The 72089-nt window shown below is 40.1% G+C and overlaps 3 protein-coding genes and 1 non-coding gene across 4 annotated transcripts; 3 read left to right on the top strand and 1 right to left on the bottom strand.

Annotated features, from left to right (window-relative positions):
• The first annotated feature begins 1606 nt into the window (after positions 1–1606).
• On the top strand, positions 1607–19298 carry LOC114275692 (DEAD-box ATP-dependent RNA helicase 3, chloroplastic). The gene is made up of 10 exons (XM_028217690.2): positions 1607–2187; positions 4836–4972; positions 5052–5463; positions 6803–6901; positions 7080–7304; positions 14684–15061; positions 17091–17234; positions 17331–17426; positions 17600–17913; positions 18839–19298. Exons 1-10 carry the CDS (start codon positions 1786–1788, stop codon positions 18915–18917), a joined length of 2286 nt encoding a protein of 761 aa, XP_028073491.2. The 5' UTR covers positions 1607–1785; the 3' UTR covers positions 18918–19298.
• Positions 19299–20630: 1332 nt separating this feature from the next.
• LOC114275700 (uncharacterized) lies at positions 20631–22239 on the bottom strand. Its single transcript, XM_028217698.2, has one exon. The coding sequence runs from the start codon at positions 21972–21974 to the stop codon at positions 21024–21026; it is 951 nt and encodes a 316-aa protein (XP_028073499.2). The 5' UTR covers positions 21975–22239; the 3' UTR covers positions 20631–21023.
• A 15489-nt stretch (positions 22240–37728) lies between these two features.
• On the top strand, positions 37729–40443 carry LOC145791318 (uncharacterized). The gene is made up of 6 exons (XM_082871668.1): positions 37729–38531; positions 38881–39173; positions 39286–39431; positions 39506–39792; positions 40026–40098; positions 40318–40443. Exons 1-6 carry the CDS (start codon positions 37729–37731, stop codon positions 40441–40443), a joined length of 1728 nt encoding a protein of 575 aa, XP_082727794.1.
• A 2586-nt stretch (positions 40444–43029) lies between these two features.
• Positions 43030–45076, top strand: LOC114275419 (uncharacterized). The gene is made up of 4 exons (XR_014329333.1): positions 43030–43154; positions 43510–43621; positions 43711–43764; positions 44779–45076. It is a non-coding gene; the product is annotated as an uncharacterized LOC114275419 (transcript).
• The last annotated feature ends 27013 nt before the right edge of the window (positions 45077–72089 follow it).

Here is a 72089-nt window from a genome sequence, read left to right on the forward strand (position 1 = left end):
ATTCATGGATATGTTTGTTTAAATTTTTAAGAATATTTGACCATGTTCTTGTAAACAATTATTTTCTGTAAGTGCCACCACGGGAGTCCCATGCCTTGGGGGACTTAAATAACCATAGGCGCCTGTTTGATTACTTTGTGGTCCCCTGTTATCATGGATTCATTGACCCCTGTAGTGATTATCACTTAGTGACCCATGTTCTGTTCTGTACCGTGGTTATAGTGATTTATTTCAGTTTCAGACACTTAATTAATTTGTGTATTCAACTCAAATTATGTTAATGTTTTAGTTTAAATAATTATCCATGGCCATTTTGTACCCTAATACTCACAGTATAATATTTCTCACTTTGCTATGTGCTTATAGCTGTTACCCCTTTCAGGTGACGGAGTTTAGCGAGATCAAGATGGAAAATGAATCACTGTGTTGTTTTTTTTTAAATCTTTTTTTTTTTATTTCTATCTGTTTTGTTTTGAACTCTTGTAATACAATAAAGTTCAAATGATTATGCTTTGTTCCCTTTTAAATAAGCAGTTGGTATCAAATTATTTTATTTTAATTTATTTAATTTATCCGCTTACGCTGCGACTACAAAATTATTTGAATTATTTTATTCTTATCTTGTTACGACGCCGAGCCTTTGGGTACCAGGTTTGGGTTGTGACAATGGTCGCACTCCGCCACCATGATCGCACTCCGCCGCTTGCTCTCAAGCTCGTTGCACCAGAGCTTTGACAACTCTGCTGCTCGTCGCTCCACACCACCGCAACCAAAGTCTCCGACTCTCCGTCGCGTTGACAGCTCCACCGCCATAGTCACTCTCTCAAGCTCGCCACCCGTCATTGATCAAGACCTCTCTTCTCTCCTTGTGTGTCTGTGTGTGTGTGTGATGATGATGATGATGATGGCGACTCAGATCTGCAGATGTGTGTGTACTTTGTGTGTGTGTGTGATGATGATGATGATGATGATGATGATGATAATGTGACGACTCAGATCTCAGATGTGTGTGTGTGTGATGACGACGACTCATTCAGTTCTGTAACTCCGTCACTGTCGGGGATTTTACGGGGTCGGGAAAACCTGATCCCCGTTGGGGGACGGGGGTGGGAGGAGTGAGGGGTTCCCCGTCGGGGATCGGGGACAGGGAGTTCCATACTTTCGGGAATCGGGGACGGGGAGGGCGATCTCCAGCCCCGCCCCGCCTCGCCCCGTTGCCATCCTAGTCTGCCTCATGGGTTTAAAAGTCAGTGAGAGAAGTGGGTTTAATCAATGATTGGGGAAAAGAAAAAAAAAGAAAACTGAAGAGAGAATGAATAAGAGAAGAGGGAAGATGAAAGGGTAAAGGAAGTAAAACTTAGAAATTTGAAAACCCAGCCATGGCAGAGATTGGGGATCCTCTTTTCTCTCTCTTTCTCTATTTTTGATTTTTTTTTTTAAATTACTCACCAAAACGATATTATTTTTGTGAGTTTAAATCTCGACTCTTAATTTAATAAGTGGAACACGTGTCGATTATTCATAAATCACCGTAGGAGATCACTATAGAGGCAGTATTCTAGAGGATCTTAACGCCTTCTAAACAAGGGCTAAATTTGTTTTTTATGATGATTTTATAATTATAATTTTGGAAAAAATTTCAGACATGTAATTCCCCAAGACAAGAAATATCCTACTATTGAGGTGGAGGGTTTATAGCGCCATATTCCAATAGAAAAACCTTTGTGGTCTCATCATCTCTCATCCTTCTACTCCACCACTATCTTCTTCTCCGCCACCGGACTCATGGCTTTTTCGTCTTCCATTCTCGGAGTCTCCTCCATTTACCAGACCAGAACCACCACCACCACCACCACTCCGCCCCTCTCTCTCCCCTTCTCCGCTACCCATTTCCGCCCTAAGCAACTCTCTGGTTGTGCTTGCGGTGGTGGTGGTGGTGGTGGTGGACTCTCTTTTGTTGTTTCGGCTGTTGCGACTCCCAATTCTTCAGTATTGAGCGAAGAGGCCTTTAAGGGTTTAGGTGGTTTCGATGAAGATTCTCTAGAGGATTATGAGTCTGAAACCAAGCCATCCACGTCCTCCGGAGCTGGTAGTGAAGACGAACTTGTTGTTTCGAAACTAGGTCTTCCTCGTAGACTCGTTGAGTCTCTCCACAATCGAGGGATTACAAGCCTTTTCCCCATTCAAGTACGTCTTCAATGATTTTGTATGTGTCTCTTTGATTTGTGTGTGTTATGTATTTGATATGAAACACAAACACCAAAACTCTTCACATTTGAATAAAATTGCCGACTTCCATTGTATTATCCAAATACCAATTATTTTCAAGACATTTCAATTTCACCAAATTCCCTTTTCAAAAGTTTTCTTAAAATCACAATTTATATCATTCATCCCTTATAAATTGGCTCAATTTTGAAGAAACATTAATCAATTTCGCAATTTTGAATCTATGAATTCTAGGGGTTACATAAGATATAGAACTATTCACATTCAACAAGTTATTTATTATGCTCGTTTGTTTTGACGAAAAATCATTTTTCGTTATTTGGTTGAACAAAACTAAAGTAAATCAATTAAAAATAACATTTTTTAAGAAAAATATTTTAAAATGACTTACTTTTAAAATTTTATGAATTAATTTTTATAAAGTTGAGTTTTACTCACTATTTTTTTAACATATTTAACTTTTAAATAAATGTCTCTATCTCATTAAAAAGTATATTTTATTGAATCAAAATTTCTTTTTTAAAAAATAAAATATTTTTGTTTCAATGGTCAACCAAACGCCGAAAAGAAAGAACATTTTTTCTTTGCAAAATCAATTTAAAAAATATACATATATATATATATATATATATATATATATATGTTTTTGTGTAATATTTTACATTGAAACAAATGGGCCTAAATAAAAGCTGCTAGAAGGTAGTTCAAGTTAGGGTAAATTACAAATAAGCTAAAAGTACATATTGCCCCTGTAGTTTGAAAAATTATAAATATTCTTTTGTTAGAATTTTTTATTTAACATAATTAACTAAAAAAATGAAATTCATAATTGATGTCCTGTATAATAATAAAATTATCTAATTATTAATTGAAACATATTTCTAGTATCATTAAAAGCTGTTAATTGACTTGATGATTATTAATAAAAGGGGTGATTTGTTATGAAATTAGAAATCTTAGGGATGGAATGTAATTTCCAAAACCATAGTGGGCGATTCATATTTTAATCAAATCACAGGAGGTGTATTTGTAATTTACCCTTCAAATTATGACATCATATTTCCAACATGCTCACTTCATTTATACAAAACTTTAAATTAATGCATGTAGTATTACTCTTCAAATGTAAATATTTTCAGAAATTGTCACATATAACCACAGAAATACATAGAGATGGATAGAATTCCCTACCAAGGTGATGAGAGAGAAGAAACCCGAAATTCGAAAGTGCCCCAAATGAAAATCCTTTTCGGATGGAAGCGACACCCTCGACCCAATCTTTAACTTTCCTCTTCCACAGGAAATGTGAATCTCCCTACAAGTGCCTCAAAATGAAGAAAAGACAGAGGTGTAGAGAGTGAGAGTGAAGTTGAAAAGTGAGTTTTGGACCTGACTGCCCCTATTATAGAGGAGACCAAAAAGTTGCTTTTTGATTGTCAAATAGTGAAAAAGTTTAGTTTGCCTCTGACATGACCGCTTGAGTGAAAAGATGGCTTGAGCAATCATGTCAGAGGCAAACTGAACTCCCAAGATGGGAGCATGAAAAGATGGCTTGAACAGTCCCACCACCGCTTGAGCGGTTCCCGTGACGAAACTTGACCAAACTGAATCAAACGCTCAACCTAGGTCAAAACTTAATACTCCCAAATCCAAATATAGTCCCAAGTTCAATTCTAAGTAGATAATCCAAACGTTGAAATAGTCAATCCACAAACGACAAAATATGATGACACGAAACTAAGGTGCAAGAGTGATGTCAATAATACAAATAAAGCGGGTTTAAAAAAATGGGTCATTTCATAAACCATTGAGAGCAATAAAAAGCAAGAACATTTGATAAATGTTACTAAGTAATGGTTCTTAACAAATCAAAGGAGTTAGTGAGATTTCTTCAAAAATAAATTATTATATAATTAAAGAAATGTATGTACTAGTTTTTTTTTTTTTTTGTCATACCACTTTATTCTCTCATTTTTTGGGTGGGTCATACAATTTTATCATTGGTAAAATCTTATTAGAGTTTTGAGGGGTCAATGCATCAAACTTAGTTAAACTTTTTATATATATAGGATTCCTTGAAAACATGATGGCGGTCATGACCCCATTGGGCTACAATGTGAATCCATCCATGTTCAGAAATTAACATCAAGCACCAGGAGGCTTTATTTTATTTTATTTTATTTTTTAAAAAATAATATTTGTACTAGCCTTCTTTGCATCTATTCATGGTCTTCAGTGAGTAGGACTGAGGAATGCCATATTTGCATTTTATTATTGCGTGCTTTACATTGTATCTGATGTATGATATGGAACTTTTTTGGTTTATTTATTTATTTACTTATAATTATTATAATTTTTGGTGGGTGGGGTGGGGTGGGGTGGGGTGAGGGAGGACATATTATATGTCCATTCTGATTTTGGGAGGGGCCATGATTTAATTCCAGTTTGATCCGCAGCAATGTCATGTTGTTTAACCTTTTTTTTTTTTTTGAGGTTCAATTTGGTAGACTTAGTGTTTGGCTCCAGTTTACAGAACTTTATTGTGGAATAAACATATTTTCACAAAAGGCATATTTTGGTTTTTGTTTTCCCTTTGATCATGTTAGAGAGCTGTGCTAGTACCTGCATTGGAAGGTCGAGATATAATTGCTCGTGCAAAGACTGGGACAGGGAAGACATTAGCCTTTGGAATTCCGATAATTAAACAGCTTAGTGAAGATGACCAAGAAAGAAGTATTCAGAGGTAACCGGCATATCATTCACATTTGAGGCTTCTTCTATTATGATATTTTTTCTGAATAGTGCATTTTGTTTGTTTGAAGGCGTGGACGACTTCCAAGAATGTTGGTTCTTGCGCCCACTAGGGAATTAGCAAGGCAAGTAGAGAAAGAGATTAAAGAGTGTGCATCGTACTTGAACACAGTTTGTGTCTATGGAGGAGTTTCTTATAATACGCAGCAAAATGCTCTTTCCCGAGGCGTTGATGTGGTGGTGGGAACTCCAGGTAGAATAATTGACCTAATCAACAGTGGCAGCCTGAAATTGGGGGAAGTTCAATATTTGGTCCTTGATGAAGCCGATCAAATGCTTGCGGTTGGTTTTGAGGAAGATGTGGAAGTGATTTTAGAAAAGCTTCCAGCAAAGCGGCAAAGCATGCTTTTCTCCGCAACTATGCCTGTTTGGGTAAAGAAATTGGCCAGGAAATATTTGGACAATCCTTTGACCATTGATTTGGTAAGTTATTTATTATTATTATTTTTCCTAGCCTTAGTGTTTTTGTCCAGCATTTTGAGCATGGCATGGATGCATATGTATCGATATATTTTTTAATAATGAAGTTCCATATGAAGTTGTATGAAGAATACAACTTCATATGATGTGCTTTAGAATTAGCTTCGTTTGCTGTCCTTTTAGACTATGTAATCTTAATCTATTATTTGTCGCTGAAATTTTTGATTCTCCAATTTCATATTAGAATGCCAACAACTGTAGTATATGTTCTCCACTGTTGATTTCAGTATGAAATTTGATTTTCCATTTTCACTTTGGCTATATTAACATCAAAGCATATATATTAATAGTATCACTTCGTACCCCCTGCACATGCTTCAAGATATGGGCTTCCCTCCTAACAATCTAAATGCCATTCTTAAGCTCCTGCTGGTTGAGCATGTTTCAATGTAGTACTTCACATCTCATATTTGTTTTGCTTCTACTGTCCTACATAGAATCTTAATTATGCCCTCGTATATAGTGCAAACGTGCAATTCATTTAGTAAGTCAATGTAAGAAGTTTAGATTGGAGTGTGATCTGGTTTGACTTCGTAAGGTGGAATAATTGTGTCTGATGTTGAGGATAAAAAGTCACATTGTTGGGGAAAAGAACTAGTATGACTAAAATGTGACCGCTTGTTAGTCTGTCCTATTGTAATTTTTATGAGATAAGAAGAAAGATGCTGCTGCTGCTGCTGCTGCTAAAGGGACTTATATCTGGAGTACGTACCTAACATATATAACCAATGGATGTAGAAATTTTGGGGAGGAAAATATTAAACCTCACATTCACTTGGTTTAAAAGTGGCATTAAACGTTTAAAACGTACTGGATACGAAGAACCCCAAAATGAATTGGCCATGTGGAAGTTTTGGAATGGATGTTGTATTACACGATCAGTACCTAGTTCAAAATGTACTGGAATCGCAACACTCACCATGATCTCTTATCAGGGTAGGACTCAATAACGCAATGTGCTTCCTTCCATTATTGCTTTCGATGCAAGAAAGAAGATGGTGGTCCAAGGGTTTAAGGTGGTGACATAGTGAGTCCCCCATCCCATGTTAAATAGCATAGTATCATAGTATGACATTGCTGTGTTCATTGCCCTGGCACCGTTTTTTTTTTTTTTTTGAACATGGGCACTTCTGTTTCTTGGTCACTGTTATATCAGTACATTTATTTTTAAAGGTTGGTAGATATTTGGCTTTATTGCCTTGAGAAACATTAATTTATTATTAATGTCAATGTCATTCTCCCCGCAAACTTATTCTGTTGTTCATTCTGCTTTTCTCTGTAGGTTGGTGACCAAGATGAAAAGCTGGCAGAGGGAATTAAGCTGTTTGCTATACCAACCACCTCAACTTCAAAGCGCACTATTCTTAGTGATCTTATAATGGTATGAATTAGCAGTTTACCTTGCTTCTGTTTATGTTTGAGAAAAATAGAAGCTGATTTGCTCTTTTTTACTTTTTTTAAAAAATGTTTGGTAAATAGAGGTTGAGTTTTTATTATTTGAATTGAAGGAACATGTGAGTGGAAGTTTCTGCAGCTTTTAACATTTTCATGATTTTCAGGTCTATGCAAAGGGTGGGAAGGCCATTGTTTTCACACAGACAAAACGTGATGCAGATGAAGTCTCGATGACATTAACAAGCAGCATTCCTTCAGAGGCACTGCATGGTGACATTTCGCAACACCAGAGGGAGAGAACATTAAATGGATTTAGGCAAGGAAAATTCACTGTGCTTGTTGCCACTGATGTTGCAGCTCGTGGTCTTGATATCCCCAATGTTGATTTAGTATGTGATCACATTGCTTGTGCGTTTACTTCATCAATATATGATGTTGTCAAATCATGTATGTATTTTGTGTTTACCCCAAGACAGTCAAGTTTCTTGAAACTTCGAAACATAAGATATACTTGGAAGTCTGATTTACAGACATATGAAAGACATCAAATTCTGTCATATGTGCAGAAGGCTCCACACTTATTACCTACCAAAAATGATGAAAGAAAGAGAAAGATCATGAGAATCAGGGTTTGGAATCTTTCGATTAAATAAGACAAGTAAAATATTATTTCTGCTGCATCTTGGCAACAGCACAACATTTGGAAGAAAAACAGTGTGGAGGAAAACCTTTGTTATATAAGTTCGAGTCATTGTGCTACTTAGAAAATATGAGGAAGAAGAACTCCGAAAATATGAGGAAGAAGGAATATATTTCTGTTATATTCAAAACTTCTTATTTTACAAGACCAAATGACACTCCTTATATAGGAGATATTACAAATATCATTATAACCCATTATATGCCACTTACATATTATATATTACCACTATCTACCACTATCATATTATATACATGCCACTATCTACCACCAACACCACTATCATATTCTATACATGCCACTATCTACCACCAACACCACTATCATATTATATACATGCTACTATCTTATTATATGCATTAACACAAATTTCCAGCACTCCCCCTCAAGCTGGTTTGAAGATATCTTCCATAGCTAGCTTGCTAGTCAGCTTATCAAATTGCTTCTTGTGTAGTCCCTTCGTTAGCACATCAGCTAATTGTTCACCTGTTGGAAGGTAGGTCATACAGATTATGCCAGCATTGATTTTCTCCTTGATGAAATGTTTATCCACTTCTATATGTTTTGTGCGATCATGTAGAACTGGATTATGAGCTATAGATATATCTGCTTTGTTGTCACAATAGACCTTCATAGGTGTCGGGTGAGAAAGCTTTAATTCTTCAAGAATTCTTTTAATCCACATTACTTCACAGATTCCATGGGCAACAGCTCTGAACTCTGCTTCTGCACTACTTCTAGCTACCACATTCTGTTTTTTACTCCGCCATGTAACTAGGTTCCCACCTACAAAGGAGCAGTATCCGGATGTTGATCTCTTGTCTGTAACACTTCCTGCCCAGTCTGCATCTGTGTATACTTCAACTTGAAGATGTCCATGTTTCTTGAACAGTAAGCCTCTCCCTAGAGTTCCTTTCAAATATCTTAAGATCTTATAAACGGCCTCAAAGTGCTCTGCCCCTGGTGAGTGCATGAACTGACTTACCATGCTGACTGCAAAGGCAATATCAGGCCGCGTATGAGACAAGTAAATCAATTTCCCGACAAGTCGCTGATATTGTTCCCTCTCTTTGACTTCTTCAGCATTAGCAGCTTGTAACTTCAAGTTAGGCTCGATCGGAGTCTCCACCATCTTACAACCAAGCATACCTGTTTCTCCAAGGAGATCAAGAACATATTTTCTCTGATTAACGAATATACCTTCCTTGGATCTTGCAAATTCCATTCCGAGGAAATACTTGAGGGCTCCCAGATCCTTAATGTGAAATTCTTTTGCGAGTTTCTCTTTGAGAGCTGCTAACTCGGCTTCATCATTACCAGTTAAAATGATGTCATCAATATAAACAATCAAAATTGCAATTTTACTGTTTTTTGAATGTTTATAAAATATTGTGTGATCTGCTTGACTCTGCGAGAAGCCACAACTGATAACTGCCTTCCCAAAGCGTTCAAACCACGCTCTTGGTGATTGTTTGAGTCCGTATAATGACTTGTTCAATCTGCATACTCTGTCGCTTCCAAGTCTCTGCTCAAATCCCGGCGGTAGGCTCATGAACACCTCTTCTTCAAGATCACCATTGAGAAATGCATTTTTAATGTCAAGTTGATGTAGAGGCCAATCTGAATTTACTGCAAGAGATAACAGTACTCTGATGGAATTTATTTTAGCAACAGGAGCAAACGTCTCCTGATAGTCGATCCCATAAGTTTGAGTGAAGCCTTTAGCCACCAGTCTCGCCTTGTATCTCTCAGCGCTTCCATCTGCGTTACATTTTATCGTAAACACCCATTTACACCCAACTGTTTTCTTGTCTTTGGGTAGATCAACTATCTCCCAAGTACCACTTCTCCTTAAAGCATTCATCTCCTCCATGACTGCTAATTTCCAATTCGGATCATCCAATGCTTCCTGTATATTCCTTGGAACAAACAAGTGTGAAATCCTAGATGTGAAAGCTCTATGGTTTTTAGACAGTCTTTGATAGGAGAGGTAATTTGCAATAGGATGTTTAATGCAATTTCGGACACCTTTCCTAATTGCTATAGGAACATCAAGGTCGGAAATAGAAGGAATAGGATTACCTAAAATTTCGATGCCAGAACTCGGGTGGACATTCGGGTCATTAGGATAGACATTCGGGCAAGGTTCTGAAAAGTGGTTGCGGTCGCTGTAACGGTGGCGGTGACGCGGTTGCGGTTGCGGGGTGTAAAGGCTGTAGTGTAACGGTTGCGGTAACCGGAACCGTGAATTTTTTTATTTTTCGCACAATTTGAAAAAAACTTACCGATACACATATTTTTTTTTTTATGATCATATTTATTGGGTTAAAAATAAATATTGATCAATTTTTGTAAATTTTTAAGTATGATTCAATATATTTTATATTTTAAAATCATTATAAACTGAGTTTTTTACATTTTATTTTAATAATTAATGACTTTATATTATACAAAAAATCAATCACTAACTATTATATATAAGATAAATAGTAACAAAAGTAAGAGAATAAATAAGAGCCCCAATATATATATATATATATATACATATTTTAACCAATCCAAATAGATAATGACCACTCTTATTATTATTATTATTATTATTATTATTATTATTATTATTTTCAAACAATATATCTAGATAGACACACACAAACAAAATGGTTTAGTGATAGCAGTTGAATAGAATAGCATAGGTCATACAGCTTAAACAAATCAATAACATGTTCTTCATTTTCCTTCCTCTCTCTCTATCTCTTGATTCTCCATTTTCTCTTTTTATCTTCCCTCTTCTCTCCCTCTTCTCCCATTTTCAGTTTTTTTTTGTGTATTTTTCGAAAGAAACAATTTGGAACCGTTACGTAACGGTGCGTAACAGGCCGTTACGATTGTTACAGCGCCGTTACAACCACTACGGCAGCCGCTACAGCCGACACACCTGTGAATCTCAATCACACTGCAAAAGCGGCCGTAACGGGTGGCGGTAACCGCCAAAACCGTTACGTAACGGCGTTACGTAACGGTTGCGGCCGCTTTTTAAAACCTTGCATTCGGGTCATTATTCCTCAGATGAAATCGCTTCCTAGTATAAACCTGAAGCTCAGGATTTAGATCATTTTGTAGTACTTCTCCCCCTAAACAAGAATCTTCTTGACTAGGCACCATAGAACTTGGTTCTCCTAAGTGATCATTATCAGACAGATGTGGTTTTTGTGTAGGATAAATGACATTGGGGAGCGGGATAGAAATATCCCAAAAACGGTCTTCTACTCCACTTGTCTCCCCCTGAAGAGAAGTGTTGGGGAAATGGGATTTTGTTTCCACAAATGACACATCCATACTCACATGAAATTTCTTGGTTTGAGGATCGAAACACTTATACCCCTTTTTGTTTGAGGAATAACCCAAAAAAACACATTTTATAGCACGGGGGTCAAGTTTTGAACGAAATTGACTAGGAACATGAACATAGGCAGTACATCCAAAAACTTTGGCGGGTAAATCAGAAAACAACCTCGTGTCAGGAAAAAAAGTTTTGAGACAATCGAAAGGTGTTTTGTATGTTAACACCTTTGTAGGCATCCTGTTTATCAAATAAGAGGCTGTTAAAATTGCTTCACCCCATAAATATTTAGGAACATGCATGTAAAACATTATAGCACCTGCTACTTCAAGTAGATGTTTATTTTTTCGTTCTGCAATGCCATTTTGTTGAGGGGTATCCCGACATGTAGATTGATGAAAAATCTCCTTTTTTTCCAAAAACTCACCCAATTGCTCATTGAAATATTCTGTTCCATTATCAGAATGTAAAATACCAATTTTGGTTTGAAATTGGTTTTCAATCATATTGTAAAAATTTGTGAATAAATTTTTCACGTCAGATTTTTTATTCATCAAATAAATCCAACATAAGCGGGTATGGTCATCAATAAATGTAACAAACTATCTTTTACCAGAAAGTGTAGTGATTTTAGAAGGGCCCCAAACATCACTATAAATCAAATAAAAAGGTTTGGAAGCCTGGTAAGGTTTTGGCAAATAGTAGAGCGATGAAATTTTGCAAAAATGCAACTTTCACAATGAAAAGAAGAACAATCAATCCCTTTAAATAATTCTGGAAATAAATGTTTCAGATAAAGAAAACTAGGATATCCTAGCCTATAGTGCCATAATATTATTTTTTCTCGAACAGAGATTGAACTAGTACTATTAAAGCTCTGAGCTTTTTTATTACTAACAGGTACTTCATCAAAGTAGTAAAGACCTTTAAGCATCCTAGCACGCCCAATCATCATCCCCGAGTTCTGGTCCTGAAATTCACAATGGGATTCAAAAAATGTAACACGACAATTAGAATCCTTAGATAGTTTACTGACAGACAAAAGGTTACAGGCTAAGTTGGGGACGTGAAGAACAGCATTGAGATTAATTTTCTCAGTTAGTTTAATAAATCCTTTTCCTGCAATAGGTGAAAAACTACCATCGGCTATTCTGATTTTGTCATGACCAGAACAAGGGAAATAGGTACTAAATAAATGGGAAAAACTAGTCATGTGATCGGAGGCACCGGAATCTATGATCCACGGAGAGAAGTTTAGGCAAGAGAAGGCTTTAGGATTTCTACCTGTTTGTGCCAACAAAACACTAGGAGTACCGGATGAGGAGTTGGATTTTATCAGCTTTAAGAGTTGATCAATCTGCTCTTTGTTGAAGGGACCTGAATCGGCTTCATTAGCGGTAGGAAAGCCACGATTCTTCTCTCCTTGTTTGCTGCTTTTCCAGTTGACAGGTTTGCCATGGATCTTCCAACACGTTTCGCGTGTATGGCGAGGCTTGTTGCAAAAATCACACCAGACCCGTGGCTTATCATCAAACCTGCGCTGGTAATTTGCAGCCTTGTTGGCCGCAGCATCGCTAATTAAAGCATAAATTTCAATTGATTCACCAGTACCTTTTTTCTTAAGCATGACGCTCCTTCGGCTCTCTTCCCTTCTGACTTCGGCAAATACTTCGCCAATGGATGGGAGAGGAGGTTTGCCAATAATTCTTCCTCGCACTTCATCGAACTCAATGTTGAGGCCGGCAAGAAACTTGTAAATACGGCTGCTTTCCACAATTTTCTTGTGGTGGTTGCAGTCGTCAACCGATTTCCATTCGTATGTGTTGAAGATGTCAAGATCCTGCCACAACCTTTTCAATGAATTGAAATATTTGGTGACGGAATCATCTCCTTGACGAATCTCTCCCAACTTCAAAGTTAATTCGAAAGCTTGAGATTGATTTCCTAGGTCAGAATACATCTGACTAACATTATCCCACAATTATTGTGCAGTAGGATAGCACATGTAATTAGAGCTTATATCCTCCTCCATGGAATTGACCAACCATGTCATAACCATGGAGTTTTCAGCGTCCCAACTGTCGAACAGCGGATCATTAACAGCAGGAGCCTTCTTGTCACCAGTGATGTAACCGATCTTTCCTTGCCTACGGATATACATCCGGACAGATTGTGACCAGCGAAGAAAATTATCACCATTTAGGCGGATGGTGGTGATTTGGACAGAGTGAGAGTTGGACATTTTCACCGGAATGGCAGCGGCAGGGGTTGAAGTGGTTTCGGACGTGACTTCCGACATGGCTATGACGGTTTTAGGGCTGCTGTGTTTTTTGTAGCTCTGATACCAACTTAGAAAATATGAGGAAGAAGAACTCCGAAAATATGAGGGAGAAGGAATATATTTCTGTTATATTCAAAACTTCTTATTTTACAAGACCAAATGACACTCCTTATATAGGAGATATTACAAATATCATTATAACCCATTATATGCCACTTACATATTATATATTACCACTATCTACCACTATCATATTATATATATGCCACTATCTACCACCAATACCACTATCATATTCTATACATGCCACTATCTACCACCAACACCACTATCATATTATATACATGCCACTATCTTATTATATGCATTAACACAAATTTCCAGCAGTGCTCGTATTATTTTTCTATGAGTTATAGTCAGTATGATATCCCTTCATATATATATACATATATATTCTAGTTCTTAGTTCAGTAGGCCATGTAAAGAAATATATGTGAAGTTGTCTTTCCTGGATGACGTAGAAAGAATTGGCTTTTTGAATGACTCCGCTGTTTAGCTCCAATTTGAATGCACAATTTGTTCACTTTAACACATAAATCAGTAATAGATTACAAGGTGTTTTCCTCTCATTGTATATTTTTTCTCATTGATAGATGGAATGATCCTGTTGTTTGAAATGAAGCACTCCTGAAATGCTTTTAAATGAGTTTGAAGAATTTAGTGAGAATGAGTCATATTTCTTGTTAGTGGTGACTAAACCAAGTTCATTTCATTGTAAGCTGAAGGTAGGATGTGGAGTATGAATGCTCCAACATTATAGATTTCTGATAATACTCTCTGGTTCGCATTCTTCTAATGCATTGGCTTGTGTACTGAACCCTTTTTCTTTTTCTTTTATTCCTTTTTCTATTCCCCTCTTTATTTGTTGGTAGGCAAACCACTTTGCTTGCCTATTGTATGCAACCTAATGGTTTACGGGATGCTTTGAAGGGTGAACAAATTTACATGTCTAGTCTGTTGAGTTGCTTTAGAGATCTGAACTTGTGGTTGCAGTTTTCTGAAATATTTGGTGCTAACAATATATACTATTTTTGATGCTTAATATGTATCAATTATGTGTGTTAATCTGTTTTGGTTTAACGCAGTGTAGGTTAACTGCTTTTATGTCTATAGCTATTTGTAATAATTCCTGAGACTTTGGCTTTGTTTGTGTATTATGCATGAAGAAGCTTATGTGTTGAGTATTCTTGCTTTTTGTTAATGTTTATACTTTTTTACATGCAACTACTTCAATTAGATAGGTTTACTTATTTGCTCTTAAACCTTATTGGTTTCCTTTAATTTCAATATTGTTACTTCACATTTGTGGATTTATTTATTTTGAGCATTTAGTACGGAATGCGATTTCAGCATATCATTTAAGTATGTGCCTCTTTTCCTCCTTCAGATTATCCACTATGAACTACCCAATGATCCAGAGACTTTTGTGCATCGCTCTGGTCGAACAGGAAGGGCAGGAAAAGAAGGCACAGCTATTCTGATGTTCACCAGTAGCCAGCGGAGGACAATCAGATCTCTTGAGCGTGATGTTGGGTGCAAGTTTGAATTTATTAGTCCACCATCCGTTGAAGAGGTTTTGGAGTCATCAGCAGAGCAAGTGGTTGCTACCCTTAGTGGAGTTCATCCCGAGTCTGTGGAGTTCTTCACCCCAACTGCACAAAAGTTGATTGAAGAACAAGGCACGGGTGCTCTTGCTGCTGCAATAGCACAACTAAGTGGTTTTTCTCAACCTCCATCATCCCGGTCTCTTATTACACATGAGAAGGTAAACCATAAGCCAATAGCTTTCAATTTCAGTAATCTAGGTCCATAGCATAGTTGTCAAATCGGGATTCAAATCGTGAATCGAAATGACCTCGTACTGAATCGTGAATCGAAAGGCCTCATACTGAATCGTGAATCGAATCGAATCATGAATCGTAAGATTCGGTCACTTTTTGTAAATTGCTTAAAAAAATGTCAACACACTTGAATGTTAAATATATCTTATAAATATTAAATATTTGGATTTAAATCAATAAAAGTGTTGTTTTGAATAATGATTACATAGTTTAATAGGTAAAAAATTAACAAAGGTTCCTATAGAAGATCACCATCTTACCTATTCCCTTTTTTAGATGTTTTTTATCAACCATTCTTAATAAAAATAGTATACAAAGGCAAACTCTCAATTTCTAAAGTAACAATAATTTAAGAACGACATTCATACTTGGACAATAAGCATACATACTTTACCAACTATGAAGTAACAATGACCAAATAATAAGGAATAATTATCTAGAATCTTTTATTTTAAAACCTAAAACATTTTAAAAGGTATAACTGACCTCACCCATATAATATTCAACTATATTTAATTTAATAATATAGCAATAGATAATTCATGATGTAAGTTGCTTTGATCTTAAATATCTTTAGAAGATATATTATGATTTTTTAAAGAAAAAAAATGAGAAGAAAGGTTAAAAATATGTTGGGTTCGATTGAATCTGATTGGATTCTATTAAAAACTCCATGATCACTAAAATAACAACAAATCATGCATATATATATTGGTTATTTTGGTACTAAATGCTATTAAAAGTGGTATTATGTCATTTTCACTAAAACGATGAAAAAAAGAGTCGAAAATATGTCGAACACGATAGTTTTAAGAATTACATGAATCGTAAAAAATGAATCGAATCGTGAATCGTGCAATTCACTCGAGATTCACTTCCAAAATAGATTCACCCATAGATACGTATCGATTTTGCAAAAATTGCGAATCGAATCGCGAATCGCAAGATTCTGATAATAAAGGTCCATAGAATTTTCTTGTGCTTGATGTGCCTATTCATTACGTTAAAGATGCTGAAATGTAATTTTATGTTGAGGGATTGCTGATTTTTTTCTTAGAAATCATATGGCCTAGTTAACTATTAGCAATTGACTTATTTAACTTGCTCAAGACAGTGGATCAATAACCGTGCTTGGGTAATTGCATGAATCTGTTGCTCTGGTGAAATTTAGTCCTTTGCATGTTTCTTTTCAATCAGTTCATACAGAGTCTTGATAATAACAGAAATTTTTGCATGCTAGGGATCTTGCCTTGAGACATTATTGCCCTAGATTTAACTTATGATATGCTTTTCAATAGTGCCAAATGGAGAAAACAGATTCATGTGGTCGGCCCCAAGCGATTGGGTTTATGGTTTGTTGAGTTCAGTTAAGGGATCTTGCCTCAAGGCTGTTTCTGAAGATCAAAACTTATAATAAATATGACTATATTTGTAATTTTTTCCTCTTTATTAATGATGAAGTTATTTGTGACCTAGCAAAAGGAAAAAATAAAATGATTACTTTTAACTTCTTTTCTAGGGGTGACCATTGGTTCAATGGTAAAACCTTGGCCTAATAACCGTGAGGTTATGGGTTCAAATCTTGGGGCAACCACTTTGTACACTATGCCAAAGATTAGGCGTATACCCAATCTTTCCCCTCACAAACACACATTAATGTATGCTATTTGGGCGGCGTTGTTGTTGATTTTTTTAAACTTCTTTTCCATGATTGCTTCAAAGCTTTTATTATGTTGCAACGACCGTCAGTTAGCAGAAGGTGGTATGCACATTTGTGACTTCATTTCTGATGCTTTGGCTCATGTTTGGTTGGTAGCGGTCTTTTTGCTTGCAATTTGTTTCTGCCCAATGTCCTATTCTGGTGTCTTGTGTTAATTTTATGTTTCTTTGCTATCTTTGTCCAGCCCCTGCAAGTTGCTGATCATTTGATATAACTGTAAACTTGAACTGCAGGGATTGGTGACATTGCAGCTGACACGTGATCCGAGCTATACTAGAGGCTTCTTGTCTGCTAGATCTGTCACTGGATTCTTGTCAGATGTTTATTCTGCTGCTGCTGATGTAGTGGGAAAAATACACTTAATTGCCGATGAAAGGGTGTGTATATCTGGCAGATAATTTGATTATAATCCAACGTTTCTCCATTGATTCATTGCTTTGTTGAAAACAAATTGTTGACATCTCTAATGTCAGGTTCAAGGAGCAGTTTTTGATCTTCCAGAGGAAATTGCAAAAGTGCTACTGAATAGGCAGATACCACCTGGAAACACAATTTCCAAAATTACTAAGGTCGAATTCAAATTGTGGTCACTGTTTATCGTTATAGCTCTTGCATTGCAACATACAGTACTTTAAGTTGGCTTTGATATGGATCATGTGCAGATAATTTGTGTATTGATCACTTCATTTCCATGTTTTTGTATGGTCTCTTAGAATATGTACTGCTTATCTGTGTTTTGCAGCTACCCACGTTGCAAGATGATGGGCCTCCAAGTGATAATTATGGCAGGTTTTCTAACAGAGATAGGGGTTTCCGAGGAGGTTCAAAAGAACGAGGAGCTTTCAGAAACTCACTGGGTCGTGGTCGTGATCGTGGTCGTGGTTGGGGTCCGGGTTCTGATGATGACATGGATGAGTTTGATTATAGACGTGGTGGTCGGGGCAACAGAAGCAACAGTAGTTGGTCTCCAAGCTCAAGAGACGGTGGGAGTGATTGGCTAATTGGTGGTAGACGGTCTGGGCGATCATCGTCACCATCCTTTGGAAATAGGGACAGGTACTTCCTTTTTGTTTGCGTTTTAACCATTTCAGTACAAGGAATCCACCAACTAGTAATGAGATTCTGTCATCAATGTCATTCATGCATCTAGTGTAGTCCAGAATGGGATTTGGGAAAGTGATATATATATATATATATATATATTTCTGATGTGGACTCCCCTTTCTTTTTCATTCTTAACTAGTCTAGGAATATTAGATTCCCATTTCCCATGGGGGGCGTGGCAATGAGATTGCTGCTAGTTTAGTAATCTCACTCTGCCTTGAAAGGTAATCTTGAATTTCTTTTCATGTATTAATGCACTTGCAAACTATTTTCTCATGCTCTTGAATTATGGACATGTCTAGTTGGACCATATGAGTGTCTAGCTTAAGATAGTTTAATGAGTGAAGGAATGAGACATGGACTTGGAAATGTGCCCCTCAATTTTTTATGTGAGTGAAGTAGACCTTGAGAGACCCCCAAATGTAAAAGATGAGGCGCATTAAGTGGTTTTAGCCCCTTCAAATCATGTGACAAAATTTGTGCTCAAAAGTGGCATGAAACACGTTTCAGAAACATGCCCCTATCTTTTACAGGATCAAAGTAGACCTTGAGGGACTCCCAAAATTCTCATTTTGCCTGTTGATCCCTGCCATCCAAACATCTTTAAAAAGATGGTAATTTCTTAGTACATGGGACTAGGAGATTCACATGCTTGGGAACTAGTTGAGCGCTCTCATTCACCTTGTTAATGGAATGTCAACTTAATTTGCCACAACAAATGGGAAACATGCATGGCTTCTTATTGCATAAATAAAATACTTGTTGTAAACAAGGTCGAGGCTAGGCCGCTAGAGGATGCATTATTGTCACATGATAACACCGTCTATTATAAGCATTCCATCTCAAAATCTGACATGAGATTCCTTGTGCATAACAGAAGCTTCGGTGGTGCGTGTTTCAACTGTGGGCGGTCTGGACACAGGGCATCAGAATGCCCCAACAAACTAGGTTTTTAGTTCTGTCCTCTGCTGTGCCACTCCAGATTTCCTGCACTGCTTATAAATGGACGAGGGATTACTGCTGCCACTCCTGTCCCTTTTGCTACTGCCAGAGTGCATCAAACTTGCAATACTTCGTTTCTAAGTAGAGGCCCTTCAAGAGGTCCAGAAGGCTGAAGAAAAGGCACCCGTAAAGAGTTCAGACAAGCAGTCTCTCCCTCAACCCCTTCACCAACCGCGACAAACAATATGTTTTTGTAAATTATTTTGCTATTGGCAAACCAATTCTCCATTTTTAATTAGCTTGTGACAACATTAATGGTGACTTTTATTTTATTTTTTCTATCTTTATTTCCTCATGGCATTATAAAATGAAATCGAATGCAGATGTTTTTGCAAGAGTGGGTGGGTTTGATCAGGTTGAAGGCTGTCTTGTGGCTTTAATACAATATTGACGTCCCATATTTACCGAGGCATTTCAATTGGGATGATAATCAAAACTAGAAATTGAGAGCTCTTTGTCGACTCTTGTTTGATGATAAGATTAATGTAGAATGTTATTGTGATAATATTGTCTTAATAATACTAATAAAAAAAAAGAAAAAGAATTAGTGTCATACATCTTTTGTGATTATGGGGTTCTGCAATTGAGGTGCTGAATGCAGTTGCATTTTGGGTGCTCTAGTCGTCTTTTGTGATTATATAGAAATCAATCTAAAGACACAAACCTTTACATGATGAGATATAGATATTGATTTGTAGCATTGATGTATGGGATAACCAATAATTGATCTTTAATGTTGTGTTTAGGTACAAAATTCAAAAAAATAAAATAAAATTAGGGGTGATAACGGTTCAGTTTTGGATGATTTGTAGATCGATTTGGACCCGCCTGTATGTATATGATTTGAGAAAAATTCAACCCGCAACCCTTCGTAGTGCGAGTTGTGATTTATACGAAAAGGATTCATAGATGTACAGACGGTTTGCGGATTGAATTTTTTTTTTTCTCATTTTGTAAATATTTATTTTGGATCTTTTTCCTCCCATTTTCTAAAATGTTCCTACATTAATAATTAATGAATTAAAACTTATTAAATTAGCAACACAACAAAATCAATTCCTAACACAGACAAATTATTCAAAATCTTAAACTTTTAAATCAAATTATAAACTAACATAAGCACATCTTTTAAAATCCTAAACTAGATCATCAATCTCATTCATTATCTACTACCCAATAATACAGTTAAAATAAATCATCAAAATCCTAAACTTATTTAAAAGTAATTCTTCATTAACTTTTATATTCATCTAAAATGCAATAATAAAATAACAACGGTCCAAGTTTAAAAGAGAAAAGAAAAGAAAAGAAAAGAAAAAGAAGGTCTAAGTGTGGATGAATTCTTGCGGGTGCAAATTAGACCCGCAACCCGCTATTATGCTATATTCCAAACCGCATCCGCCTGTATTATGTCTACAAAACCGTCCATTTGTATGCGAATAGGTTTGGATTGGACGAGTTGTGCAGTTTGAATAATCCTATCCCTAAATAAAATACTATAAGTCCACACAAATGTGATAAAAATTGATTTATGAAATAATTGATCTTTTGGACTAAGAATTAGAAACGAGATTGATTTTGTATTAAGAATTAGAAACAAGATTTGCAGAAGAAAAGGAAACCCTGCGCAAATCCTTTCTAAAATACTTGATTGACACAAACAATTATTTTGCTTCTTAAAATTCTTATAATTCAAACACCCTTTAAAACTACAAAATAATTGGTTCCAAAACCACTCAAACTTCAAATAGTTGCCTCAAAACATGTTCAAGAAAAGTTATGCCATACAGAGATAAAACAAACATGTTGCACTATCAAAACTGCACATCTATGTTCCAAATCCTAAACAGAGCCTGATATTGCATGAACCCCCTGGTCCCCAAAGCACCCCAAATTTTTTTTTTTTTTTTTAAACCATTACGAATTACTAGAAAGCATGTTCATGAAATTTGAGAATGCCACTAAACTAGCAAGCCCAAGTTGTGCACAAGCATATTATCTGAACAAGAGAGACAAATCCACAGTTCATAGAACATGAGATTTCAATAAGCACAATCCACCTACTTCCCAAAGAGCAAGTCCATGATGGTTCTAACCACTGGTCCCCTCTTGTCCCTCAAAACCTCCCTGACCGCCTTTTCGTTGGGTACAAACCCCCGCGCCTTCATCTCCTCCAAAAACTCCCTCCCCTCCTCCTCCACCTTCCCTTCCCTCACAAACGCCTCGAAAACCGCCACATAAGTAGCCGCATTGGGCCTCATCCCCTTCCCAATCATCTCCACCACATACTTCTTCGCTTCCCCCACCAACTTCCCATCATTTGCAAGCCCTTTAATTAACACCGCATACGTATACGCATTGGGCAACACTCCGGATGCCAGCATCCGGAGATATGCCCTCAAGGCCTCTCTAGCCTGGCCCGCATTGGCGTAGGCCTCAACCACCGCGGTGTGGGCCACCACGTCGGGCATGTGACCCTTTTCATTGATTTGGCGGAAAAGCTCGAGAGCTTCGTGGGTGAGACCGTCTTTGGACAATGCGTCGAACATCTTGACTGCATTGTTGAAGAGTCCATCTTTGCTTATCTTGTGGAACACTTCTTGCAGGTTTTTGGGGTCTTTGGGCTCCTCTATCGCTGACTTTTTGTTGAAGGGGTCGTACGGCGGAGGGAGCTTGGTCTTGTCGATGACCTTCGACGGCGGCGGAGAAGCAGCGGTGTCGTTGTCGGAATCGGAATCTGATAAAGAGAAATTGACTAATTTGGGGTTGCGATTATTGGGTGTTTGAAGTGATGTTTCTAAGCTGCTGCTTCTGCTTCTGCTGCTGAATGGTCTCGTGAATGATGAGGAAGAGGAGGAGGTTGGGAGGTATAGAAATGGTGATGGTGGGGATGTGGTGGGGATGGGGAGATGGAAGAGCAAGCGAGAGGGAGAGAAGAGAAGGTTGGGGTAGTGGCGGGAAAGAGAGGAATGGAAGTTAGAGAGAAAGAGGGATCGAACAATCGTCGCCATTTGCGAGTGTCAGTGACTCTCTCTCTCTCTCTCTCTCTCTCTCTCTCAGTGCGATTGGGAAGGAAGGAACAATCTAGAATCCACCACCACGGCTTGCGTGCGCTAAAACAAAAATTTCATATAACAAAAAAATTTTAAAATTTTAATTTATTATTATTTTCAATTTAAATTGTTTATTTATTTTTATTAAATAAATTTAATAAAAGAATAATATTTCAGTCATTAAATTTAATATAAATATACAGAAGATTAGGTGTGGGCATAGAATTTACCGACCTATATAAAGTGTTTGACCCTATTCTATCGGTATGTTTTTGGGCGATTTCGAGTGTTACGTATAACCGGATGTGGGTGTAATTTTGGCTTTAGTTTGCATGTTGTAGGCAAGTTATGCCTCACAAATTTGACTCGCCTACACAACTGATTAAATTTTTTTAAAAAAACTTTTTTTTTTTTTCTTACCCTAGCACAAGCAAACGGCCAAGAGCCACTTTTATTTTTATTATTCTTACCCTAGCGCAAGCAATGCTACTGCTGTCCAAGAGTCATTTTCATTTTTTTTCTTATCTCTTACTCTCTCTTTCTCGACAAAGCAATAGCAGTCCAACACAGTAGCAAACCAGGTAATATATATATATATATATATATATATATTTATATTGATTTTAACTCTATTTTTCTTGAAAGAAAAGATTCAACCATCAAATAACCTATAATTTTGGATGAAGTTTAAGAACATATGATTTTAGTTCCTAATTAGTTATTATTATTATTATCTTATTTTGGATCAAAGTAATAGTTAATATGAATTTAGGTAAACTATAGGTTTTGAATGATGGAGGTTTATTTTTGTGTGATTTATTTATTTTAAATTGTAAGTTATTGGCCGTTGTTTTTGTGGGGATGTGGTTTGGAAATACTCTTTTGATCTACTGGGACGCTCGAGATCCTTAGCTAACAACCTAAAAAGGAATAAACACTCCGGTCGGGGGTGTCGGAATTAGCACTCCAACGGTTAAGTCAGTGTACGCTCTCTTAGTTACTTGTATCTTAAGTTAAGCGTAATAATTCTCACATACCTTTCATTGGCTGATGTTCTCCTATTTATATCTTCTTCTTTTGGGCCTTATGTTTTTTTGGACGCACCTTTGGTCCATTGCACGTTTATTTATTCGGTCTTTGTTTGATTGGTTAAAATGCCGATTATAATATTCGACTTTATGGTCGACCAACTAGATCATAGCCGAATATATTCTCCTTCCTGGGCCGTCTTCATCCAGATACTCGGCCTTATTGAACGCCGTTATTCGGCATGTTTGGTTTCATACAGCATATTTACTCGAGTTTGAGAATCCAGAGGGACAGCGGCTAAACTTATCTTAACGTGTGTCAGAACACACGTTTTCTAAGCACTATTACATATTCCCGCCTCTTCGTACGCTCTCTTCATTTATTATGATTTGAAACTTTGTTGTCTCTTCGAGTGCATGCTTTTTGAATATTCAAACCTCCTGGACTGTCAGTCGATATACCTACTCCGTCTTGCGTCCTCTGCAACTTCCCTCCGTCTCTTATTTTCTCCTCTGCTTCTTGTAAGTTCTCTTTTCTTTTCTTCTTGAATCCTATTTCCTTGCTTATTTTTAGTTTAGCGTACTCCTTAGACTTGCTAGGATGACTAAGCATTTAAAAGACCTCCTTTCTGCGGATCGTATTACTAGGTTTCGACGCCATTTTTGTATACCTTATGATGTCCATTTATCCCTCATGACGGACAACACTCTTGATATGGAGAGGGCTAATGAGAGTACAGTCATCTTTCCTCTTCTGTCAATTGCAGAGAGCGGGGTCCGTTTTTCCTTACACCCATTTCTTAAGGCCGTCCTTCGCCATTGGGGTTTGATCCCTTCCCAACCTAATGTAAACTTTTTCCGAATCGTAATGGGGATCATAGAGTTAAACCGGCACCTTAGGATCAACCTTGGCATTCGCGTTATTCAGCACTGTTATGCTTTGGCCAAATCCTCCGGTCAGCAAAGGGGCTATTTTCTCAGGGCCAATGACACTGATCATCACTTGGTAACTATGCTTGCCAGCTCTGGCAAGCGGGTTGATGATGTAATGGTCATTGTCCGAGGTAATTGGGAATTTGGCAAGGGCGAAGACTGCCTTGACCCTATACCTAGACGGAGAGGCGAACCAGGTTGCCACGTAGCTTCTTTCACTTATTTAATCTTCATTTACTCGGCTTTCTCTCTAAGTAATCTTTTTATTTGTGCAGGCAACCATTTGAACGCGGTTCTTGCGAAAATCAAAACCGCACTCTAGTTTTTTGGCCGTCTCAATATCCAGAAACAGGGGAGAGCCGCCCATATACTTCTGAGGTATGAGCCAACTTATAAAACATTCTCGGCCGCGGAAAATATCCCGATTCCACATAGTGAACAACATCTCACGGCTCTCATCTTCCCTCACTTCAAAAGTCTTAGGCAGATCAGTTTCGAAGCTTCTGATTCGGACCAAGTCGAAGAGCCAGTCGCCGAGGAGATCGCTGAATAGCCGAGCCAGTTTGCTCTAGAAGTTGAAGTCGACGAGGCTCTTAACTCGGCGTTTGAAGTAGCAGGCCTTAATTAGGACAACCTTCCCTTCACTTCAGGTCGGGGGGAAGTTTTTTTTGAAGATATATATTTTGGTTTGGGAGATCTCCCTGGCTCCTATTCGGAGGACATGACTGGGGAAACGCTCTCGCAAATGGCACGAAGGAAAAACGCCGAACGGATGGCCGCTCGACGAAGAGCCGAGACCATCTGTTCCGAACCTCCGACTGAATCTCTTGAGCCTATTATTATAAAAGAAATGACTGAAATTGAGGTGACCGAGACGGTGCAAGAAGTCGAACGGCAAAGCCAAGATCAGAGGGGGGAGAAACGTTCCGCCGAGAGCGAAGTCGGCGCTGAGGAAAATCTCATTGACAAACGGCCGCGCTTAGTGGAGTCAGATGTGGTTGCGCCTTTTGTTGTTCAACCGAAGATAAAAAACGTGTCGAGCTCCTTTGATGCGTCGGCCTTGAAAGATCCAGCCGTGGCGTTGATCTTGGCTTCCTTGGTATCATTGCCGGCTGATAAGGCAGCCTTTCGGGTGGAGCCGGACTTGCTGGCAATAACATTAGTCGCTTAATCGGCTTTCTGGTATGTGACTTGATCCTAATTTCCGCTTTCTACGTATATTGTTTTGGTTTGGTTTTGTTTTGATTTAAACTGTTTGGCAGACGGTCGGAAGGATAGCCGAAATAGGCCGCCGCCAGCATGATGCCATTGAACAAATTGGCCGTTTGAAATCAGAAGTTGAGGGTGAGAGGAGCAGGGCCGAGTTTGAGGCGGCGAGAGCAACTATGGAAAGTGCAAAGGCCAAAGCCGAGGCGGAAAGGGCGCGAAGTTGTGACTAGCTCAAATTGGCCGTCGAGGAGAGGGCAAATGCAAATGAAGGTTCGCTCAACTTAGCCAAGGAGGTGATTGTCAAACTGGAGGCCGAATTGGAAGAGTCGAAGAAAGCGAAGGAAATAGCCGACTCCGAGGCTTCCAAAGCGTTCGAGGCTGGGAAGAGTGCTGCCCTTGCAAATTATGTAGAAGAAGTCTCTAAATTCGAGAATTGGGGATTCAAACATGGCTGCCTCAAAGCCCTTGCTGCCGCTGATGTGACATTGGCCATGCCGATTCCATATGAGCAAGTGGACGTTGAGCCGCTTGAGTCTGACCTCGAGGATTGATTTGGGCGACACTTTAGTTTTGTTAGGATTTTCATTGTATGTTTTTGTAAACATGTTTTGTTTTCTTAGTAGGCTTCTATTTACATGGGGTAATCTTCATGTATAAAATGATGACTATCTGTATTCACTTTATGAATGAAAATTTTCCTTGCTTTGCAATATTGCCTGTACGCAATTGTTGTTATCAATGAAGATTATTGCTTTTTCCCTATTTTGGATAAGACTACTGCTGTCTGTTGCGCGGTAGATAAACATTCCATTAAAAAGATGAATAAATTAAATATTGCTAGAGAGATGGTGGCATATCTTCGCGATTAGACTTTTTAAATTAGTCGAATAAACTGAGCACACCCTTGCATATAAATGTACATGATCCTTTTGGCACAAATATCTGGCCTTGCCCTTGCCTTAGTTATGAGCCGGAACGCCGAATATCAACGGTTCGTGGATGACTGAGGCACGTGATCCTTTCGGCATAAGGCCATGGGACTTAGGGATTTAGCTGATTCGATTGGCCATCCTTTAGCCGTTAAGATTAACGAATCTGCCCTTGCCTTAGTTATGAACCGGAATGCCGAATATCGACGGTTTGTGAGATGACTGAGGCACGTGATCCTTTCGGCATAAGGCCATGGGATTTAGGGATTTAGCCGATTCGATTGACCATCCTTTAGCCGCTAAGATTAACGAATCTACCCTTGCCTTAGTTATGAACCGAAACGTCGAATATCGACGGTTCGTGAGATGACTGAGGCACGTGATCCTTTTGGCATAAGGCCATGGGATTTATGGATTTAGCCGATTCGATTGGCCATCCTTTAGCCGTTAAGATTAAGGAATCTACCCTTGCCTCAGTTTGGAACGAATCAATAACGCCGAATATCGGTGGCTTATGGAGTGCGCGCATTGATGAGGTGGCCTCGGGAGTGCGGTGCACTCCTGAGTGACTAAAAAGGGGGGGAGATTCCTTTGGTGTTTCAAAAAGCAACTCAATTCTGTCCGTCAGACGTGGTCGAAAAAGTGTGAATGTCAACTAGACTATTCTTTGACAGCAAGGGAGAGGGTAGGACGTTGGCTGAGCTGGACTCAGTAATGAATCGCGGTGGCGAGCCTCCCTGTACGGGAGGTAGGGCATCTGCATAACATGAGAGGCGCCACTCTCCACGTCGACGAAGCAGGTCACTGAGGAAGGATAAGCACCAACGGGGGAGCTCCCCTCGTTCGCAAAGTGAGGCCAGTGGGCCACCACGCCCATTGTGCTTTTCAGTTTCGTCGGGAACAAACCGATGACAGAGGCAGATTCCATCATCCGCGATCCGAACGTGGCAGTCGAATTTGCATGGCAGATTTTTCCGCCAGAAGTCCAGCAGTCGATGATTGGTCGACCTGACTTCGAGGTGTTTCGAGAGGGCATTCATGGGGCAGTGAAAGGGCTGTGCACCGTCTATGAAATCGGAATGCGCCTTCGTGCCACGTGACGTGAAATAGAGAAGAAGGATGAACGCATTCGAAACTTGGAAGCTTGCGCGGAAGCGGTTGAGCGCGAGCTGAGGAAGGTCAAAGCCGCTCAGACACAACCAGCCAAACAAGCTAACCCAATTATAGAAGAAAGGGTGACCCAACAGCTTATCAGTCATGCAATTGCCGATCGTGATACGGCGAGCGTGTTTGCGATAGAGGCTGTGAAGGGAAAGGCTTATGAAAAAGGCTTCCATGATGGCCAGAAAGTCGGGATAGAGAAGACAAAGGAAAAGCTCTCCGAGGAAGTTTGTCGATGTGAAAATAGTAGATTTAAGCACGGTTGGATCAAGGCACTTCAGGCCACGGAGGCTCTCCGGATAACAGGCATTGATTCGGCATCGCTGCTATACCAACGTGATCATTTCCCCTTTTCCGCCTTCGAAGTCGAGAAGAGTGATGATGAGGGAAACACCAGATAAAAGTAGACATTGTAATGCTCAAACACAGATTGAGTGCAAAATTATGTAATTATTGGCTAATTTAATAAAACACTTCGTTTTCAAGTGTTAGTGTACTTTCTACTTATATTAATACACTTCATGCCAATCGATTAATCTAAGGACACATTTTATTTTGAATGTTTGCATGTTTTAGCTTACGTTTATACGGCTTGTCCCAGTTCAATTGAATGAAACATTTCATTTTGAATGCTTGCATGCTTCAATTTTCGGTGTATTGTCGCTCCAAATTCGGGGTCTTTATTCAACCCAAGCGTGACCCGCACGGATGGGGCTCTGAATTTGTAGGGTTGCTGTCGGCCAATCGTGATATCGGCGAAGGGCGCTCCGAATCCGGAGTCTTATTCGGCCCAACCGTGTCATGTACGTATGGGGCTCCGAATTTGGAGGCTTTTTGTCTTGACCAATCGTGACATTCGCGAAGGGTGCTTCGAATTCGGAGTTTTAATCGGCCCAAAAGTGTCACGCACTAATGGGGCTCTGAATGCGGAGACTTGGCCAATTGTGATACACGAAGGGCGCTCCGAATCCGGAGGCTTAATCGGCCCAAAAGTGTCATGCACCAATGGGGCTCTAAATCCGGAGACTTGGCCAATCGTGATACACGAAGGGCGGTCCGAATCCGGAGGCTTAATCGGCCCAAAAGTGTCATGCACTAATGGAGATCCGAATCCAGAAACTTTTCTTGGCCAATCGTGATACATGAAGGGCGCTCCGAATCTGAAGGCTTAATCGGCCCAAAAGTGTCATACACCAATGGGACTCCGAATCTGGAGACTTGGCCAATTGTGATACACGAAGGGTGCTCCGAATCCTGAGGCTTAATCGGCCCAATAGTATCATGCACTAATGGGGCTCCGAACCCAGAGACTTTTCTTGGCCAATCGTGATACATGAAGGGCGCTTCGAATCCGGAGGCTTAATCGGCCCAAAAGTGTCATGCACTAATGGGGCTTCGATTCCGGAGACTTTTCTTGGCCAATTGTGATACACGAAGGGTGCTCTGAATTAGGAGACTTAATCGGCCCAAAAGTGTCATGCACTAATGGGGCTCCGAATCTGGAGACTTTTGAACTGAATTGCGCAATGAGAAAACGGGAAACTTTGCATTGCAAAAGTGAAATATGTACATGGTGAACCATTCAAAACAAGTATCATGCCCTACAAGTCGGGTCAATGATAGAATTTACGCAAATACATGGAATTCCAAGGCCTTGATAGACTTCTCCCAGACATGTTTTTGAGCCGATATGCCCCTACTCCCGCGACTGAGTCGATCTGATAAGGGCTGTCCCAGTTAGGACCCAATTTTTCGTCCGCCGGATTCTTGGCAGGTGGAAGCACTTTCTTCAGGACCAACTCTCCTGGTGTGTAATGGCGCAGTTGAACACACTGATTATATGACTTAGCAAGCTGCTGCTGGTACTGTGCCATGGATGCAAAGGCACGGTCTCTCCGTTCTTCAATCAGAATCAAATCCAATGCCAACATCATGTCGTTTCGGCCCAAATAAAAAATTGTTGATTTCAAGGTTGGGAGGCCAATCTCCAAAGGGATGATTATCTGCATTTCGAAGCACAAAGCGAACGGCGTCTCCCTAGTGGACCACCTCGGAGTAGTGCGATGAGCCTATAATACACTTGGCAACTCTTCGACCCATCTTCCTTTAGCTTTCTCCAGCCTCTTCTTGATGCTGTCTAAAATAGATTTGTTGGAGGCTTCAGCTTGGCCATTACTCTGTGGATAAGCCGGGGAGGAATAATAGGGCCGAATACCATACTTGCTGCACAGTTCCCTGTAGACACTACAATCAAACTGGGTGCCGTTGTCTGAAATAAGTGCTCTTGGAATGTCGAATCGTGTTATGATATTTCTCCATACAAAACGTTTCACGTTGGTATCTCAGATGTGCGTTAGTGCCTCCGCTTCTACCCATTTTGTGAAATAATCTGTCGCGACCATCAAAAATCGCTTGTTACCCGGGGCACGAGGCAGTGGCCCGACGATGTCAAGTCCCCATTAGGCGAACGGCCAATGACTGGTTATAGAGCTTAACTCTTCAGCAGACAGGTGGGTCAAAGGAGAAAATTTTTGGCATTGTTCACACTTTTTTACGTAACATTCGACATCGGCTCTCATTGTCGGCCAGCAATACTCCTGTGTCACAGCTCGATGAGCCAAAGAGCGCTCGCCAGAATGGACGCCACAACTACCTTCATGTATACCGGTCAGAAGTTCTTCGACTTTTTCCAGATGAACGCATTCCAGGTATGGACTAGAAAGCGATTTTTTTATAAAGCTTTCCTTACGGATCCAAGTAGTATCGCAGGGCTTTGTTTCGCAGCTTGTGCGCTTCTTTCTTGTCTGCTGGGAGTTGTTCAAAAGATAGGAATGCAGCAATGGAGTCCATCCAACTTGGTCCTAACTCTATGACATTGACATGGACTTTCTCAGAAGGGCCAATGCTCGGTTTTGGAATGAAACCTACTTCAATGGTCTGTTTAATCTCTGAGTTAATGGCTGAGGCTAGGCAAGCCAGGGCATCTGCATGTGTGTTCTGGTCACGGGTTATTTGGTTCAATTCGTGATGGTCAAATTTTGCCAGCAAGGAATTTGCCGTTTTCATGTAAGCTACCATACGGTCGTTTTTGGCCTTGTACCCCCCCTTCAGCTGATTGATCACCAGTTTTGAATCGCAAAATACAAGCAAATGCTGAGCACCCAGAAGGTGTGCATTCCACAAATCGGTTAGTAGGGCTTCGTATTCGATCTTATTATTCGATGCTTCGAAGCCGAATTTGATGGCTTGCTCAATTATTGCGCCGTCGGGAGCCATGATTACTACTTCGGCTCCACTGCCCCATTGGTTAGATGATCCGTCATAGTACAACTGCTAAATGTCCCCAATGTAAATTCTCTAATTCGGCCTGGGTTGAATTTGTTCGGACTTGAAGTCGGCAAGACCCCCCGTTAATTTGGCCACAAAATCAGCAAGTACTTGCCCCTTGATTGAGGTTCTAGGCAGAAATTGAATATTGTACTGGCTGAGTTCGAGAGCCCATTTTGAAATGCGCCATGATGCTTTTGTACTACGTAGTACTGACCGGAGGGGGTAATCTGTTAGTACCCCGATGCTATGCCCCTGGAAGTAATGCATTAGTTTTCTTACTGCTATGACGAGGGCTAGAATAAGTTTTTCTAACAGAAGGTAATGTGTTTCGGCGTCAACCATTGCCCTACTCACATAATACACTGGTCGCTACTCCCCAAGCTCTTCCTTTAACAGTATGGCACTGACGGCCCGGTCGGAGATGGCCAGATATAAAATAAGTGGGTCGCCTGCCGATGGTGTTGTCAATAGTAGAACTGATCGGAGATAAGTCTTTAGACCGTTGAAAGCGGCTTCGCACTCAGAGGTCCATTCAAAAGCTTTACCCTGCCATAGGGTATGAAAGAATTGTCGGCAGCGGTCCGTGGAACGACTGATGAACCTGTTGAGTGCGGCGGCCATCCCCATCAACTTCTGAACTTTCTTGACCGATCGAGGGGAGCCTAGTTCCAGGATTGCTGTGATTTGCCTCGGGTTGGCTTTGATTCCTCGGTGGTTGACAATGTAACCCAAGAATTTGCTAGAGCCGATCCCAAACGCACATTTGGAAGTGTTCAGTTTCATTCTGTATTCGTGTAAAATGCTGAATGTCTCTTCCAGATCGACTAGATGAGTTTTCTCTTCTTTGGACTTGACCACTATATCGTTAATGTACACTTTTATAGTATGGCCGAGTTGCTTCTTGAACATGACAGTGACTAGTCTTTGGTAAGTTACCCTTGCATTCTTTAGCCCAAAAGGCATAACCTTATAGCAATAGATTCCTCTTGGGGTGAGGAATGCAGTTTTCTCTTGGTCTTCCAGATGAATGGAAATTTGATGATAGCCTCTGTAGGCATCGAGGAAGCTCATACGCTGATGACGTGCCGTAGCATCTACAAGTTGGTCTATTCTAGGGAGGGGAAAACAATCCTTGGGGCAAGCTTTGTTTAGATCCGTGAAATCAACGCAGACACGCTAGGTCCCATTTTTCTTCTTCACAACCACAGTATTCGAGAGCCATGTAGGGTAGGTCACTTCTCTAATTGCTCCGGCGTCAAGCAACCTGTCAACCTCTTCAACAACGACAGTCGTGTGCTTTGCGGCTAACCGTCGACTTTTCTGTATAATTGGCTTATATTTGGGATCAACATTTAAACGATACTGAGAGACAGATGGATCTACCCCCGGTATCTCATACGGCGACCATGCAAATACGTCAAGGTTGCCAAGTAAGAAGGTAATTAGCTGCTGTCTGTTGACTCCATTCAGGGAGGCACCGATCATGAAGAACCTGCCAGGATTCCCGGCGATTTCAACACGATCCAAGGCTTCCGTGGCCTTTTCACTTGGAAGCCGTCCAACATCGTCGGCACCTCAATAGAATTCACTTCCAGTTCTCTTGGTGTCGTCGTGGAAAGGAGATAGTATGCTTGTGCCGATTTCTAGGAACCACGGATTTGTTCAACGCCTCGTTCAGTCGGGAAGCAGAGCAATTGATGATAGATGCTTGGCATGGCCTGCATGGTATGCAACCATGTTCGTCCCATGATGAGATTATATGGCGAAGGCAGCTTGACAACCAAGAATTCCACATTCACTGTTCACGAGCTAGCTCGAACTGGTAGTGTGATTTTGCCCAACGGGTATTCTGGATTAGCGTTGAAGCCAAACAATGGATAAGGAGCTGGAGAAAGATCCGATTCGGTGAAGCCGAATTTGGTGAATGTCTTGTAATACGTAACTTTTGATGTGCTCCCCGAATCAATGAGTACGCACTCAACGGTGAATCGGTTTACACGTAACTCAATTACCAAGGGATCGATGTGAGGAAGTGTCACTCCGGCCAAATCCGAATCATCAAAAGCAATACTCGCAACTTCATAGGGCCGTTTAGCCGGAGTGAGTTGATTTTGTGGGTCGGGATGCGACTGAATCGTATGCACCGCGGATGCCATTGGTAGGCTGTATATCATGTGGATCACGCTGAGTGGAGGTGAATCCTGCCGTAAGGCTATTGTTTTGGATGAGTTGTCTTTTCGGACGTATTGTTTTAGCCGACCATCTTGTACTAATTCCTCCAGGTGATCCTTCAATGCATAACAACTCTCAGTATCATGGCCGTGGTCCTTATGATACTCTCACTGCCTATCCCGTCTTCTTGTGTCAGGAGGTCCCACCATTCTGGACGGCCATTTAAAGAACGGAAGGTGTTAGACTTTAGACATAACCGCGCTGATCGGCTCTGACAACTTTGTATATTTCTTGTCCGCGCGCCTTGTGCGCCTGCTATCTACTTGAAGTTGTTCATTAGCTCGGTGGGAGCATTGGCCATTTGATTGGCAAGAATCCCGTCTCTTGTGTCGTTTAGCCCGATGCCGTGGTTCAGGGCTCTGAGGTGGTAAAGAATTTACCGGCTGAAAAATTTCAGAAGGGGCCGTCTTGTTGGCCATGTTTTCGGCTTTAACCTGTAAGGCGTCATCTTCCACTTTGCAGTATTTCTCGACTTTCTTCATCAACGACCAGACTGTTTTGGGGGGGTCTTCTAGTCAAGGAACTGCGGAGAGCACTATCAGGATGCAAACCCATTTTAAAGGCGGTAATGGCCATGGAGTCGTTGCAAGCATCATCGACAAGATTAAAGCATTCCCAATAGCGCGCCGAATACACTCGTATGGTTTCTCCTGGCTGGATCTACATTGCCTAGAGAGAGTCGGCTTGTTTCGGCTGGACCTCGTTGGTGATGAATCTTACCCTAAAGGATTTCTGTAGTTGATGGAAACTCTTAATCGATGCTGGCTCCAGCTTATAATACCATCTGACGGCCAATGGTCCCAAACTGCTCAGAAATATTCTGCACATGAGAGCCTCGTCGTCTGTATACAGCGTTGTGGCTTGCTTATAATGATGGATATGATCAGTGGGGTTTGATTTCCCGTCGTACAGGGTGAACAACGGGGCTTTAAACTTCTTTGGTAGTACTGCCTTTGCGATCCGTCGCACAAAAGGATTGTGCTGGTCTTCTTCGTCCGAACCATTTTGTCTTCGCTTATGACTTACACGTGGACTCTCTTCAGAGGAACTGGTAGTTTCGAGTCGTCCATTCTTTTTGGGCTTTGGGGATAATGAGACAGAGTCGCTGTCACTATATTGCCTCCGAACTCGAGGTCTTCGACCACCCGCTCTCAGAGGTCGTCCTGGATCTTGGCGTGTAGCTTGATTAGATTTTGCTACTTCCAAGGCCAAGTCCTGACGGAGGCGCTCGTTCTCAGCGATCATGTTTTTCAGCCTCTGTTCGTTTTGCTTCGCCTGTTCCATGATCGCTTGCATTGCCTCATGTGCTGAAGTAGAGGGCGAGTTCTGGGCAAGTGAGTCGAAGTTCAAGGCACGTCTTGCGGTGATAGTCTCCAGTCCAAGCATGTTTGTTGGAGTGATGTCGTCTCTCTATGTGGTTTCGTCAGTGACTATCGGAGGGTCTTCCGTTACGCCCGCCATGGATGTAGTTGAGTATTCCCACAGACGGTGCAAATTGTGAGAATGTGGTTTGGAAATACTCTTTTGATCCACTGGGACGCTCGAGATCCTCAGCTAACAACCAGAAAAGGAATAAACACTCCGGTCGGGGGTGCCGAAATTAGCACTCCGACGGTTAAGTCAGTGTACGCTCTCTTAGTTACTTGTATCTTAAGTTAAGCGTAATAATTCTCACATATCTCTCCTTGGCTGATGTTCTCCTATTTATATCTTTTTCTTTTGGGCCTTATGTTTTTTTGGGCCCACCTTTGGTCCATTGCATGTTTATTTATTTGGCCTTTGTTCGGTTAGTTAAAATGCCGATTATAATATTCGACTTTATGGTCGACCAACTAGATCATAGCCGAATATATTCTCCTTCCTAAGCTGTCTTCATCTAGATACTCGGCCTTATTGAACGCCGTTATTCGGCTCCCACAGTTTTGATTGATTTTGGTGTGTTTTCAATTTTAAAGTTTAAATCTATTAATTTTTAATATTTTGAGTTATTAATTTTAAATGTGTAGAGATTTTAAATATTGTGTTACAAAAGTTTTATATATTTTGACCTATCAAAATAGAATATATGATAGTAGACAAATCCCCCCTCCAAAAAAAAAAAAAAAAGGTCCAAAAACATAAGCTCAAAATATATGAAAAAAGTACAAGTCCAACCTGTTCAATCAATCCGCACTTACTTGCATAACTGATTAACCTACCCGCACAAACTATAACGTGTAGTTCAAGGAGCTGCGGGTCCATTTTTCATGACCAGCACCACTGCGAGTTAGGTGAAAAACCGATCCGCACTCCCGCAAAACTAACTCACGAGTAGCGCTACATAAGATATCTAAAATATCAAATTTAGGCCTTGTTTGGCTAGAAGCTACTTGGCTAAAATAGTTAATAAAAATAAAATAAGTTAAAATAGCCAACTGAAATAGTATATTCCCAAATGGCTAAAATACTTTTTCCTGTCAGTTTCACTTAAGAAAAATAGATAAGTGATTTAAATTGAAAATAAATTAATATATTAGAATTTAACTTGTTAAAATTAAAATTTTTTAAAAAATATTTTTTTTTATAAAAATCAAATTTTACGATTTTTCATAATGTTTCTTTATTTTTTTTTAAAGTTGTAATTGGGTCTTTGTTGAGAGGAACATTTAGGGACTAAAATTTTAGTCAAAAAATTGCTATAATTTGTCGCATCACTCTCTATTTTTTTACATATCTTTTTATAAAAAGTTAAAAAATTATTAAAATAGTATATTTTCAAACGAGGCATCATCCAAATGATTTAAACTACCGATTTATCATTTTTTCATAGAGTAATTATTTCTTTTAGACATCATTGATTTGTAGGTCTAATTTGGGAATATAGCTATTTTAATTGGCTTTTTAATTTTTTTTTGACTATTTTATGAGATGGAAAAAAAAAATATTTGGGATGATTTGTGGATTTTTTTGTAGTTAAATAGATGATTGTGAGAAAAAAAAGTAATTGATTAATGTATAGGATGTGACATTTTATCTTATTGATTATTTAATTTAATTTTATTTTTGTCTTTATTGATTATTTTAGCCAAGAAAAAGCTATTCCCAAACATGGCCGTAATTTATCCTACTATTTTTTAAGCAAAATGCCATGAATCCACCCTTATAAACTCATAATTTATCCCAAATGGGTTTGTGTAGTAGAAATTAAATTGATGAAATATGGGGCTGATGAGTAAAAAAAAAGTTAACCATTGATTTTTTTTCTAGATAAATCCCAAGTGGATAAGGGTGAGATTGTAGTGGTTGGTTTTTTAAAGCCAAAAAATCTAACTTGAAAGTCCTAATTATTTTCAAAAAATTATTGGTTGGTTCTAGGGCACCACATGGCCATATCCTAGGTCAATCACAAATTTGTTTACCCCTTCATATTTCCCAATCTCTCAACACAAATATCGTGAGTCTCACCCTTCTACTAATCACAATGCATGTAGAGTGCCACGTGGCGCTGTCTTTGAACCAACCAATAATTTCGAGAAGTTATTGGTTGGTCATAGGGCACCACCACATGGTGCTCCAACATTGTTGTGATTGGTGGAAGGGATGGGGGCCTACGAATTTGTATTGGGTGATTGAGAAACATGAAAAGACATGATGTGATTGATGAGGGGTATGACCACGTGTGGCACCCAAGGGCTAACCAATAATTTTTCAATAACTTCTCAATTTTTTGAGTAGATGATATGATTGTGTCTTGTTTCGGTAAAGAGTAATTTTATAGAAATAAAAAATTTATACATATTTTTTATAGAGTAGTGCTATTTACCCTTACCATTTTTTTTAAGGGGAGCTTCTATTTGCACACACCCATTCCACTTTGTGCACACAATTAATGATACTTATTTTTATTACAATTTTATCCCTAAGTAAAATCACTATTATGAACATCACACACAATTCAAATAAACACAACTTCTCATTGCACATCCATATCCGGACTCACGTTGAAGCTGTTGAAGCTCCACAAGTCCATTGTAGATACTTCATTCTTCTTACTCAGTTTGCTAAACCTGCACATTCCATCGCCATCCTTTCAAACCCTTCATTTTTAGCTTCCATTCATTAGTATACACACACTAAACACCCTCATTCTTGATTCTTAGCTTTTAATTAGTTTACACACTAAACCTTATCCTCATTCATCATTGTTATGGAAGATTTCCATTCTGAAAATTCAGATTTTCAGAAGCAGATAAATGTTTATGAGAAAGATAGCCAAGGAAAGGTGAATTTTGTTATGTAAAAGTCATTTTTTAATTTCCAGTGTCGTTCGGAAAACCAGGGCCGAAATATATCAATTTATTCTATAGTCTACTACCGAAATAATTATTTCATTTAAGAAATTGTTGTCTAATGTAATTTAAAGGTTTTGACATTCAACTTCTGAACTGGTAAAAATAATTCAGACAACTGCATTCGAACAATAGCCATTTTTTCAATACTGTACCTCCGAATGAAGTAATTTTTTTTTTCATTTTATACTCCAAATTTGTAAATTGCATACTAAATTTTTAGTTTCAAATAGCAAATTTGTCTTTATAATGCCATTTCAAATTTGTAATGTTATACAAAACTTGCAGGAACATGTCTCAACTCAAGGAAGTTAGGTTTGCGCGGATAATGTGTTGGATTACACTACTCAATTCACAACTGAACAGGTTCACTCTACGAAATTATAATGATTGTGTTTTGAATTACTCAACAAATGTAAATGTTTGCTAATATTTATTGGACTTTGTAGGTATTCAAAAGTAAGGATGAATTGCTCAACTAGGTACGTGAAGTTGGAAAGAGAAATGGTTGGTCATTGTAATCAAAACATCAGACTATGGTGAAGGGACAAAAAGACCCAAGATGTATCTTGCTTGTGAGAGGAGTGGCCAATATAGAGTAACAAAGAAGTTAAAACATGATGGCAACAACACATCAAGAATAACCGGTACGAAGAAGTGTGGTTGTCCTTTTGATATGAGGGCTCACAGGTTCAGCACAAATGATGAATGGACATTGACCGTAGTATGCGGATTGCATAACCATCCACCTGTAGAGCACCTTGAGGGGCATTCATATGCGGAGAGGCTGTTAAAGGATGAGAAATCATTGTTAATGGATATGTCAAAGAGCATGGTTAGGCCAAAAGAGATTCTAGTAACCTTGAAACAACGAGATGCCCTCAATATAAGCACGCTTAAAACCATTTACAATGTACGCCATCGAAACAGGGTCGTACAGAGAGCTGGAAGATCACAGATGCAACACTTATTGGGTGAATTGACCAAGTATAATTACATTGAGCGCCATCGATGTGAAGAGTCCACGATGACTGTGACAGACTTGTTTTGGGCACATCTTACTAGTTTGGACTTATTTCAGTCTTTTCCACGTATATTGATTATGGATTGCACATATAAAACCAACAGATATCGTCTTCCTCTTCTTGAAATTGTGGGAGTGACATCAACTGAAATGACTTTCTCAGTAGCTTTCACATACCTACAGTCTGAGATGGCCGATGACTATGTGTGGGTGTTAGCTACATTGCGTGATGTCATGAATGGTTTTGTTTTGCCAGTGATTATTGTCACTGACAGAGAGCTAGCCTTGATGAATGCCATACAGAGGATATTCCCGAGTGGCAGACATTTATTATGTCGTTGGCATATCAGTAAGAATGTATTGACCAAATGCAAAAAAATGTTTAAGACAAAGCAGAAATAGGAGAAGTTCAACCATGAGTGGAACTCTTTAGTTTATTCATCTTCTAAAATTCAATACAATGAGAGTCTTAAATCATTACTTAAGGAATTCAGTGGTTATCATGATGTAGTCAACTGCGTCATGGATAGTTGGTTGGTTCCTTACAAGGAGAAATTTGTGGCGGCATAGACAGACACGTGTATGCATTGTGGCAATGTTACAACCAACCAGTAAGATTAATTTTGTTCAATAAGTTATTAATAAGTGCCATGTACTTGATTTTTATTTGACTTACATTGAATTGAACAGGGCTGAGAGTGCACATACAAAACTTAAAAGACAATTGGGTTCATGTCAAGTCTCATTTGAGGCATCATTTGAGAAAATACACAGTCTGCTTGAGTTGCAACACACTGATATCAAGGCTTCGTTTGAGAAAAGTCTAACTGTTGTGCAACATCAATTCAAACCTTTTCAGTTCAAGGAGTTACGGGGTAATGTGTCTATTTCGGCATTAGAGTATTTGCTTGTAAAGAGTAAGAAAGCCAATTCCATTGGTATTGATGTTGAAGCTTGTGGATGCGTCCTTCGCCACACTCATGGTTTACTTTGTACCCCATAAGATTGCTGACTACATCAGACAAGATTTTCCTATACCACTTGCTACAATACACTCACAATGAAGGCAACTTCATATCTCCATATGCAACAAAGAAGAGGAAACGGAGGTGATTTCTCATGCAGAAGGAGAGTTATTTGTGAAAAAGTTCAATGAAAGTGATAGAACCACGCAGTTGGAGCTTTTGAAGAAGTTGAAAGAGATTATATGTCAGGGAAGCACTTTTCTTGTTGAGCCGGAGGTGAAGGCCAAAACACGTCCTCGGGTCATAAAAAGATCAATGTTTTTACTCGTTGTGACCCGTGTGCATTTGAGTTGGTGCAATCTGGACATGATTCCTTCTCACCTAGGGACACTCAAATCACTACATTAGCTTATACTCCGAAAACCAAGAAGAAGCGACCTGTTAAGGGAAAAGAGAAAGTGAATGCGAAGGGGAAGGTGTATATTACCAGAATAGTAAAACCTGGCGCATATGTTGATGCTTTCCCTTCTGGATTGAAACCATACATTAAGTTTACCAAGGATGTAGCTGCAGATGAGAATTATGATTTTAGGGCTATAGCTGCTCAATTGGTCATACAAAAGATTGTTGGGCTCAGGTTAGGCGTGATATTTTGGGTGAGCTGCACATACACAAAGAGGAATACTTTACACTTTATGGATCCTATGAAATGTTTGAAGAATTGACAAGCACATTGTCATACTTTGAAAATAGTCCTGGCTACTCACATTGGATGACTATGCCAAACATGGGGCATCTTGTTGCATCATGCTACAATCTTGTGTTATACCACTTGTCATTACAACAATGTCTCACATTTTTACCTCTTAGAACAGTGCCAGTACCTCAACTTGATAGACGTGAGATTATTATTGGGTTTGTCAACGGAAATCATTTCGTCCAGGTATAAGACAAACTTATCATTTTGTGCATGTATAGGAAGTTATGAGGTATGACCACTAATTTAAGTGACATTTGGTGCAGGTTTTTTAGCAGCCAGGCCATCCATTTCCTCCTATAGCCATTAATTGGCGAAAATACCGTCACCCTTGCGCTGTCGACTGGGATGATACATATGTGCGCTGCATTTAGCATTTCAAGGACATCATTCATGATACTGTAGCTACTCGAGAGACATTTGATGTTATTGATGTCGAATGACACATGTATGCATTTGACAATGTTAGAACTATGGAAGAAATTAATGGATGCGTTTTTTGATGTTGATGTGTCCTGTGGCATGGATTGAATATTATCGACCATTGTTACTACTACATCCTAATAAGAAAATATCATTTACAATGTCATCGACCATTTTTACCATTCCATTCTAATAACAAAATATCTTTTATAATGTCATTACAAGATGTGTACAGCAATGTCAGTTTACAAAAGCACCACAAAAAATTCATCAACTGACAAATTACATGTCACAAATCATCTGTATGCTTACGACTAGGCCTACGACTGTATGTCAATATCGGAGATGAAAAGAGACTTGAAGTACAACTACATCCAACAGAACTAGGTCCAGCTTCGTCACTGTGTTGACCTTCAAGGACATACACCATAGCCTCAATAGCTTGGTAAAGTTAATGAGGATGTTAAATCCCCTCGTCATAACCAGCCTGAATGGTAGGATGTGCAATCCTTACTACATGTGCAATACACCGTATTTGAAAAGAAGATCACATTTTATGGAACATATCAGAAAAATAAAAGTAAGTTACAAATGCATAAAAGAGGATAATATATTACATCGACATGTTGGTTGAAATGCTAATGTTCATGTACATGTGGTCCATCAGTGCACTCAATATATAGGTGAGTGATATTCTTATACTAATATATCCATATAACCCAGTACACATTCCCAAGGCTGACGAACTGGTGTGCTCCTTCGCGGCTCAGATAACATGTGGTTATCCCAAGCCTCCCAGATCCCATCCAAGTATCTATACATGACTGTATATCGTGCAGATATGTTGCCTCAAGTACCATGAGTGGGAGCCAGCGGTGCATTTGGGATGGTTTGAACCTTGCCAAACTGCTTCAGAACTTTATCTAGATGATAGAGTTCGACCATGTCTAAGCACTTCAAGCATCCATGGTAGAATATAACTGGGTTACATGGATGCCGGTCTCTGTAACTCTGGTATGGATCCCAAATAACCTATAAACGTAAAGTGTTTTTGAATTATAGTATATAAAGGGTAAGATAAATGGAAAGTGTTAAATTACGTTAGGACGGGTAAACTTACATCAGTTGCTACCAAACTGTCAAGCTCCGCTCGAAAAGATTTCAAATGATCAAATGATTGGTGGGTTATGCGTTCGTTTCGAAAATGGTAAAAAAAAACCCTACATTACAAATGAAATAAGAATGAGAATTGAAAAAAGTAAACTAATCTAAGTTCTCCAAATGTGAAGAATTCCTTCAATGATTCACGTGAGATGTCTTTAATGGTTCAATGAGATGTCTTCAATGGATGGATGCAGCTTTTGAGGACGAAAGGTAGACCGTGAGAGATGGGTGTGTGTGTGTGTGTGTGTGACAGGGCTAAGAGTGGAATGAGTGTGTGCAAAACCGTTCGGAGAGACAGGTTTGAGGGTTTAGGTGTGTGCGCGCGCGTGTGTGCGTGTGAAGGTAGATGTGGAATAAAAGATGTGTGCAGTGAGCAAAATAAATTGGGATTAATTTGTTAAGTGTGTGTATTGAGAAGAATGTGCACAGAGTAGAATGAGTGTGTGCAAATAGAAGCTCCTTTTTTTAAGACCCCTCTATATTTTTTATTTTTTTAATTCCAATTTTATCCAAACATAAAATTCCATTTGTATTTCTATCCTTAAGTTTTTAATCCCTAATTTTCCAAACCCTAACCCTAATCCCACCAACCATCCCCATCACCCCAACACCAGCCGTTGCCTTTCATTCTGGCTAGCAACCTCCGCTGCTATCACCAACATCACCCCTAGCCACTAACACTTTCATCCTTCCTTACTAATCACCAATAACTCCACCACCTACACCACTCTTAGACTCTCTTTCTCTTTCTTTATCTCTATTTATCTATCCCTCATCAAATCGTAATCGTGATCACAGAAGATCAGTGATAGTGGCGAATCTATACTCTTTGCATGATTGTAGTGCTGCTTACAATTTTTCTAGATTTCTTTTGGTAGTTTAGGGCTGAACCACCACCATTTGTTCGATATTCTACAACCGAACTACCACTGTTTGTTCCGTGGTTTGCATCCAAACTTCCACTGTTTGTTTGGTATTGGTTTTCTAAACCAAGCGAGACGATTTCAAATGAAGAAAAATTGAACATGAGCATCAGAGAAAGGGTTCCAAGGTAGTTATATGGTTGATAATAATGGCAAATGACTAAGATTCGTATAATGAGAGATTTGGGTGAAAGAAACGAAGTAAATGATTGCCCGTGGAATAAAGGGAAGCACATTGGAGCTAAGGAGGTGGGTCATCGAAAAAGAAAAGTTGTCGATAAGAGAGGGGGGTTGAAAAAGGGTCTCTAGTGGAGGAGAAAGATTGTGAGAGGGTTACCGGTAAAGGAAAGGGTTGCCGGAGATGAGGGGAGATTGTAGATTGAAAAGTGTTGGGACGAGAGTTTAAAGGGCATATTTAGAATAATGAAAGGGATCCAAAGAAAAATAAGAAATGGAGCAATTTTGGTGATGGAAGTTTAAAAAAGTGGGAGTTCTATGGAAAAAAAAAAGGGACATATAGTAATTTCTTTTTTATATTCATTATGAGTCATTCGTTTCACAATAAAATATTATTAAAAATGAATTTATTTACAATAATGATAATGCGACATTATTCTTGTGAATTTTTTTTTTAAGTAATAAATTTTATGTGTGTGTTTACGTATTTTCCTTGGGTAAAAATCAATTTGGAGTCCAAACCGGTGAACTCTGGTCTTCCGCAGAAAAACCCTAGTACGCGTTCTCTCTCTTCCTCTCTCCATTTTTCAATGCAGTAATGGTTGAGGGCCACAATTTTTGTGGCTCAAATAGCTCGAAATTGTCAAAACGACGTCGTTTTGAGTACAAAACAACTTCGAAATTGCCAAAACAACGTCGTTTTGGCAATTTTGAGCCATTTGAACCACAAAAATTGTGGCCCTCAAACATTTTTCTTTTCAATGTTACGTTTTTTGCTTCCATTTGGCAAATTGAAATTGGAGTGAGAGAGTGTTTTTTGTTCATTTATCAAATTTTGGAAATAATATTTTATTCTCAAATGATTTTAAATTTTTTTATTGTCTATGAATCTGCCTGCAATTGAAGGAAGGAAGGAAGGAAATCGACTGACTGAAGACTCAAGTACATGGCGGAACTGAGGCTGGGTGTTCTAATAGACATTGTAGATGAAGAATGGATGTGAGACACTCTTCCCAATGATGGTAATTTCACCATTTCATTTGTAGCTTACCCATATCCATTTTCAAATAAAAAAAAAAGGGTTGAAATTGGGTTTTTTTCACTATCTCAGATCTTCCTTTGCCGCCTGTGATGATTTCTCGGATTGATGACACTGAAGATTCAAGTATGTGTTTCCCATTCTACATAAATTAACTTTCATTAGTTTGATAATGATGATGATGATGATATTTGGAAGTGTCTACGGTTTTTTTTTTTTATTATATGTTTGATCATTGAGTTATGTCCTTATTTATCAATCAAAGGTTTTGGTTGGGAAAATATAATTCAAATCTCAAGGATGGGTTGGAAATTCCAAGGTGTATTTTTGTAAGCATTGTGGTTTTTCCAGTTTTTTGGAACACACAAGTATTGGCAAATAACTTTTGTGAGGCCTTGTTTTGGATCACCTATTGGTTGAGATATATTCTATGCTTATTGTCTGGAATTGTCCTGTTGAAGAAGTTAAAATTTCACCCAAGTCAATGATTTTAGTACTAATCTACAACCTATGAAACACAAACACTTCTAAGAATGTGGAATGCTGTGTCGGACAACAGACACTTCAGACACTTTGGTAAGCACGCGTTTATAGCTTAAACACACATGAAAGACCTTACAAGTTTAATAAAATAACTTGGCATTCAAAGATAAAATAAAAGCAACATAAATTTATTCATATTCTACCTCCTTAAACTTCAAAAATTATTATCAATGAAATAAATGTTCATAAAATAATCCATTATCCTTATATATGCTAACTATATATTTTGTGTGTACCTCACTTGTCTTGCCCTATATTTTTTGAAATTTCTTATGTTAGCGTGCCCATGTCGCGCCGCGTGTATGTGCTAGTGCTTCGTAGTCTACAACAACGCATGGAGGTGTTGCAAATGGGTTTCAGAATTTCCGTTCTTACTTTTATCGGTTGTTGTGAATGAAAGAAGAAAATTAGAAAAGAACTCAGGTTATATGGCCTCGAATGTACGAAATAAAGAAAAAGAAAAGGATAATGACTACTTTTGTTTAAATACTCAAGTTTTTGGTTAATGATGTCATTAAATTTAAAGCACATTCCTGGCATGTTTACCGAATTATTTACTTTAGTGTTTTCCCATTGTGAAATTGTTCTGTTTATCAGTTCAGGAGAACCAACAAGTTGAGGGAGATACTTGGCATGATCTTGCTTTGGGAACTCATCAATAAGACTTTGTGGGTGATACTAGCTACCTTTGATTCTCATTGTAACCAAAAATGGTGTTTGATTTAATGTAGCTGGTCATTTCTGTGTGGTTTAATGCTTCTTTTTATTTTCTTTTCTTTTCTTATTGTCTTGGGGTGGAAAAATTGGATCTGAAGTTCAGATATATATGCTTCTTGTTACAACTACCAGATATCCATTTATTAATGTTTGATGGTAATGCTTATTATTTCGACTAGACTTACTTGAACCGGTTTTCTCTTGAGTTTTGAAAGTGTACTTGTTGCAGTTTGTTTTACAAATTCTAGTTTAGTAACTATAGTTGCATGGCTTCCCGAGCCTTGTATTGCAATCTTTGCTTGCAATATTTCATTCTAACTATAGTGTGGATTGAATAGTAATGTGTTCAAAGCTTGCATTCGTTTAGGGTTCATTATGTATGCATCACAGTTTAGGGTTCAACAGTGGTACAAAGCTGATGCTTCCATTCGTGCATTCACCCTTCATCTCTAATTTTCTTTTCCTTCTCTTTTATGTAGTTTTTTTAGCATTAGCTTTTTTGTTATTTTTAATCAATAAGTGAACTCTCAATTTCTATTTTTTTTTTCTCCATAGTTTTAGGGGTTTTGCTTAAGTGTGCAACCCCCTTAAGGTTGCACACCATATGCAACCCAATTGTTAGCCGTTAGATTACAATAATTGATCAAGACCATTGAATTGTTCAATCGTGAAAAAGTTGAAACCGGGGCAACCGGTTAATGCTTGTATTTTCATGATTGCATCCCATTCACTCTTTGTATTTCGTCTCTATCTCTCTCTGTTCTCCTCTCAGTGTAAGGTTGAGTCAGTGTAACTGTTGATTTCCATTAACAGGGAGAAGCCCCTGTTGGGTTCGTTCCATTGACGAAGCTCTGTAGGGAACAGTATAACAGGCGATTTCCAATAACAACGTAACTACAAGGCTGTGTTGGTTCCATTGCTGAAGTGAAGCCCTTCTCTCGAACTAGATATGAGGTATGGAGCTGTCTCCCTCTCTCTGTCTCTCTGGCCCGTTCACTTCAGCTATTTTCCCTCAACTAAACCCTCATCCTAACTTCAACCGCTCTACACTTCGCTCCAACGGAAACCCCTCCATTGGCAGCTAACCTTTCTTTTTCTTTTTCTGAAGCGAGTGTTTGTGTTTGCACAAACAGGTAAACCGTGTGAAAATGTCATGTTTGTGTTTGGGTTAACAATTTTCGGTCATCAAGTAATTATTTGTAGTAATGTCATGTGCAGTATGGCCCCAGCGGAAGTTAAAAGGGAAGGTGATGATTATGACATTCCAAATGAAGCAGATGACATTTGTTTAATGAATGAAAGTCGGGCAGAACCTGATCATGGTTGCGAAGCTGGTCCGAGCAATGAAGAAGCAACCAACTTGAACGTTGAAGATGGCGGAACCGATGTGAAAAAAGAAATGGTTGACGATGCTCATCGCAATGACATGGTTGGTGATGTTAAACGTGCTATTCAGGAACAAAAATTTGATTCGGTCGAAGATGGAGAAGATTTCTACAATGCGTATGCTAAAGCCAAGGGATTTAGTATACGAAAATCCAGATTTAACACAAATAAAGAGGGAAAGGTCGTTAGTAGGCTGTGGTTGTGTTCAAGGGAAGGTCAGAGATTATCAAAATACTTGGACCGTGTTGCTGAGAAGAGTAGAGCTCCCAAGGCACTAACAAGAGTAGGTTGCAAAGCCCAATTTCGCATGCGGTACAATGCGGATGCTGGTGAAGGAGGAAAGTATGTTGTGACTCACTTCGTCGCAGACCACAACCATGAATTGGCAGAACAACACTGTGTGATGTATCTGAGGTCACATCGCAGTTTAAACAGCGCTGACAAAGCTCAAGCAATGGCTATGCGCAATGTCGGTGTGAAGACTAGCCAAATCATGGACTATATGGTAAATCAGTCCGGGTCTTATGAGAATGTTGGTTTCATCCGTACGGATCTGCACAACCATATTCAAGCCGAACGGAGAGCAGAAGTTGAGGATGGTGATGCGCAGGGTGCGTTGGTTTACCTATGCGCAAAACTTGATGTTGATGCACGTTTTTTTTACAAGTATGATGTGTGTAACGATAACAAGTTACAAAATCTGTTCTGGGCAGATTCGAAATTGCGGGCTGACTACGCAAAGTTTGGTGATGTGTTGATATTTGACTCAACTTACAGAACCAATGCATACAAGAAACCTTTTGTCATGTTGGCTGGTGTGACTAGCCACTTTAGGACCACGATATTTGCATGTGTTTTGCTAGCTAATGAGACAATTGAGACATACACATGGGTTTTGGAAACATTTATGGAGGCGATGGGTAATAAAGCACCTGTGTCCGTACTGACAGATGGGGATAAGGCGATGCGAGAGGCAATCAGAAGAGTATTTCCAGACGCAAGACATCGATTATGTAATTGGCATCTTGGGAAAAATACTGTTTCAAATGTTCACATAAGTGGCTTTGCACATGCTTTCAAGCAGTGCATGGACATGGAAACGGATGAGACAAAGTTTGAGCATGGCTGGACGACAATGGTCGAAAAATTTGGACTTCAAACCAACAGTTGGGTGTTAGAGACATATGAGAAGCGTCATATGTGGGCTGAGGCATATATGCGTGGACATTTCTTTGCTGGGATGAAGAGCACTCAGCGCTCGGAGTGTATGAATGCTTATTTCAATCCCTTCCTCCAACACAAATTGAAGCTATATGAATTTGTTAGGCACTATGATCGGGCTCTTGCAAGGATAAGGTATAACGAGGCTGGAGATGATGCTGAAACAAATAACACTTTTCTGGTATTGATTACTCCATTGCGAGATATAGAGAGACATGGAGCTGAGCTATTCACCCGAAATATATTTAGAATGTTCCGTGATGAAATCTTAGAAGAGGGGAAGTTGAATGTCAAGGACGTGTTCCTTTTGCCGGATGGTCAGAAATGCTACTATATTCATAAGTACAAAGTGAAGGACATATCATGGATAGTAACACACAGTCCAGTGGATGCTGCAATGAGATGTTCTTGCATGAAGTTTGAGTCGTTGGGGCTACCTTGCTGCCACATGATATGTGTTATGAAAGCTGAAAATTTAACGCAAATTCCCCCAACTTGTGTGCTGCATAGATGGACAAGGGCTGCAAGCAAGGATGGCCAGCAATGGCCTCAACCCTCAATTGATAACACTACAACACAGACGGCCCGGTATGGGATATTGTGTTCTTCCTACAACGAAATGTGTTTCTATGCCTCGCAATCAACGGAAGGTTTCAAAGAGGCTAGGGATCCATGTCTTCCGATGACGAGCTGGATGAAGGAGTTATATGAGAGGAATTTGAACGGTGGGAATGGAGACAAAGGGAAACATTCATTCCGTCGACAATTTGGAGTAGAAGATCCTGATGTTGTGAAGACAAAAGGGAACCTAGGACGGGCCTCGTCCAACTGTCGAAGACCAAGAAAATGTGGGAATTGCAAATGCATTGGGCACACAAAGCGAACGTGTCCTAAGGTTCGGTTTAGCCGAACAGTGGGTACTAACTCAGATGCAGATACACCCCACATAACTGACCGTGAGTACAATGCGGAGTCATTGCCCGTTCGCTGCAAAATTGGGTTGGTGGATCCAAGTACACCGCACATTAAGCAACGGCGACTATTTTTCGATGTTTCTCCTGATTCCAAGCAGCCTGTGGGCCAATACGGTAGTGTTGAAGCAGCAGTGTGGAAAAATGATTCGAACACAATTGCTGAGGTGAATCAGGTAATTGTATAATTTGTATGATTTACTTATTCCCTTAATTTATTAGGTAGACAGTAATAGCTATTGAAAACACATGGAAATAATGTATGTAGTTTTCATTTTGCACGGATTGCTGTACGTAACGTGTAAATAATTGGTTATGTACAATGCCAGGAAATGGCACAATGTTACTTATGTACAAGGCCACGAGTTGTAAATTTCCCATATTGTTTAGAGTGATGTTGTCATTTGTGTTTGCAGTGACTTGTCATTTTCAAAACTAATTGAAGGTGAGGTGAGATATATATGGGTTGTCTGTGTATTGTTTTGGGTGGGAAATTGGCTTATGTCTGTATTCCAAGATTCCTATTGTGGGTTGCTTGTTTCTGTTCCATATTTGGTTGGATCTAACTGAAGGGTTTTTTGCGGTGTGGTTTATCAACTAACGATGTGTTTCGCTTCGTATTGATTTGTTATGACTTGTGTCGGTAAATTAGTATTATATTTCGAGTAAAATACGAATTTTGTCCAAGTGGGTTTGCAAAATTACATACCAGCACATGCATTTTGTATATAATCCAAGTGGCAGTTAATTTTGGGTGTTACTTGGAGAAAGTAACCCAACGAACTCGTTACTTTATCTCCATGCCGATTGGTATATGAATTACGAGTTACGAACAGGAGTTGTGAAATTATTTAATGTTTACTATGGAAGTATGGGTTTGTTGTTAGTAAAATTATGGTGGGCCTATATCGACAGCAACGAAGCAGTAATTTAAAGTTGACAAGTTCAAGAAGAAAATCAAGCAATTGTGGTATTGGTTCAAATGCCTGAAATGGATGAAGACTTCTTTTGATGAACTGATGGTAACAAAGTAGAAAGTAGAAAGTAAGTTGTTGTGTTGTTGTGTTATTTGTAACAAAGTAGAAAGTAGAAGGGAAAAAACTACACAGAAGTTACAATGTAGAAAGTAAGTTGTGTTATTGTTCATGTCCTCTCTCTCTGCAAACATTCTGCCCTTTATAGCTATAAAATTCCCACGACCCCATGATCTGCCAATTCTGCAACTGCTTCTGTGCAACTTCTGTAACTGCACGGTCATTTCCGTGTATTGAAACCACATAAAAGCTTCACTTGTACTTGTTGAAGTGCATATAATTGAAGTTGCCACCTGTGCCCAGGTCCTTTTAGCCTTTCCTCGACAGATACAGACTCCCAATTCGTTCATGTTTCCTTTTGGAGGGTGGCCACTAAATCCATGAGCACTGCCGGTAACTGCTCCAGCGTGTAAGTCAGGTGGCATGCAAGATTCAATGTTAGTTGAATGGAGCAGCTGTTGGGAGGATGTGGGAAAAATAGGTGCAAAGAGGAATTTTTAATCTAATATCCAATCAGAATGTAGCTGAAAATATGAGTGAACTTTTTTTTTTAAAAAGGTAGTTCCCATTTTTTTGATTATAAACCCGAGATGTATATTTTGTTTTTGATATAAATAAGTTGTGTATTTTCGTTACGTAAAATGTAGGAGAACAATTGTGTTTAAGTCATTACAATACAGAAAAAGGTTATTTCAAACATATTTTCAAGTTTACCGACATTGAATATATTTTGATTAAATTATAGGGAAAATTCAATATTTGGCAGAGTTTGATGATTCATAGTCAGGGGCAGTAAGAGTGAGTGGCCAAGTGTTGCAGTTCATTGGCCCAGTTTGCAAGGATTATGGTTGTGTTTAGTGGACAATATTCTGTCGATTTTTGTCTCATAATGATGAGGGACATGCCCCACGATGGTGAAAAGGAAGGTTGACAGGGAAGAGTCAATATTTGGCAGAGTGGACTTGAAGATTCGAAGTCAGGGGGCAGTTACAGTCGCAGTTATGGTGTAGACGTGTGGGATCATGCAATGATGGGCCACAAAAACAGTATACGGATATCGAAACCAATGATCTCCGTTCTAGGCATTCCAAGTATATTAAACCTCCACTTTTATCTGTCGATCTCCCTTTTCTTGTGTTTATTTCATGGCCACCAACTGTTTGAAACTTCTGTCGACAGAGCAAGGCTCCTGCTTTGTCTCATGCTTCCTCCTGAAAGTATGCCCACTAACTCATAATGATGAGGGACATGCCCCACAATGGTGAAAAGGAAGCTCGACGGGGAAGAGTCAATTTTGGTTTTCAGGGGACTTGAAGATTCGAAGTCAGGGGGCAGTTACAGTGGCAGTTATGGTGTAGACGTGTGGGATCATGCAATGATGGGCCACAAAAATAGTATACGGATATCAATACTAAACCTCCACTTTTATCTGTCGAGCTCCCTTTTCTTGTGTTTATTTCATGGCCACCAACTGTTTTAAACTTCAGTCGACAGAGCAAGGCTCCTGCTTTGTCTCATGCTTCCTCCTGAAAGTGTGCCCACCAACTCCATGACTGGTGGTAAAAACTTCCCCTATCACTTCTAGGTGACCCACATGCAGAGAGCCCACTTTCAGGTCGTGGACATTCCTTCAGACTTGGCCACATGCCCTCGATTAAGTGGACCATCTGTCGACAGAGACTGGCAAAACTTGGTGCGAACAATGGCCCCCATGTTCAAGTTAAATATTGCAGAAGTGATTGAGACCCCCTTCAATCACCACCTGCACCACCTCCCCACACACACACATGTGGGGGCTGCTGATTGGAGAAGGAAAAAAAAATAAGAAATTGAAAAAAAAAAAAAAAAACTGGCCAATTAGAGAGAGAGGGGGTCATGGGGGTCCCCCCCTTATGGGGGTCCAAGTCATATGATATTTAACTTCAACGAGGGGGCCATTGTTTGGGCCCAATAACAAATTTCTTAATACGGGCCCAAAACAAACATAAACTACAGCCCAATATAAGAGCTTTTAAATATACTGGCCCCATCATAAGCTATAAAAGACCCACCCTTTCAACTTCAAACCACTTCATTTCTCTTTGATTCGAACTCCCCAGACTGTACTCCTTCTTCTCAACCATTGCCGTTCAAAACCAGAGCACCACAAAACCCTAAGCCATGGCGCCGAAAAAATCTCAACCATCTCCATCTGAGGAGAACAATGAAGACCTACTCTGCTTCCCAGACCCTATCAGAGCACGTATCGCTCCTCTAAAATTTGCTGCAACCCTATTGCCCAGCACAAGCTCTGTCGCTAAGGCTACTCTAGGCCCTACCTTTGCGTCTTACTTCCCAGACGAGCTAGCTCCATACTATCCCCTTGGTAATGGTGAGAACCTTCTTCTCAACCAAGCTGGACTCAAGTGGACTAACTAGAATGTCAGCAAAAACCCACTCAGAGGGTGGAGGTCACCAGACTCTGATTGGCGAAGCTGGGCCAGGAGAATTGAAGGTCACGACGCTGAAGTATGGAAGCACCAGGGCATTGGTGAAGCAATTAGACTGCCGACTAAAATTTATGACGTGGACAAAGGGCTGATTGCTGCTGCTGCATGCTTTTGGTCGCAGTCTAGTAACTCCCTACTCCTCAATTTTGGTATGATTTCCCCTACCATCTTAGATGTAGCTCACTTGACTGGTCTCCCAATCTTGGGCAATCCAATTCATGCTCTCCTTGAGCCTCCAAAAGTGACATTTACTTTAAACACTGACATGTGCTATACAGATTTTGCCAAAAAATACCAAGGCAAGCCTGGTTCCCCTGTCGATGACAAAGAAAGAACTGCTTTTACTTACTTTGGCTTTGTGAGTTTCTTTTTTGTGTCCCTGGGTACAAGATCACGAAAGAATACCTCCCCCTTGCCTTGTGTATGCAAGATGGCCAACTTATGGCTTTAGCCCCTTATCTTCTTGCCACCCTTTACAAGGCCCTATTTTCCTTTGTCGACAAGAAGATTTCTGGCAACTATGGTGGCCCCTTTTGGCTCTTCCAGGCCTGGTTGTATGCCTATTTCCCTGAGGCACGACCCCCACCACCTAACACCTTGAAACCTGTTTGCTACTCCTATGCTGAGCAACTGCTCACTTATAACAGCCAACCCATCCTCACTTTCAGAAATCATCTTACCATGTTTTACAACCTTCATTCGCAGAGACCTTCCAACCTGTACATGCCATTTCAAAACTTTGAATTCTCCTCTAGTAGACTTCGCTTCCTCTTCACAGACCCTTCTGATTTACACAATGAGCAAGTCCAAGAACAAAATGAGAGTTGGAGACACATTCTCACCTCTAGACATGTCTTGGTTGGCTGTTCCATATCCTCCGCCAAGCTATCCAGCTGCAGTTTTGAGACATACTGTCCCAATAAATGGTCCATGCAATTTGGTCTTTCCCAGGCTATCCCTTATCCTTATTTCCACCCAACCATCCATGAGGAGATTGGGTCCAGAATCCACTTCAAAGATCCTACACAAGCTGAATCCATTCTGACAGAGAACACCAAACTTTTCCAAGATTTTGGCTCCTTCTTCTTCAAACCTGCTTCGGACTGCTTGGCTGCTTTTGACCATTGGTGGGGACTTATGTCTGCCATTATTTTCTGCAAGCCACTTGAAAGCTGCCTTAACGATACTTGTATTCATATTCAGGGCTGCATATCCTCGTCTTCCAAGCTTAAGGCTACAGGTATCCTTTCTTCATATACTTCATATCCCTGACTGTGTTATGCAATTTGTTTTGTTTTTTTCTCTACAACACTAACTTGTTTAACCTTTGATAGTCAAAATTGGGCCTGCTGTTGAACCATTGGTTAGGGACCAACGTAAAGGCAAGGATCCAATGGATGCAACTACTCAGACAAACACCCCCTCAGTTCTGAAATTAATGGCAGACTCTTTCGCAGCCGCGCAGACACAAGCACAGAGAGGAACTACCACCCGTACCCCTGCCGAGACAGAGGTCACAGCGAAGAAGAGAGAAGAGCCTTCCACTGCTCCTGCTTTAAGCACAGACCTAAGTGAGTGGGATATCCCTCTCAGCCAAATGGTTAGCCAAACAACATCAAATCCTTCAGGCAGCTCTACCAAGTAAGCCTTCACTTTACATATTTACAGCATCTCAATTTACATTCACGCCCGACTGATCACTTACTTTTGTGCAGAGAAAAAGAAGGAGATTACTCCTTGCTGCTGCTGATGATGACGATGCTTCCACTTCTCCTCAACACATTCATCAAATTCCCAGTCCAATCAGCAATGTACCCACAGAACCCACTGTACAACCAACTCCACCACCACCTGAAGCATCGCAACAAACTTCCTTACAACCTGTTTCACAGTCTTCGCCACAGCAATCTACACAGTCTACATCACAACATCTTTCCACTTCTCCTCAACACATTGTCCCTTCTGTCTCTAGCCCTCAACCATCACCATCCAACCCCTCCAATTCCCAAACGTCAAACAAAGAATCACAGAGGATTGAATTTGACATTTCAATCAACAGCCAATCCTCTCCAACAAATGACAACACAAAATCCCCTCAACCAGAAGTTCACCACAACCAAGGTAAATAGAAATACAAATGTTACTGTTCGTTTGGGAAAAAAAAACTTCTCTTTAAGTAACTGGTATTGTTCTCCAATTTACAAGGATGGACATAATACAGGACTCATCTCCACGACCAATGGGCGAGACAGAACTTGAAGGTCCTCATGACTTTCCCCTGTTAGCAGAACCAGAGAAAGAGCCTCAAGGCGCTGATGCTGCCATTTCATCAGTACCAGAAACAACTCGTCCTGATGCCACAACCACAGCTGAACAAGGCCAACCGTCTGCGCGCACGTTATCAGGACAGGTACTACCATTTCCAACCTCATCTTATTTACTCTTTATTACTTGCAAGCATATATTCTCACCAAACTATTAATGTTCACAGGCCGTCGGTCCATGCCAGGATATTTGGGCCGAACTTTCTATTCTTCAACAAGATCTAGACGAAATATCCCCATTGCCTCAAAGGCTACATCTGTTTGATGCTGAAACTCAACAAACCTTAACCACCTTCATCAACCTCATTAACACCCCAGTTGAAGAAATCATTCTCCACAAACCTGATGAAACCTTGGCCTGTCTTTCTGCTGTTGTAAACCTCTCCCCTAATCCTTTCAACCCCATTCAACTAAAGCAATTGGCCAAGATCATCACGGAATGGCCAGCCCTTTCAGAGATGGTTCAGACTTGCTCGAAGGATATTCAAACCAATAAGGATTTCCTAAACGAAGCCCACACCATATCTACTTCACTCAAACTCAGCCAGCAAACCTCTGCAGCCATTCTTCAGCAACACTCAGCACTTGAACTCGAGGAAGCCAAACTCATGGCAGAACTTGCCTCTGTCCGGCAAAGAAAGGCTCATTTGCAGCAGCAACATGACCAGCTTAATCAAGAAGCAAGGATGATGCTCTCCCAAATTAGACATCGTTCTGCATCCATTCAGACAACTAAAGCTGAGTTGGACCAAGCCCAAGCCATACTGGCAGATGCTCAATCAGAGTGGGGTGTTCTAGCCGTTCTGTTCCCCAAATCCTAGGCTAGTTTATATATGTATTCTTTTGTATTGCACACCTAGGAATGATTTGAAAAGGTAGGAATGATTGCCTTTTTAATGATAAGATTGTTGATGGGCCTGAATTGGCTGAGATGGTGAAAGTGAGGGTTGCACTTTGCTGTAAGCAAAGTTATAGAGGCCTACAGTATTCAGTGGACGACATATATTGTATTTTGGATAGTATCAAAGTCTGATTGAGGGGGTGGTGTTTGGTGTTTTTTGCTGTAAGGGTGCAGGAGTTTGGTCAATCTGTGGTATGCATGATTTTGGTCAGTCTGTGGTATTACCATATCTTCTTGGTGGCTACTTTTGCTCTGCTGTGCTCCAATGTTGCTATGTTTTGCCTTATTTTTGGCTTGTTGCTCTGGCTTAGTTTATGGGGTCAAGCATGCTCATTTCTGGTTGCTACTCTGCTGTGCTTCAACTCTGCTCTGCTATATATGTACTCTGCTGCTGCTATATGGGATCAACGAATAGGCTTAAGTCTGCTGCTGCATATTGGCCTTTTTGCAATTGTTTGAATGATGTTTTGGTGTGCTGTATTGGAAGTCTGCTGCTAGATTGGGGAAAGTTATTGGAGGTCTGCTGATGGCCTTATTGTAATTGTTGGTCTGCTGCTGTAGTTATTTTTTTTTTTTTTGGAGGTTGAAGGATTAGGCTCAAGTCTCAATGGAGGTTGAAGGTTCAGGCTCAAGTCTTAATGGTGGCTGTATGGTCTGAAGTTTGTTCATGCTGCCTTGGAGTTTCATCTGGTTGCCCTGTTATGTGGTTTTGTGAGGATGGGCTTGGAGTTACATTCTTATTGTTTTCCTTCTGTTTTTGTTTCTCTTCGTTGGTCTCTCACCAACTAGGAGGTTGGAGCTTTTTTAGCTCCAACCTCCTCTTTGTTGATGTATCATTGACACCTTGTATGTGCTTTTTCATCAATACAGTTTTTTGTTTTGTTGAACAAAAAAAAAAATTGAATATCAATACTCTGTGTTTTTAATAGTCTGTTGTATGGTTGTTTTTATTTTTTGTGCAATTTTTTACCGTTTGTGCATTATTATGAAGTAATCAATTCCCCTTCAAAGTGCATTATAGTCACCGCTATTTGTTTGTTCTGTGGGCTTTTTTTCGCTTTGTTTTGGACAAAATCATGGCATTCAAAAAAATCGAACAAACATAATTCATGTGGTAAAAGCGAACAAACATTACTACTTTCAACTTGCATTGTTTGTTGGACAAATATCACATTGCACTGGACAGACATTACTATAGTCATTTGGGCAAATATGACATTGCATTGTTTGTTCTGTACCCATAACATTGGAATTATGTGTATCACATTACGTACAGGCCACGATAAAAGCAAACAAACATTACTACTTTCCCTCGTTTGTTCCAGTCCCAAACATTGGAATTATGTGTACAATCAATACGCGTGGGAAATTAGTATTATCACAGCTGCGACCTAAAAGTTGTCACGACAAGCTGATGCAGTAATCCAGTTGTGGTTGGGCATCGAAATTACACTCGTACTGGCAGGCCATGATAAAATCGCTGCCCTATTTGTTGTAATTGCAATCAATCACATGCACGAATGATACGCGCCCATCTTTGTATTGTTCACATCCATAACGAAGTCAAGCACCAACTTCTGGCGCACAGAAGGATGAAACTATGTACAGAAAGCGAATAACACAAATCAGGTACAGTTACAGCGGTAGGAAATAAACAGAATTATTTCGCAATTGAAAATTAAGCGGTACAATGTACCTTGTGTGGACCGCTGGGTATATCAGGCCGCTGCATGTACTTGATCACAAACATCCCACAGTCGAAAGTGCTACAAATGAAATGTAACATTCAGTTTCTCGTAAAATATAAGCAGGTTCATTAAATGAGTGATTCAGGAGTGAAGTCAATGTGACGTAGGGTTTGTGGATTACTCGTCCAGCTGTTGTAATGGCCTTTGTTCTAACATGCGGACCTCAAAGGTATGCACGTCTACAGCATATTCATTTCCAAACTGTAGTTGCAGTAAGGCATGCATTGTTTGAACCTGTTGCAGAATGAGAGGTTAGTTTATGTGAAAGATGTGACAGTGTGGAAGTAGATTTGTGAAATTCAGCATGACATACCAACATTTTTGTCGCGTTCAGCTTGTTGGTGTCCAGTGTGGCGGATACCAATGAGTCAAATAGGTACGCCACACAGTCTACCAAATCTATTTTTAGGCACACCCAATGTACTCTTCTATAATTGAAAGGCATGTAAATCTACACATAAACACAAGTGAAGACATTGTTTAGAGGGCATGCAAACATGTACGCACTTTCATATTTACATTGACATTCATGTAAATGGGATCGACATTCATATTACTGACGTTCATATTAAATCTACTCGCTTTAATGGGATGGACATTCATATTACCTTCTGACATGCATCAAGCACCCCAGTATATCTGTCATGTCCAAAATATGATTTGACGATATTTTCATGGTTCAGAGGTTGAGTTTTTTGATTTAGTATCAAAGTCTGCATGTTGAGTGTGTAAAGTTCAGTCAGCCAAAGTTTTCTGAAAATATGTCTTCTGCAATACACAACCGACCTAAAACACTTACTTACCGACACATATACTGGAAAGAACCACGCAGTATGCCTCCCGTCTTTGTGTACTTACCGCTGTCCGTTAGTCAATTAAACCGCGACCAAGTTGATTGGCTAGAACATTGTAACAGACCAGGCAACTTGCGAAATAAGGTTTGCCATTTGTTTAAATGTAATATGAAATAACAATGTCCCTACATGGATATGTCCATCATGCAAATATAGTGGAAATAACATTGTCAAATGCCACGACTTACAGTGTCGGATAGCCATGCCCCTGGTTTCAGCGTGCGCATGTCACGTCGCGTAGCACATTCGCAAGGCATTTCATGCAGATTCATAGACATGACAATGTCCCTACATAAAACGTATACATCAACTAGTAAGAAGCAACCTACAGCCTAGTAAAACTTAAACGTATCTGGCTTAACTCTACAACATAAGATTAGTTTTTTCTGTTGTACAACTATGGCAGATATTCCTGATTCTACTAGGCTCTAATCCAATGAAGATTAGTTTTAAGTTTTTAAAAAACAAAATGAAAAGACAAAGTTTTAGATATTACAACTTATGACATGTCCAATAGTATTTGCTAAAATAATATGTAAAAATTGAAATGCTCATTTACAGGTCAGCAAGTTAAAAAAAAAAGAAACACGTTTTTTACAAACTGGAGCCAACAATATCCCAAAATGATCAAAATGGAAATGTAAGCAGTGTAGAAGAAAATAGCTAGGGAAAATTGCACTTCATTATAAGTTTTCAAAAAAATTTGCAAATCATTGGTAAACTTTATATAATTAAAATTATAAAGGTTTCCATGAATTTGTAAATATTTTTGTGAAAATATCAGTGGTTTACAATTTTCCCAATAGGTACATGTGTGCAAGATAAGACCAAAAGAAGAAAACTTCAGACAGGAAATTTAGCCACTGATCTTTCCGTAGCCCACTGCATTAAATTCAAAGAAAATCCTACATACGACATGGATAAACCCATCAAAATCATAGAGAATGAAAAATTAAAGAATTGATACCTACAAGAATCAAATAAACATAGCACGACACATGAAAATTGAGGAACTCAAACTTATTTCACAAATACTACGGAACAGGTTAATTGCGAGTACGAAACTTATCCGTACCTTTCATTGTTTCTATCGTCAAGTACAGAGTCAACAACTTCATCTTCGGCTGCTGATAAAACCTCTATGCTCTCCAGTGTTATCAAGTCCTTCTATCAATATAAACAATCAAGTAACATCAACTCCTCCTATTAATATAAACAATTAACTAACTCACCACTGTTCAGAAATTTAATTTGCAAAGTACATAACACATCCTTATGCATCTAAAATTGGTGAAGCGATGTCTAACCTCTGAACGGAACCGCTTGTCCAACCTGTGCAGTTTGGACAGGACTTTGTCCGAAATCTGTAAGACAATTGTACAACATTTGTTACTGCAAACTTGCACTAGAATGACAAATATTAAAATACAACACAAATAATGGTTCTATTATGATCAGTAATGCTGTCGACATCAATTAGTAATGAAACATACGAAAGGTGAAGTGATGTGGCGACTTGGGAATTTTTCGGCAGTAAGTCGAGTACTTATTTTGCTATCGTTGCACAAATGCATATCCCCTACGTCTGTCGCTTCAACACCTCTTCCTCTTCCTCTTCCCTTTCGTGTGCCTGTTACAATTTGTCCCGCTCCCAATGTTTGGGCAACCTTACCAGCAGAAGGATGCACATTGTCTACTTCTCCTCGCATTGGTGGCAAGGTTTGCAAATCATCAAAGGAAGATAAACTCTGTTTTGTAACGTTCTTCATGGCCAGAAACTGAACCGGAAGAGATTTGGTTTCTTCGCTTGCGTATGTTTCCTCCAACGCAAGGCCACGGTTATTGTGCATGTCCCTAACTTCTTGGACGGTACGCAACTGTCCAACGTGCATATCAATTATCTCATTGGACAACATTCCATTCACATAATTGTCCTCCCAATCCACCCCCTGTAAATCTTGAACATTACCCTGATTTGGGCTACCATAATAATTTGGAAAGACCACGCCGCCATCATGCAACTCGACTCCCATGGTAGGGTCAAGACCCTTTTCCTCTGAGCGAGGCAATTGTGCTGTTTCCGATAAACCTGCCAGCACTTGCTGCATCATTTGTTTCATTTCAGCAATATGTGTCTGTTCAGTAAACTGTTGTTTCCCAGACAATATAGCTGCAACCAGTTCGTTCAGCATTCCTTTCAGTTCACCAATGCTGGAGGATATGTTAATGTTACAATTTCTTTCAGTTGACTCCACCTAATCACACAAACACATACATTAACCTGCTACGATATTTCATCTTCAAGTAACCTCTATGAACTGTGTGAAGCATGTGTACTGATTGCTTTTGCTTACCTTTGCATTGTCAATAGCTTCCTTCCCTCAGAAATTGAGCAACATGTCCCTTATTTCCGCATTGCTGTGAAGCACTTGCTTCATGGTTTCCTTCAGTTCACCAATGTCGGTCTCAACCTTGCTCAAACGAACATCATCAATCCGTGGTTTCTGTTTGTTATTGACATGGTGTGTGTCAATTGCGTCATCAATGTTGTTGCTTTCCGCTTTTGTTGGATGAAACTCCACCTAACATAGTTGTCAAATCGGGATTCAAATCATAAATGAAAATGGTAATGCACTGAATCGTTAATCGATCTCAACTGTAAATCGTAAACTTTCGGTCTGTTTTCTTAAGTTGCACACAACATATGTGTACACAGTTTACATATTAAATATATCTAATAAAAATTAATTATTCCATTTGTCTGAAATGAAAAAAAAATTTGTTGTAAATGATGCTCATCTGGTGTGGATAACAACTTCACAGTCGATTCCATGTTTACCACTTTACCTTTTCCTAATTACATAAACAAAGAGAAACTTTCAATTACAAACTAACTAACAATAACTGAACGACAATGTTTTGACCTTTTTACAAGGTTAAAAAACCAAAATCTTCAAGCTTTTCCAAAAATCTGACTTCATGGCTTAACCAAAATTCATTTCGTAACAGAAGTAGTACATAAAATTAAATTTGTAAGGCTACAACATCGTCCACATGGAAACTTCATGTTTTCTCCCCAAAAGTTTGAGTATTTCAGAGTAAATAGGGAGGGACAAACTGAAAATATGACGTACGCTAAGGAATGGGTCACTGTTTGTCACTGCTTGTCACCTAGTCATAGGAACACAAATTCTGTCTGTCACTGTTATCCATAACACAGGTGGGGCAATGCTGTCAAATGTGCAGAACGAATGGGTTGATTACCTCATGTTGCTGCAACATTTGCTTCCTTCCCATAAGTCGCCTCGTCTCCCGTATTTCGGCATCACCCCAATCATTTAGCCGAGGGATGGAGCGTGTAGTAGCCGATGTATTCTTACAGGGAGGGGCAAAACGATTCAAGTAAAATAGCTGCATTATAAGGGGGAAAAGATATTTACTATAAACTTCCGAGCAAAATAATCCGTATTCGCTAACAATGCATACAACTTATAACACAATCATATGTATGTGTTTATGTGTGTCGATGGCAGAATCCCCATGCAGCTTTTCGGTTAAAAAGATAAGCTTTTCGTGGTTACAAAAAATGTGGCCCGTACAGGTATATTTGTCATGCTGTTCAATAACAGGTAAGTTTGTATTTCGCAACGACTGCCATTTTATTGAACCATATGCACAGCAATGGATGAAATATGTAATCGGCATGGTACAAACAAACAACGGTCGATTACGTTACCATTAGAAGGAAAACACATCCAGTTGCCTCGCGCTGAACTTTCATCTTATACTTCCGAACACCTTTGACAAGGAATTGCAGTGTCACCTTTGCCCAATTACATGCCCCCATACCAGTCACGTCCTTCACGGCATGAACGAACGACAGGCTCAAAGCGGTCATTGTGGTAGGACACAACATGGCCCCTAACACGTACAGCGCAAACTTCCGCCGAAACTCGTCATCCGCACCATCAGTCTCAGTCAGATAAACTCTCAACTGGTTCAAAGGAATGATTCCCTTAACAGCTCCAACCTCTTCATAGATATTGGGATATGCGTCTATTGAACTAGTGAACTGCACGTCATTGCCTTTTGACCGTATACCCAATAAGACATGCACTTCCTCACAGGTGAGCCTCAGGTGACGGCCATGAACAGTCAACAAACACGTGTCGGGATCGAAGTTCTGTACCAACCATTGGCACATGTTGTGATCTATACGGGTACACTTTAACCCGAGGAGGCCACCAAACCCAATATCAATGACTGCCTGCTTTTATGCTTCGTTACACCGGTTCACGATATCAACAATTGCCTTCAATGATATGAGGACTTGCATTTTACTCTGCAATGTTATTAACGTGAACATTAATACAAAAAATTAACCAACATTGTGTCGATAGCAGGTCCTCCCCAAATGCAGTTACGAAAACACTAAGCACGTAAGTACCTTTGCAGATTTCTTTGCAACTTCTTCGCCCAGTTCCTTGGCACTTGCCTTAGCCATGTCCTGAAACCTCTTCTTCTCATCACAGGGGAGTTCTTTCCACCTTTCCCCAATATCCTTTCGGCTCTGTAAGTGTTACACCAATATGACGCACATACAGGACAAATAGGAGCTGTATGTCCAAAATAATTGTCACCAAAAGTTGTATCACTCGCAATGTGTGCACATTTTCTGGTATTTACATATGTTTGAACATACAAATTACTATTTCGCACACAGTTAAAATAAAAACGGACATGGAATTTTACAAATAATCAGAGTTTATAAGAACATGCAATATGGCGTCTATGACTGCTGAAAATCGCTGAATGCGACACAATAGAAGCACATGACTGGTGTGCGCATGGAATAGAAGTCCATACTTTGCTATCACAGTAGTCATGTGTTTCCATCACGGTACTCTACTTACTGCATGTCTGCACACTAACCATATTCGGTCCGGGGTTGTCTGCTTCTCGTCTTTCCTTGAATTGTTCCTGGCTGCAACCATTGTCAATTTCGGCGCAAGTATATGTTAGATATGGATGGATATATATACATATATGTACACAATTTGTGACAAAAACAAATTTGGTCCCAACTACATAACAATGCATCTGTAATGTCCAATTTTGGTTGCTAAAAATATAATAACCACATCATTTCTGCAACAACAATTATAAATGGTCCAAATTATTTTGGCCCTTACTTTTGGTCACTAAAATCTTAATTTCTTGTGAGTACAAACTGAAATCTGTACAGGCGCAAGCTATGAGTTCAAAATATGTAATGCAAAATTGTGCAAAAATACTGTCACACGTTTATGACGAGAGGGATTCGTACTGTGAGCCGCTTTGAAGGACACGGATCGAACCTGTAAAAAATAAATAGCCCAAGTGGGCTCTTTCGACGAGGGGGCTCGGTAATGTCAACCCTTTCCATTCGTGAACCTTTGCCACTTGCCTTCAATGTTTTCCTTTGCCTGTAACAAATATCAGCGTAAATGAAATTTTGTTCAAGGCCAAATTACATCGGTGGTATGTACGTTTTGTGCATTCTATCATCTTCGTCGGTTAACTTTAAAGTTAGTCAATCTTGCCTTCCCATTTCAAAAGTTGTGCCATTTTCGTGAAATTGGTAACGTCGTTTTCCGTTGTCACCGAAAATTATGAACTGAAGTGGTTTAGTATAACTTAGTGAATTATGGATTTCACAAATTCTCTCCACAGAATACGCGACATGTGCCGTATGTGCACATATTCTGGTAAGAAATTGACACAGTTTTAATCCATTATACGAAATTCATGGTGCAATTTGAGGCTATCGCAAATGTGTCAAACTCAAATCGCACAACCTCCTGATGACAGTACATAATGGCACAATATGCCATACACGAACAGACCGTGGTATTTAGTAGGTACAGGAAACATAACCTTGCAAACCTAACTGTATCAAATACTGAACGACATAAACTCACAGTTGCTTCGCATTGTCTGACATGTCGCCCATATCCAATTACGATAATTCCTGCAAAGAATTTCATGCAATATTCATAAGGATGCAGAAAGAACGTTACTCCCAAATTGTAACAAAACGAAATTGACCGTTAACAACTTACAAGCAACGGACCATTGAGTCGTATGTGCATTGTACGAGTGGTACTTTTTGTTTATTTTCAAGTACGATATGTTGTCGTTAATTTATGCAGATATGGCATGCCACTGTTTTACGAAAATTAATTGGCCATATGTTGTACTCGTTTTATAGTATTTACGACTTCAAGCCAGAATCAACAACCAATGCGCACATTTCAAACAGGGCCACATCGGACATTCAACCCAACAGCACCCATACGCAACTTACCTTCATGCAGAGAAATAAAAACCCGACTACACTGCTCAACGAAGACCGTTTGTCACTTTGGAACTCCTCAATGGCAATATCAGTTTGTCACACGTGTAGTTTGTATACCTAATCGTACGTATGGTTTCAATGACCTAAAGAGGAACAGTTTAATAGTTGAGAAATGGTAATGTCGTGCGAGTGGAACACAGTAGGTCATAATAATAATGTGCTCCGAAATAAAAAATAGACAGACTCACACATGCCCGAGAAAATGGTAACTGTTACCATCGACGACCTGGCGCAGTCGAAATGGAGAGACAGAGAGAGTGTGTTACTGGAGGTGGACAGCAAAACCGAAATGGAGAGAGAAGGAGGGACAGCAGAGTTGTCGAAATTTATATGTGGGAAATGGAAATGAGTTGGTGAGATTAGAAAGGCTACAACATGTGGGTCATCATGAAAAGTACTATATCTGTGGGATTTCAAAAGTGCTGTCTGCCGACTTTGGTTTTTGTTCCAAATTTGGGAGGGAAACGGAAACGTACGTGACACTACATATTAAGGCCAAGTTTGGCAAGTTGGGAAAAAAAACCAAAAAGTCAAAAAGTTATTACTATTCACAAAAAGTCAAAAATTACGGCTACATAACTTCAAATTCTAATTTTTCCTTACATATTAATTTATACAATTTTGTAATACACATTTTTTCATAAAAGTAACCCAAACATCCATATTTTTTTCCTCATTTTTTTCATCCACAAAGACAAAAATTGCACTTTTTTAGTCCAATTTTTTTCCTCGCTTTTTAAATATAAATAAATGTACTTTTTCACTTTTTGTGAAATATGGGTTCCGTTTGGGTTGGGGGTTGAAATGATGTGTGTGAGAGGTGATGTGACTTAAAATAATGTGATTCAAGTCAAAATAGTGACTTTTTGACTTTTGGCTTTTTGTAAACATGCCAAACCAGCCCTAAAAGGTGGTTAGGAAGTTGCTATTTTTATGTTATTTTAGCATTTTCATATTTTTTAAATTTAATTTTTTGTGTTTTCAAAGTAATAGATTTTGTTGTACTTGGATATGATGTTTGTGACAGGAGATTTGCACTGATTATATGTGTTAATGCTGTTCGTCCCAGTGAATGGATCAGACAGGTCTAAGCTCCTTCAGCCCGTGTCCAAATGATCAAGCCCACCAGATAACCTGCAGGCAAGTTCAACGGGGAACGGAGTAGTCCCCCAGCGAACTCTCCGACGAGCAAGTTAGGAAGAGAAGCAGAGTATATGGGAGAGGATTCGAGATGGAGAACTTAACCTTTTTCTTGTCTACAACATTTGCTTATATCCTTTTGTCATCATTTCGTTGTCCCTTCCGACCTGCGCTCCTTGCCGAAAGCCTATGCTATAGCTTACCTTGCTCAGGGTAAGGGGGTCCTGTTCCGACAGAGAGGTGTTGTCGTAATAAATGCTGTGATGGACTGCATTAATGGTGATGCGTAGTGGCAATAACTTTGCAGATCTTTGTCTGCTGATGTGGCTCGTCCTCCACCTGCCGCGTGTCTGAATGCTGTTGGTTCTTGGTGCCATTTAGATTCCAGCTGTTCCAGACTCCATCAGCAGGGTTATGCATTGGGCCCCGAATGATGGGCTCTGGTTATTTATAGTGGTTCATGGCCTTTGTGGGCCTGTCTATGTCAGTAGTCCCCCATTCCTGAGTGCAGCTTCAGACCAGCGAAGGGAATATGTATGAGGAAGATGGGTCCGACCGGGATGGGCGGTCGAGTTGGTGAGGCGAGCGTAGGATTGTCCGATCGTGGGGAGGGTTGATCGCGCGAAGGCCGAGCGGAGGGCCTGCCGGCCAAACTAAAGGGCCGACCGTGAAGAGGGGCGATCGTGCGAGAAGGCCGACCGTTGAGGGCAGGCCGACCCAAGGGGCCGACCGTGAGGACAGGCTGACCGTTGAGAACAGGCCGACCCAAGGGGGCTGATTGTGAGAACAGGCCAATCACGTTTTGAAGGCCGACCGTGAGGGCAGATCGACCCAATGGGCCGACCGTAAGAGCAGGCCGACCCAAGGGGCCGACCGTGAGGACAGGTTGACCGCGCGAGAAGGCCGACCGTTGAAGGCAGGTCGACCGTGGGGAGGGCTGATCATGTGAAGGACGGGCGGATTGGCGCGGGGCTCAAGGGGCGGTGTGGAAAGTGATGATTGGAAGTAGAAAAGACAGGGTAAGGGGGATGGACAGTGCATCGTGGCCGTACACGTGGCCACATCCCGCAAAAAGGGGGAAGACTACGCGTTGGATCAGAAACGAAACGTTAGGTCATTGTGGGTGTTAAAGAGACGGTTTTGGCGGATGATTTTGAAAAGTTTTGAAACTGGTGAAAATTAATTGGGACCCTTCGAATACGGGTAAACCGTGGGCTTTTGGCATTATTCGATTCACCAAGCTGTGTACGAAAAATCAAAATATTCCAAGTGTGAATTCCTTTGTTGCTCACAATACACCTCTGCAACACTTTTTCAATTTCCTTGTTCCTGCCGCCGAAGCGATTCGCAAACATACCACAGAAATGGCCGAAGAAGGGAGTGCGATTGTCAGGGTGGACCCGCTTGGAGATGACGATGCTGTGGAGCTAGCGGCGCAGTATAGAACAGAGAGGGTGGGGGAGCCGGTGGTACAATCCCACGGTTCCACCATGATAGCAACTCCAAAGCCAATCAGCCAGGCAGAACCAGATCATTGGCACACGAAGGCTGACAAATCCACGATTACTGAGGCGGAGTTGGAGGCTATCCACGAAAAATACCAGATCCCTGGGGATGTGGAGTTGTTGCTATCGACAGCAACGGAAAGGCCGTTTGACGCTAGGCCAGGGGAGTTTTCCCTTTATGAGGAAGCTTTGAAGGGTGGATTGAGGTTAGCACTATCGTAAGTGGTGGTGGATGTGCTTAACCGTCTGGAGGTAGCACCGGCGTAGCTGATGCCTAACGCATGGAAGACCCTGCTTGCCTGTGCCAGTGCGTGGCCAAAGGCAAATGGAGGGGAGGCCATGACAATAGACGAATTCTTTGCGTGTTATAAGGCGTCAGGGTAGCAGGAGACGTGGGTCACCCTGCAGGCTACAGTGGGGAAGGGGTTGGTGGCGGGTCTGCCGTCGTCAATCAAGGGGTGGCGGTCGCGATGGTTCTATGTGTCTGCCAATGGGGGGCTTGGAGCGCACCGTGTGAAAAGTGCCCATCAGGTCTATGGAGCTGAAACTGGGGGCAGCTGTAGAGGGGAGGGTGAGGAGGGTGAAGGAGTAGAGGGAGAGAGAAAAGGCCAAATGGGACGAGCTCATTCAGCCGTCGACATTGTTTGAGGTGGGGTTGGGGCCAAAGCCAAGTAGTGGGGATCTCGACCGAGCGGAGTTAGAGGTGAGGAGAAGGGTGCAGGAGGCAGAGGATCAGGCCATTCTTGCCAAAGCCCAGCAATTCAAAGAGTCCCAGGCCGACCGTCCACCAAAACCTGTTGCGAGGGAGCGGATTCGACCTCGCCCTAAACCCTCGGGAGAGAAAAACTTGGGCGATTTTGTGCCGCGGCCGCCCCCAGCAAACCCTTTGAAGGAGAGGTCGTTGAAGGAGATGGAGGCATTGGGCATGGGAAAGAAGAAAAAGAGAGTGAGTCAGAGTGAGGAAGTGCCTGCCCAGAAGAGGAAGAGGGAGATGAGTGTGAAAGAAACCAGTGCGGTCGTGGGGTCTGAAGGGGGAGAAGTGGAGGGGGCCCCAGGAAGGGTAGGTGGCCCAGAAGTGGTGGATGTTGCCTCAGAGGTCATGGAGGTGGTGCCAGTGGTGGCAGCGATCGCCGCAGGGGTCACAAAGGTCGTCCCCGAAAGGCAAGTGGAGGATGAGGCTGTTGGCCTTGGGCTAAGGAGGGAGGGACAGCCTCAGGGGGGTCTTGTACCTCAAGAAGGAGGAGTCGGTGGGACCACGGCGATCTACCATGCTCGTGCGGTGGCGGGGCGGCTGGAGGGAGAAGAAGGCCCAGCCAGAGCAGGGGCAGATTGCCTTGTAGGGATTGTAGATGAGGCAGCCCTGCGCTCGGTCTCCAGATTCAACGAGGTTGAGCTGCTAAGGGGGTTATACTCCGCTCAAATGGAGGTAACCACCTTAGCAGGGGCGCTGCTGAGGAAGGCGGGGGCTGCCAAACTCAAGGCAGATGAGGCCAAGGCCCAGCTTGCAAAGTTAAAGGAGAAGAGTGCAAGTTGGGAGAGTGCCCACACTGAGCTGCAAACGGTTAAGGCGGAGCTGGAGGACACACACCGCCAGGTTGTGTCACTCGAGTTCCAACTTACTGGCGAGCAGAAGAAGTTGGACGAGGCCCAAAGAGCCTGCGCCGTCGCGGTCGAGCGACATGAAGAGGCTATGAGTAATAATGAGGAGCTGGTCAGGCAAAAGGACGAGGCGGATAGCAGAGTGGGCGATCTCCAGAGGGAACTGGAGGGCGAGCGCGCCAAGGCAGGGGAGGAGAAATGGAGGCTCCAGAGGGAGTTGGAAGCAGAGAGAGTGAATAAATCAACTTGATTTTTTACAGGTATGATATACTGAATAAATCATAAAATATGAATGGTTCGAATTATCAAAATTGGGCCTAAAAGTAGGCTCGAAGGCTCTGCAAGGACGGGCTTGCAAGGAGAGGATCCTTGTACGGGGAAAGGGGGTCCCAATCTTAATTCATACTATCTTTTGTTAGTGATTTTTTGGCTTATGGACTAAAAATTAAAATAAAGATTGTTTGGTTTGTTTTGGGGAGAGTTGTTTTTGAAAAAAATTTTGGGGAGAGAGTTTAAAATTTTTTTTGGTTTGTTTGGTTGTGTATTTTGGGAGAGTTGTTTTTTTGGGAGTTTGAGATCATTTGATATTTTGGGAGAATTTGAGTAGATGTGTGTGAGAGAAAAAGTGATTAGAAAGGAGAGAGGAGAGAGAAAAAGTGATTGATTGATGTGTAAGAGAGAGAAAGTGATACAGAGTATACACCAAATGCAAACCAAACGAACCAAATGCAAACCATCTCCCAAATGCAAACCAAACATAAATTTCCGTTTTCCCGCTCTGCTATACAGGTTATACAGAGTATACACCTCAATCTCATTCTCACTCCCCTTCACTGTCACACTCACTCCTCCTCCACCGAACCCAGCCTCACCAGCGACCACTCCCGACGGCCACCCACTCGTAAACCCAACCCACCACTGTAGCCTTCATTTTCTCTGCTTCGCGAACCATAGCTCGACCGTGACCACCATCGGCTGTAGAGAAGGAATTTGTTAACGATAACGTGGGCTTTCAGGCCATAGATGAACCAAGTTCATCCTCCAAACGCTGAAATCAAAAAGTTAGGGTTGTGATTCACAAAATAAATTTGAAAATTACTGTTATGTAGATAGATAAATGGTATGCTTGAAAAATGTAGCACATATTGTGACGAACATTTATGCATTTACCTTTTAGAGTTAAAGTATAAATTTTGCAGAACGTAGTATGAATACGCAGAAACTGATCCAACATAAAATGAAAGGATCACATCTTTGCAGAACATAGTACGATTATTCAGATTGATAATTAGTTGAACGAATGCATATAGTTGTGTAATTTTCAATGTGTGATTGATAATGTGATTTTGCTGAATTTGTTGTCAATCACGCATGAATTGTTGTAATGAACTGTTATCAACTAATGTGTTAGCGGCGTGACTTGAATTAACTATTATCAACATTGATAACTATTATCAAACTGAACTTAAATGTTCATAACTATTACTGATTTGTTGATAAGTATTTCAGTGTGCTTTGTTGAAAATCACATGTATCATTTGTTGATAACAATTTCAGTTTGATAACTACTGAATCACAGTCTCCAACAATCTGCCCCTAATCATTTCACTTCAGCATGATTTGTTGATAATAGTTGTTTAACATGTGTGATTGATAATTTATTTGACATTGAACTGATATGTTTGTAAAACTGCCATGTTTGTTCAGATTGAAAATGCTATGTGTGTAACATGTGTGTAATTAATCACAAATGCTATGTTTGAAACTGCTGTATTTGTTCAGTTTCAAAATGCTATGTGTGTACATTGAGCTGCGATGTTTGTTCAAATGCTATTAACAGTTTAGTCTGTGTAACCTCTGTGCAAATGCTATTAAACATGGCAGTTTGAATAAATAGTTGTTTTCAGTAAAGACACACTCTGTCCCTCAAATTAAACTAGACCTGCTATTAACCCCATCAAACAGAAGCATAGCAGAGCACTACAAATTTCTCATGTATGCAGATTTAAAAAATGGCTTCTTCTTTTAACATTAGCAACATAAGATTATAAACAAGGCTGTGCAATTGTGGAAGAACTGCTGCCATACGTATTGTCAGAACAATAAGAATGGAAATGAAGGGCGTTTGTGCTTTGTTTGCCCATCAAAATATGTAAGTATATATTGAAAATTTTAATCCTTTAGTAGTCACAGTAATATTTGTCGTATTCAACTAACTGATTGTCATGCATTGTAGAGTACCACTCCCACTCCCCATTGCAATTACTTGAAGTTCGTGGCTGAAGATGATGAAGGCGTTATGTCCACAATCTCTTCCAACACTAGAGCTGGTGATGCTTTAACAGTAGAACACTTCAACGATGTAAGGACGAGGCTTCATGACTTGGGAAATGACCATGGTCGAAGGCTTGAAAGGATAGAAAATATTATCAAAGCGATGGTGTATTTCATTATATTTTCTACGGTCTTGCTACATCCCCCTAATTTTTGGCCCCCTAGTCCCCCTAAATTTCAAACCAAGGCAAAAAAAAAAAAAAAAAAAAAGCCCGTAACGACGTCGTTTTGGGCATTAGGGGGATTAGGGGGGGCATTTTTAGGGGGACAAAACATTTTCCTATTTTCTATCATTGAGAAATGATTTGTCCCCCTAAAAATGCCCCCCCTAATCCCCCTAATGCTCAAAACGACGTCGTTTTGGGCATGTTTTTTCTTCTTTTTTTTTTGCCTTGTTCTGATTTTTCGGGGGATTAGGGGCCCCCAAATTCCGGGGATGTAGCACAACCCTTCTATCATTTTGTACTTGATCATGTAACTTTCGTACTGCTTTGTATTTTGGGAAATTGAATGGAAGTTTGTACCAGTTTTTGTTGTATTGTACTTCATGATGTAAGTAATGTTTATGGAATGAATTTTATTATGATGTAACTTATGTAACTTACTTAATAGCTTTGTGGAATGAATTTTATTATGGAATGAATGTACGGAATGAATTTTATAAGTTATTATGATGTAACTTATAATGTTAGTCTGTAATGAATTTTGGGAAACGTTGGTGTCATTGTAAGAGCTTTGTGGATGCTATTTGGCAGATCTGTGGACGAATTTTGTGGATGGTATGCGGATTCATTTTTGTGGATGCTATGTGGATGAATTTTGTGGATGCTTTGTGGATGACTGAATTTTGTCGGTGCATTGTCACTTATCTGTGGCCTGTTATCTGTTGCAGGTTCTCTTATCTGGGTGCATGAATTTTGGTTGTAATGAACAACTTCTGTTATGTGTTGCAGGTTTGTTTGTAATTAACAGATTTGGCAAATCTGTTATCTGTCAACTAGTATCTGTTTGTCACTTATCTGTGGCCTCAACTATTATCTGTTAGCAAGTTGAAAGCAGATATAGAATGCGTGGTACATTTCTTCACCATCGTGCTGACTTCTTCATTAATGAATATCAATACTCTGTTTCTGCATGGTCTATTGTATATTTTTTTGTTTGAAGGGGAGCTGATTAGTTCATAACAATACACAATGGGAGAAAAATTGCTAATGCACAGGTTGACCCCATGGGGTATGCTTCCACACAACCGTTGTGTTTGAAAAAACAAAACATTTTGTGCCCATAT

The sequence above is a fragment of the Camellia sinensis genome, chromosome 5 (genome assembly GCF_055761805.1).
Source record: "Camellia sinensis isolate YWXY chromosome 5, ASM5576180v1, whole genome shotgun sequence".
In the NCBI taxonomy this organism is placed as follows: Eukaryota; Viridiplantae; Streptophyta; class Magnoliopsida; order Ericales; family Theaceae; genus Camellia; species Camellia sinensis.

What these genes read in the sequence shown, in the direction of transcription:
- LOC114275700 (XM_028217698.2), bottom strand. Translation starts at nt 21,974, where the DNA reads ATGGCGACGATTGTTCGATCCCTCTTTCTCTCTAACTTCCATTCCTCT.
- LOC145791318 (XM_082871668.1), top strand. Translation starts at nt 37,729, where the DNA reads ATGTATCTTGCTTGTGAGAGGAGTGGCCAATATAGAGTAACAAAGAAG. An exon ending in CGTCCTTCGCCACACTCATG is followed by an intron (nt 39,174 to 39,285) that starts GTTTACTTTGTA and finishes TATGCAACAAAG; the next exon opens with AAGAGGAAACGGAGGTGATT. An exon ending in CAAAAGATTGTTGGGCTCAG is followed by an intron (nt 39,793 to 40,025) that starts GTTAGGCGTGAT and finishes TTTACCTCTTAG; the next exon opens with AACAGTGCCAGTACCTCAAC.
- LOC114275692 (XM_028217690.2), top strand. Translation starts at nt 1,786, where the DNA reads ATGGCTTTTTCGTCTTCCATTCTCGGAGTCTCCTCCATTTACCAGACC. An exon ending in CAAGCCTTTTCCCCATTCAA is followed by an intron (nt 2,188 to 4,835) that starts GTACGTCTTCAA and finishes TGATCATGTTAG; the next exon opens with AGAGCTGTGCTAGTACCTGC. An exon ending in CAAGAAAGAAGTATTCAGAG is followed by an intron (nt 4,973 to 5,051) that starts GTAACCGGCATA and finishes GTTTGTTTGAAG; the next exon opens with GCGTGGACGACTTCCAAGAA.